The sequence below is a fragment of the Crocuta crocuta genome, unplaced genomic scaffold, assembly GCF_008692635.1.
Source record: "Crocuta crocuta isolate KB4526 unplaced genomic scaffold, BGI_CrCroc_1.0 scaffold108, whole genome shotgun sequence".
Classification (NCBI taxonomy): Eukaryota; Metazoa; Chordata; class Mammalia; order Carnivora; family Hyaenidae; genus Crocuta; species Crocuta crocuta.
The window spans coordinates 1,730,344-1,802,432 of NW_027532825.1; positions in this window are offsets into that span (position 1 = coordinate 1,730,344).

Consider the following 72,089-nt stretch of genomic DNA (forward strand, 5'->3'; position numbering starts at 1 on the left):
AGGCATCGGTATATTAGCAAACTGTGACATGGCAGTAATGTGCCGTAAAGTTTGAGACCTTCTGATATAAACAACATTGTTTGCAGAAGTGATTTCAGCTCCAAAGTAGCCAGAAATCAGCTTCTTATTTGAATCAATCAAAAAAGAAAAGCAGAGGCCAATTTTTCCTCATTTAAAAACAAAGGAGTGATATCACACAAGGAATTCAAGAGAGAAGTCTTTGCCAGGAGTGACCAGTAATTGAAAAATTCAATAAAGCATTAAATGTAATTAATTTCAAAGTTGGGGATCTTCAAACTCTAGATTGGATAGTGATTTGTATGCCACAGACTGATATAATTCAACGTTAGTGCCTTTGGGTTTCAGGACTTGCAAGAAACAGGTTTGCCCAGAGTATTTTCATAGAAATAAAAGACAGTGTTAATTATTAGAAACCTCTTCCTTCTTTGCCTTCTTATTGCTGCTTTAGAGTGCAATGAAAGGATCTATGAAGGTAGATTCTTCTTATGTGGGTTATTTACGGAGGAAAAGGGAAAATATAATTGTTCTACTGGAGGGTAAGACCAATGCAGTTTTTTTCTGGTGCTGGTAACAAAAAAATAAACAAAATAGTTCCCAAGATTAATATTCCTATCAAGTTTAAAATTCCTATCAATTGTTCCATTATTTTGTCCTCCTTTATCACTGAATTTTTCCCTCCATGAGTGTTTTTAAAAACATCTAGTTTGGAGCGCCTGGGTGGCTCAGTTGGTTAAGCGTCTGACTTCGGCTCAGGTCAGGTCTTGATCTCCCCACTGGTGGGTTCGAGGCCCACGTTGGGCTCTGTGCTGACAGCCTGGAGCCTGCTTTGGATTCTGTGTCTCCCTCTCTCTCTGCCCCTCCCCCATTTGCACTCTATGTCTTTCTCAAAGATGAATAAATGTTTAAAAAAAAATCTAGTTTGTTATGACATATAGCCTACATTTTTGTAAAAAGTGCACATAAATTTGAGTTAGAGAAAGACAACTACTTAGTTGAGAAACACTGAGTCCTCATTACCTTCTGCTACCACTTCTCCCTTCCATCTTCTCAGTGACTGTCACATTCCTGAAATCTGTGATAACCATTTTCCTGATTTTCTTATGGAAGTCTTTAGTACCTCTACCTATAATGCCCATTTTATTCTGCTTTAAGACTTTATTCCAATGAATCTGTAATGCGGGAACTGTACTGTGACAGATGTGTCCTACCCAGTGTTGTGTTTACGACATTTGCCATTTTAGTGGTAGTTCAGTAGTTTGCTCTCTTACATAGCATTTCATTCTACAAACACAGTGAAATTGATTATTCAATTTTAACAAAATTTTAACCTTAATAAACATATTCCCATTGTCTTTGCCATTGTGAAAAAATTTTACTTTACACTATACACACAAGAAAAAATAGAGATTGATCATAGACATAAACGTAAAAGGCAAAAGTGTAATTCTTCTAGAAGAAAATGGAGGATGATATCTTCATGGTCTAAAGGCAGGAAAATATGTATTAAATGGGACATAAGAGGGACTCCAAGATGGCTTAGTCAGTTAAGTATCTGACTCTTAGCTTTGGCTCAGGTCATGATCTCACAGCTCATGAGTTTGAGTTCCACATCAGGCTCTGTGCTGAGTGTGGAGCCTGCTTGGGATTCTCTCTCTTCCTCTCTCTCTGTCCCTCTCCTGCTCTCTCTCCATCTCTCAAAATAAATAATATAAAATAAAATCTCATGGTACGTGAGTTTGAGCCCCACATCAGGCTACATTCTGACAGATTAGAATTCTTTATTTCCTCTCCCTCTGCCCCTCCCCTGCTCATTCTCTCTCTCTGTCTCTCAAAATAAAAAAAAATTAAAATTAAAAATTAAAAACAGGACATAAGAGACTAATTATGAAACTAAAATTTTAAAAATGAGTATATTAAACTACACTAAAATTAATAATTTTCATTCATCGAAGAACACCATAAAGACTTACACTCTGGGCCATGATGGGAATTAGCAAGGAAGAGATTGACCTTCCTTTCTGTTTAAGGCATCAAAAACAAAACTACAATACTAGGCAAAATATTCTATATTTTGATTCAGATGGGTATATAGAGATAGATAATAGATAGGTAGATAGGTAGATAGATAGGTAGCTAGATACACACGAAACAAAGCTAAGTTTTATCCTTTTTTCTCTGTGTAAGTTCTTAACTTTATACTTTTGCTATAGTATTTAAAGGAAACACTGGCTTCTCTACTCAACACTTGCAGCATCAAACGTGTGTAATTTCCAGTGCCAGGCAGTTCACCGATTCTCTGAACACTAATCATGTGTCCTACAATTCAATTCCGACACTACTACTCAGAATAATGCACTCCCCCCAGATTAAAGGCCAGACCCACCAGACTGACCCCATAATCACTAAGAGTGGACCCCCAGGGTCACAACTTGGCTACAAAGCAGAGGATACTATGATCTCCCCCTCAGATTCAGTAACATGCTATAATGGCTTATGGAACTCACGGTAATAGAACACACTTACTGGGTTTAGTATAAATAATCTAATGATGATATAGGTGAACAGACAGATGAAGAGACACAAGGGTAAAATGTGAAAGGGTTCTGAGCAAGGGACTTTTGTCTCCCCGGAGTTGGATGCACCATCTGCCCAGCCTGCGGATGCCCTCAGCAGTCTGGAAGCTCTTCAGATCTCATTGCTTTGGGTTTCTATGGAGGCTTTCATCAAGTCACCATGATAGGTTATGAACCCAATCTCCAACCTCTTCTACCCTCCTTGCGGGATGAAGGGTCTGGCTGAAATGCTACAGACTTCTAACCATGGCTTGGTCTTTCTGGGGGGTAGCCCCCATGCTGAAGCTATGCAGGAGCCCACCAAAAACCACCTCGTTAGGAAAAAAAGCTGCCCCTATCACCCAGGAAATTTCAAGGGATTGAGGAGCCTTGTGTCAGGACCCAGGGTCAAAGACCAGCTATTAGAACAAAAGATGCTGGCAACTTCCTTTATTGCTCAGGAAACTATTAGGGTTTTAAGAGCTCTCTGTCAGGAACAAAGGGCAGGAAACAATTATAGATTCCTTATTATTTCTCAGTGTTTGTGTCGGGAGATACTCTTTATGAAATTTTTAAGTTATCTCCCTTTACTCGTTGGCTAAGCTTTTATCATTATGGGATGCTGCATTTTCCTAAATGTTTCCTAATGTGGTAAATTGTATCAACTGGCTTTCAAACATTAAACGGATTTTAGAATCCTGGGATAAGTCTAATTTGGTCTTGATGTATGATCTTTTTTAAGATGAAACTTGGTTGATAATACTTTATTCAGGATTTTCCCTTCCACGTTCATTCATGAAATTAGATCATTTCCTTGTTGATGGCTTTTTAAAAATTGTTTTAATTTTATTTAATTTTGAGAGAGAGAGAGTCGGGGAGGGGCAGAGAGAAAGGGAGACACAGAATCTGAAGCAGGCTCCAGGCTCCGAGCTGTCAGCATGGAACCCGACGCAGAGCTCGAACTCACGAGCCTGAGATCATGACCTGAGCCGTAGGCTTAACCGACTAAACCATTCAGGCGCCTCTGTGAGTTTTCATATCAAGGTGATACTAGCTATCACAAAATGAGTGAGAAAATGCTTCCTCAATTTTCCCAAATTTGAAATTATATATATATATATTTGAGGAGTTTTAAATTACCTGTGTTTTAAATTATCACATTATTGGTATCTCATACATGGATGTTGATGCCAGATAGACAAGGTGCCACTTACCATGAGGCAGTAGCCGTGAAGAAGTTAATTACACCTCTGGACCCAGCCCCTTTATTTGTTAAATGGGAATAACAGTATTTATTGTAAATATAACCCACATCTTCCCAAGTCTTATCAGTATGTGTATGCAAAAAGTCTCACATTAACAATAGCTTCCTAAATTTTATAAACTATTATCACTTGCTTTAAAAATATAGAACTTCAGTTCTTACTATGTCATTTTATAGAATGTACAGGGGTGTATCATATGAGCCATTGAACATCTCAAAGTTTTCTATTCTTGCCCACTCTTTGGTATTTTTGTCCTTAAGGCATAAAAGTTAGTGGCTAATCACTCCCACATAATGCCTGATTGTTGACTGTCAAATTTTTCTTCTTTTTTAATGTTTAGTTATTTTGAGAGAGAGAGGGAGGGAGCAAGGGAGGGGCAGAGAGAGAGGGAGAGAGAGAATCTGACAGTGTCGAGCCCGACACGGGGCTCAAACTCACGAACCCTGAGATCATGACCTGAGCCAAAGTCAAGAGGCAGATCCTCAACTGACTGAACCACCCAGAGGCCCCTCAACTCTGAAATTTTCATCAAAGGTTGATTTGTCAGTGCTCCTGAAAAGATGAGAAACCTCCCCTGGGACAAATAGGGTGCTGTGTTTCTTGAGATTCTTGTTGTGCTGAAGTCTTCCGAGTTTCTTCATAGAAATGGGAAAACAATTCTTTTCTCATCCCATATCAGTAAAGCCATAAAAACATCTCTGAGTCTCCGAGAGTCTTCATATCAACACACTGTTCAACTTTTCTCCGAAGATCCCTCTTTACAGGGTTAGCCTAGGTTCAGGACCCTGAAACAGTCTGCAATGCCTACCTACTCTGCTCCTCTGTTAAGATGTTAACTGACCCCAAACTAAACTGTACAAAATCAAATATCCTACAGTCGAAAATCTTCAAAATGAATTTTTAACTAGGAACCATACATGAGCTGACCCAAGTCCAAATTCCACCGTATACTCCAAAGTTCACTCTCCTGCTTAATAGAAAACTTGCACATAAAGGCCACTGGCCCAATGAGGGGACTCCATCAACCTTTGTTGTCATTAATGTCATAAATATTACTAAGGACTCTGGCGGGGCAGGGGGGGAATACAAAAGTTGAAAGTCTATGAAATACCTTTTCTCCCACTTAGGAATTATGGGTGAAATGGTTTAGGAGCAAAAAAGATAGATGAAATCTCAAGTAGCTTTGTTCGAATAGACCACAGGAGAAGTTATTTGCAGTTTGTATTCAACCACCTTCATATTTCAGAGCATCAGTTGACCTATGTTAATTTTAGTACTTCTCACTAGTTACTTACATAAGTTGAAATGCTACAAGCTCATTGTATAGAAACCATTTTGTCAAACATTTAATCAGATTATGGGTGCCTGGGTGGTTCCGTTGGTTAAATGTCCAACTCTTAGTTTCAGCTCAGGTCATGATCTCATGGGTCATGAGTTCAAGCCCCACATTAGGCTCCATGCTAACAGTGTGGAGCCTGCTTGGGATCCTCTTCCTCTCCCTCCCTCTCTACCCTCCTATGCACTCTCCCTCTCTCTCAAAATAAATAAATTACTTTTCAAAAGTAATTTATAGCTTGAAAGTCTATGGAATGATGCGAAGTCATCAGTGGTAAGTTGGTTTTGTTGGACTGTATCTCTACTGGTACCAGTATAGTGAGTATCATCCCCATAAGAACCCATTAGCTTCATACGGAGAGAGCCTTGGTCTCAAGATGAAGACTGGATCAGTCGCCTTAGCCAGCCTTCCCATACAAGTGTGCCGATACAAGGACATGGGTCTATCCATTCCAAACCACCATAGGAAAAGAGTTTGCAGCGGTTAGTTTACTGGTGGCAATGGAGCTTATCATATCGATATAGATATCGAGATCTATACATATCTATATCTATATCTTAAAAAAGTAGAATGGGTAGGTTCCCATCTTTCACTCACAGAGGGAAAACCCCTGTAAAAGGAATAGTTTATCTTTATAGATGGCAGGTTTTGCTGATTTTGAATAAGATCAAAGTAACATCTTGGAGTTGAATCATTTGCCTCTGGTGGCCAAGTTTTAGAAATATTTACAGGTTATTGGAATAACAGACAATACCGGCTGTTGGAACAGGGTAATTAAAGCTAAAATGACAAAAAGAGATTGGAAATAAAAAAATATCTCTGGTTAAACAACTGAGCACATGCAGTTTTGACAGATTTATTTTATACCCTATCATTCTTGTCCCAAAGACAAGGACACAGCTCTGTGTGCTTCTGTGCCACCTGCAATGCCTTAGGGAGTCCCTTGTTTCAATTCTTTTCTGTGACCAGTGTCTGAAATTTGAAGGGAGAGCGTGTGTATGCCATACACGTTACAAGAGCAATTGTCCAAATATACAACTACTCAAATAGAGTTAAATGCATATGGTCAATGCTGGTTTTGCACTCTGCCAGTCCATGTACTCATGTCCATACTGTTGTACTGAATAGCATCTCCTGAGCATGGCTCTTAGGGGAGTTTCCAGAAAATTCTCTGCCCCAGCTTCTCCAGCAGGTGGTTTCCCCCAAAGGCTAAAAATTCATTTTCTCTGAGTTTCACTGTAACTGATTTCCTTTTTTTTAAGTTTGTTTATATATTTTGAGAGAGAGAGAGGAGAGCAAGTGAGGGAAGAGGAAAGAGAGAAGGAGTGAGAGAATCCCAAGTAGGGTCTGTGCCATCAGCACAGGCCCAGACGTGGGGCTCAGTCTCATGAACCATGAGCTCATGACCTGAGCTGATTCAAGTCAGATGCTGGAGTTCCTGAGTGGCTCAGTCAGTTAAGTGTCCGACTTCAACTCAGGTCATGATCTCACACTCCATGAGTTTGAACCCTGCATCAGACTGCGCTGGCAGCTCAGAGCCTGGAGCCTGCCTCGGATTCTGTGTGTGTCTCTCTCTGCCCCTCCCTTGCTTGTGCTCTATCTCTCTCTCTCTGTCACTCAAAAATAAATAAACATTAAAAAAATTAAGAGTCAGATGCTTAGCTGACTGAGCCACCCAGGTGCCCCCTATAGCTGGTTTCTTAAAGCCCAGTCACCTACCTGCTAATCTTAATATTTGCATGAGCTTAATATTCTCATACAGATTAAAGGCAGGTAGTGGGGCAGGCACATGCCACACCTGGTCGTAGTGATCTCAGCTCCTTGTCCTTATTCTCCTTAATTATCATGACTCATAACCAGAAATTGCATGATGCATCTGTTTGTTTCCTTCTCTCCCACCATCGACATGGAAGCTCCCTAAGAATGAGGGCTTGGCTTGTTAATGCATCTTCTTAGCTCCTGGAACACTGCCTAGCATACATTAGGCATTCAATAAATTTGTGCTCAAAGAATAAATGAGTTGGAAAAGTGACCAATTTTCTGACTTTGACATTTTCTTTCACATCTCTGGTATGTGCGTGGGACCATGTCCTTATGCCGAACCCCAGAAGGTTCTCAGCTCGTACCTCTCTGGAGGTTTCTTCCAACAGCGTGGCCTTAATGAACAAGTCTCAGATGGAAGTGAAAGTATGTATTCGTTCTGTAGGATTTAGTATCTGTGACAATCTGTGGGAAAAAATGTCAGGCACTATCTCATAGTTTTATAAAACTTGTGCTGCAATTCACACTTAAAGTAATTCTCTGGACAAACGACTCAGTGGAGATAATGAATCCATAAGTATGAAAACCAAAGAATGAACAGTAAGTATGGACACTCATCATGTGACTTGTAAGTGGCTTTCTTTTTTTTTTTTAAGTTTCAAATTTATTGGCATCAAGTCTTTTCTTAATATTTCTTAATTTTGTTTAAAATAGTTATAACAGGGCACCTGGGTGGCTCAGTCAGGTAAGTGTCCAATCTAGGCTCAGGTCATAATCTCATCGCTTGTGAGTTCAAGCCCAGCATCAGGCTCCCTGCTGTCAGCTTGAAGTCTGCTTCAAATCCTCTCTTCTCCTCTCTCTCTGTCCCTCCCTTGCTCCTGCTCTCTCTTTGTCTCTGTTTCTCTCTCCCTCAAAAATAAGAAAACATGAAAAAAAAAAAAAGGAAGTTTAAACAAATATAAAAAACAGGGGGCACCTGGGTGGCTAATTCCATTAAGCATCTGACTCTTGATTTTGGCTCAGGTCATGATCTCACAGTCATAAGAATGAACCCCACATGGGGCTTGGCCCTGAGCACAGACATGCTTGCGGTTCCTTCTCTCCCTCTTTCTCTGTCCCCCTCTCACTCTCTCTCTCTCTCTTTCAAAATAAATGAATAAAAATTTTAAAAATAAGAAAATATAGTTTTGGAATAATTTTAAGTGTGCAAAAATGTTGTGAAGACAGTATGAATATTTTCTATGTAAACCTTCATCCAGTCTCCCATATAACCCCCATTCATCTACAGTTGCACTTTCTGGAATTATTATGGTATTTGCCAAAACTAAGAAACTAATATTGCTGTATGACTATTATTTACATTTGGATTTCACCAGATTTCCATATATGTTCTTTTCGTTGTTGTTGAGTACCATGGTGCATCTAGTTGGATTTGATCTCAAGTCTGTGGTAGTTTTAGTCTTCCCTTGTTTATCATGACTTTAATAATCTTGAAGAGAATTTGCTAGGTACCCCTCAGAGTGTCCTTCAGTCTGGGGTTGACTGTTGTTTTCTCATGATCAGAATGGTGTTTGGGATTTTGAGAAAGAATACCGCACAGTAAAATATGCTTCTCACCACGTCATATCAGACAGGACATGATACTCACAAAGCGTCACAGATGATATTAACTTTTGCCAGTTGAGCTAGGGTGTGAACACTTCTCCACAGTAAATTTCCTATTTTCCCCTTTCTATAGTATTCTTTTGAAGCGAGGGGCTAAGTCTAGCCCAGCCTCAAGGGGAGGTTATAATTTACAGGCTTATTTTTAACTTGCTATTATTTTTTGCTATGGACTGACAAAATAAATAATAATATGGGAAAATGAGACCTCCATAGTAACGAGAAATCTTGCCTTTTTCGGTGTTGTTGTAAAGAAATAAAATGCAAGTTGAATTAGCCAAAGCAACATAAGTGAGAATGTATGGAGAGTCAAACGAGGTTGCACCTGGACCTCACAGCTAAGTGAAAACAGAGGAGAATGGCCCCGCTCACGTCCTGCTGATTCTCGCTGCAGGGAATCTTTGTTCTCCAACATGGCCATTCTCCACAGGGATGGAAAAAGAACCATGTATAGTTTCCTTGTGCTTCATATTTAATAATTTCTCTAGCTGAGAGAAATGAAAAGAGATGGGTTGTTCTGACCTCACGATTCAACACCCAGGAAAGCGATCTGATTTTCTTAGCTGGAAGCAGTGTTCTGGTTAAATGAGCTTTGATGAGTTGTGAGAAGATGGGGCAACTTACAGAATCTATTGAGCAAAATCTGAAAGAATATAGTAGCTATGGTGGATGGAGTGGCCATTTATACATTTTCTCACGGATAGAGTTGCCAACAGTACCTTTATTGGTAGGGGGTTTGGGAGAGACTAATACTACCAGAAAAAGTGGTAAGTGAGCAAAGCTTACCAGGATAAGAGGTAAATAGATGTTTACCCCATGATGGTGTCTTCCTACAAATAGAATCCGGGAAGCAGTACTCTCTACCATGCAGGCTAGGGGCATGTGCTCCTCACAGCTTAATGGTTGGCCTCTCAAAATGTATGTCTCACAGTAATATCTACAACTACATCATCAGTCCAGAAATATTTCCCACATTAGTTGTGAGAAATAAAGTTTCTTTTTATTAATTGTATGACACATGATAAATCAGGGGAAGGTAACTTAGATAATCTGCTTTGTGATTCATTGAAAATACTTCGTAATACCTACTATAGGGGCCCCTGGGTGGCTCATTTGGTTAAGCGTCGAACTTTGGCTCAGGTCATGATCTCATGGTTCGTGAGTTCAAGTCCCAGGTCAAGCTTTGTGCTGACAGCTCGGAGCCTGGAGCCTGCTTCAGAATCTGTGTCTCCCTCTCTCTCTGCCCCTCCCCAACTTGCACTCTGTCTCTCTTAAAAAATAAATAAAACATTAAAAAAATACCTACCATATAATGTGCACCGGGTAAAACAATGGAATAGTGAAAATAGAAATTCAAAAATATAAGAAAATAAGTAAAGATATAAAACTGTACCACACAGCAATTTGCCATTATCACTCTGGCATAATTAGAACATAGATTTCAACAGTCTTAAGCAGATGTGATTACTAAATACTTGGCAATGCTTGAGAAACATTATGTAATTTTTCCCTAGGTAAAAATGAACTACTGTGAAAATGAACATTTAGCAAACCAAAATAAATATTTTCAAAGTTCTATGGCAGGAATTATGGAAAAGGCTCAAATGTCCATTGGCTGATGAATGGTTAAAGAAGATGTGGCATATTGGGGCACCTGGGTAGCTCTGTCAGTTGAGCATCCAACTTTGGCTCTGGCCATGGTCTCACGGTTTGTGAGTTCGAGCCTTGCATCAGGCTCTGTGCTGACAGATCAGAACCTGGAACATGTTTCAGATTGAGTGTCTCCCTCTTTCTCTGCCCCTCCCCCTCTCGTGTTCTGTCTCCCTCTCTCTCTCAAGAATGACCACACTGAGATAACACCTCACGCCACTCAGAGTGGCTAAAATGAGCAAATCAGAGAACTCTAGATGCTGGTGAGGATGTGGCAACCTACACTGTTGGTGGGAATGTAAACTGGTACAGCCCCTCTGGAAAACAGTGTGGAGGTTCCTCACAAAATTAACAATAGAACTCCCCTAGGACCCAGCAATAGCACTGCTAAGAATTTACCCAAGGGATACAGGAGTGCTGATGCATAGGGGCACATGTACCCCAATGTTCATAGCAGCACTCTCAACAATAGCCAAAACATGGAAAGAGCCTAAGTGTCCATCCACGGACAAATGGATCCAGAAGATGTGGTTTATCTATACCATGGAATACCACACGGCAATGAGAAAGAATGAAACCTGGCCATGTGTAGCAACATGGATGGACCTTGCGGGTGTTATGCTGAGTGAAATAAGTCAGGCAGAGAAGGACAAATGCCATGTTTGCACGTATAGGAGGATTAGGAGGAACTTAATGGAGGACGGTGAGGGAGAAGAAGGGGGGAAATGGTGGGGGAGGGGAGAAAGGCAAACCATGAGAGACTCTTGAATGCTGAGAACAAACTGAGGACTTTTGGGTGTGGGGGGGAGAGGGAGATGGGCATGGAGGAGGGCACTTGTGGGGATGAGCACTGGGTGTTATATGGAAACCAACTGGACAATAAACTATTTGTAAAAAAAATGAATACATATTAAATTTTTTAAAGATTTGTTTTATATATATATATATAAAATGATATATACAATGGGATATTACTCAGCCATGAAACATAACGAAATCCTACCATTTGCAATGATATGATGGAGCTGGAGAGAATAATGCTAAGTAAAAATAAGTCAGTCAGAGAGACAAGTACAATATGATTTCACTCATTTGTAGAATTTAAGACACAAAACAAAGAAGCAAAGGGAAAAAATAAGAGAGAGTGTGTGTATTGAACCAAGAAACAGTTCATTATACTCATGGCTTCACTATCAATTTCTACAGAATAAAACCGAAACAATCTTGAGGATAAGTTAAAAGTTAAATATTTTCTTTTTTTTCTTTTTTGGGGTAAATTTTATTTATTTATATTGAAAGATAGCACAAGTGGAGTAACAGTAGAGAGAGGCAGGAGAGAATCCCAAGCAGGCTCCACACTATCAGCCTGTCAACATGGAGCCCAATGAAGGGCTCGAACTCACAAACCACGAATTCATGACCTGAGCCAAAACAGAGGCACATGCTGAAACGACTGAACCACCCAAGTACCCTAAAAGCTAAATATTTTCTTAAAAAGAAATAAAAACAAATAATTTACTACTTCTAAACAAAGGAACAACTTAGTTTGTAAAAGTTTTAGATGAAGGACGTGATAAAGAAATAAAGTAGAAAAACAGACACTGAAATTTATAAAGAAAAGTAAAAACTAGATCTCTAAAGGTATTATCAAAAGCATAAGACATTTTAAATATGATGATAAAAAATGAAGAGCCATAAGTACACATATAGGGTAAAAACCATAAAAATACTTCTTAAAACCTAAAATATGAAGCAAATTGAGCATTATAAATATGAATTCTAAAACTGCTATTCATGTGGTAAGGTATTAAAAACCTAAACCTACAAATACATTTTAAGTTGTGGGAAATGTTTTCAGAATGATTAAGATGTGGGGTTAGGTTGATAGGTAAGGGATTTCAAAATTCCAGATTAAAGAAAAAGATCCTAAACATACAAAACCAGAGTCTTCTATCTCTTTATCCAAGTTAAATCTAGCTTTGCTTCTAAAATTTGCTTCTAAAACATTCCACAGAAAAACTGTCAGAAGAACAGCAAAGAAAGATATAAAAAGCCAATAGAGAGCTCTTAATTTAATAAATGATGCTTTAGGGGCACCTGGGTGGCTCAGTTGGTTGAGCCTCTGACTTTTGATTACAAGTCAGCTCATGATACAGGGGCCATGGGATTCAGCCCTAAGTCGGGCTTGGTGCTGAGTATGGAGCCTACTTAAGATTCTCTCTCTCCCTCTGCCCTGTCTCCCCTCCTCTCTCTCTCTCTCTCTCTCTCTCTCTCTTTCTCTCTCTCTCGATACATTGTACCCAAAGAGGGACAATCTTGGGGATGTAAGAACAGAATAACAGACCCCCAAGCCATCATGCGGGATGCAATGGGGGTTCAGGGTACATGGAGTGAACATGTAGAGACATGTCTTCCATTCAGGGCAGACAGGCTGGAGAGACAGGAAGGAGGGTGCGTTCCTAGCCAGGGCACTTAACACACAGAGCAGGAGATTGGGTTAGGACACAGCCCAGTTCCCCACCAACATCCCAGCACTGCGTTACATTCCACAGTACATTCCACAGAATTGTGTGGAAATTGACACAGAATTGAGATTGTCAGGAGTCTAATTTCTAAAGAACTGCAAGGAATTAGATCTTTTCGATTCAGCTGCACTGGGATTTTCAGTTTTCCATGCTTACTGTTTTTTGGAATACACCACATTTTAACCAGATTTTGTGAAGACTTTCCTTTACTTTCATTAAACCCTAAGACCCGTCCTATACACTGCATCTTACCTGCCCTTTCTCTGGATTCCATGTTTTTCATTTGAATATCATTGAACGAAATAAATAATGGCAAAAACACTTTCCAGATTGCTATGAAGCATTATCTGGGTACTCATCTGACCCGGAAGAGTCAAGTACCAAGTAGAAGTTAGGAGATCCTTTAGGATCTCTTGCGAGCATGAAAATCCATAATTGTCTAATTGTAATTTGAAAGAATACATGAAGATGGGATAACTCTTTCCAAGTTAAGTTATAGATCTGAGTGCATTTCCAATTAAAAACCTAATGAGATCCTTTACGAAACCTGACAGAAAGATTCTAAAGTTCATTAATAAAATAAATGAATAAGACTATTTCATATATTCTGAAATAAAAAGAAGAGCAATGAAGGTAGAAAGATCTCACCAGATATTAGAGCCTAATATATATCTAGTATAATTAAACATACATTGAAGAAACATAAAAGTCAAGAGAAAAAATTACTGAAATCATGTAAAATATAAACCAAGGATGATATGTTTAAAAGTATTGAATGGATCTTAAACTGAACAAATAGTTTAAGAAGGAAACAATATCCAGTGATGGTTCCTGAAATAACTGGATAGCAATACAATACAGAAATACGACACAATACAGAATGTCAGAGGCTTATGACTCAGAGCCTCTGAAATGATAGCGTTTCTGTTTTATGCTTTAAGTCAAACAACACCTGAATCCATACAGGAGACATAGGTCTTTCCATGTTTTAAAAAAAACGGAGTAACTACAATTACTGAATGTAACTTTCATGTTCTTTCTCTTGGTGCATTTGTCTTACACTATCTGTGTGCAATTTCTCTGTGTAATTTATGTCAAGGCTCACATAAATCGCATGTGAGTCATAAATAGAATGATCTCAAGGGCATCCTGAAAGTGCAGTGCTGGTTGAGGACTGGTAAGAAAAAATGGCTTTTATGAAAGAATGAAAACCTTCAAGGAAGGTTAAGGTGGAAAGACTCTTTTAATCCATTGCAGAGGAATTTGCTTGGGCAACTTGGCCACAGAAAAGCATTTGGGTGACAGTGCGCATGTGAAAAGGGAACACAGAAGGCCTGCCCGTTACATAGCCAGCTATGAAATTGACCAAAATATAGGTGGACATGTAAATTAAAATTGCAGGAAGGTAATCGGCAACATCTAGACTGAATGAAATTCTACAGGAGTGCTTCTGACTGTGGTAAGGTCCAGCTTAGTTCATTGTATGCTTGGTCTTAATCTTTGGTCATTAATACATATATTTTAGTCATATATATACACACATATGTATTCTGTGTGTGTATACATATGTATGTATGTGTATATGTGTGTGTGTGTGTATATATATATATATATTCCGTGTGTGTGTGCGTGCGCGCCTGTGTACACAGAATCACATACCTGGATTGTTACATGTTGAAGATGGTTTCTAAATTCTTATTTTCTTTTGTTGTTGTATATTTTTCAAATTTCACGTAATGCAAATTTAAAACTTCCACAGGGATAATGGAGCAATATTTTCAATTTATGCAAAATTTGAATTATGCAGGACCATCAAAACCAAAACGAACCCATATACTAGAACGTACCAAGCAAAGCTTTTCATCCAGTGTGATATTGACCTTATTTCCAAAAGCCATAATACTGACGTATTGGTTTAATATATGTTGATTGCATTGCATTAATATGGAATTATATAATATTTATATTATATGTAATGCATAAAATTATGTGCATGTTTCTATGTTATGGTCATTTTAGTTCTTTATTTTGATCTATTGGAAAAATCTCTTGAGGAAAAGTCCCTTGAGTAGGGTAACTGGAGAAAAGTGAATGACTTTTTAATTTGGTGTTCTTTTAATTTTTACAAAAAATGTTTATTTTTGAGAGAGAGAGAGAGAGAGAGCTTGAATGGAGGAGGGTCAGAGAGAGAGGGAGACACAGAATCTGAAGCAGGCTCCAGGCTCCGAGCTGTCAACACAGAGCCCGATGTGGGGCTTGAACCCACCGACTGTGAGATTATGACCTGAGCTGAAGTCAGATGCTTAACAGACTGAGCCCCTCTGATGCCCCCAAACAACAGTTTTGTTTTTTTTTTTTAACTCCGGAAATGTTGTTTCCAAATTGTCCTCTGAGAGAATTAGGGCCATTTATGACACTAACAATGTACTCATGCACCTAGAGCTTGACCAACGATAGATTTTATATGACTTTAAAAATGTAACTAACAAAGGTTTGATTCAAGGAGCATTTACTTTGAATCTTTTTTTTACATGTATTTATTTTTAGATGTTCATTTATTTTTGAGAGAGAGAGAGAGAGCGCGCGAGCGAGCATGTGGTAGCAGAACAGGGACAGAGAGAGAGGGGAAAAGATCCCAGGCGGGTATTGTACTGACAGCAGAGAGCCCAAGGCGGGACTCCAAGTCACCAACCAAAACATCATGACCTGACAAGTTGGGCACTTAACAGACTGAGCCACCCAGGCGCCCCTCTTTTGAATCTTTCTGAACAAAGAAACAAGATAGGTATCAACAAGGTGTCTGTCCCTGCACATACTACAACGCTAGTACTCCTGTTTGGCCTCCTGTACATTCTCTACCAGATCTTTGCATTTCTAAATTCTTTAGCTCAACCATGGTCTGTCACTTCTCTCACTGTACAATGCCACCTCTCCCCCCACGCCGCACATGCACCTGAGGGCACGGATTTGGTGGCATACATACAGGGACAGCCAGTCCTCATTATGTGCGGTGGGTACCATTCTATAAAGCTGTCACAAACCCTGAATGAGTGAACCCTGAGCCACTGCTCTTCGGAGATATACAAGGTCAGGCTTCTCTTAGCCTCCAGTTACGATATTTTGTCAACTGAAAAATACAAGAAAAACTTTCAAAAAATTCCTTGCAAAACAGTTTCCGTTTAAAGACACACTCCTGGCTATATACTGTAGATTTATTAACACGGAACTCAGAGTCAAGATCACCATACCCCGTGCATGAAACCTCAGGCATCCCGTTTCATCCTGCTGAGGGCTGCCACAGTTCTCTTGCTCTGAGAACATTCGACAGCATTTCGATACTCTACATGGAAGCCATTTTACAGAGCACAAATATGTGAAAATATGCGACTACATAGACCACAGAAAGGACCCTCGTTCCCAGCTTGAGAGATGAATCAAGAAGGCAAAGGGCTGGATTGTTTGACCTCAGCTGAGACCATGAGCTTTAGGTGACTCAAATTTTTTGTCACTTTGTGCACATCTGTGAATCAGTGGGATAGCCCTGCCAAGTACCAATTTTGAGCTTACAAGTAAGTTTTAGTCAATAAATGGATTTACCAATATGGGAACCATGAATAATGTGGACTGTATATGTTTACGCAATTAGTATATATATCTGCATAGTAGATGTATATGTTTTGTTTTATTTATTTTATTTTATTTATCTTTTATTTTAGTGAAAGAGTACAACTGGGGGAGAAGGGCAGAGGTGGGGGAAGGAGAGAGAGAGAGAGAGAGAGAGAGAGAATCTTAAGCAGTCTCCAAGCTCAGCACAGAGCCTGACATAGGGCTCCATTCCGAGACCCTGGGATCCTGACCTGAGCCAGAGTCAAGAGTCAGATGCTCAACCAATGGAGCCACCCAGGTGCTCCGTGTATTTTATATACATAAGCTCAACCCCCATTTCAGCTCATTTGCAGGATGGCTAATGAGTATATAACACTCTGTTGTTTAAAACAGAAATCATGGCTTTTTGTCGTAGGCGTTTCCATGCTGAATGACTAGCAGCACCATGCATGTCAGACAGCGGGCAGGGAACTTGGCAATCATCCTTGGCACTCCACATGCTGACTCTCACATATCCATCACAACCCTGGGATGGTTGATTCTACCTCCTCAATACTGGCAGTATTTGTCCAATGTTTTTATCACCACTGATGGCACTGAGTTTTACACCACGAAGGTCTCACCTGGTTACCAGCAACAGTCAGTATTGACACCTCCATTTTTTATTGACACTGATAACTAATTTTTAATACCCAAAGTAGACATATGTCCTACTTCAAGTCCTTGAAAAGATTCTCATTGATTTTTTAAAAGATTTTAGTTGTTAGAGCAGTTTCAGGCTTATAACAAAATCGAATGGTAGATTCAAAGATTTCTCCTATATCCCCTGCCCTCGTGCAGAGATAGCTTCCCCCATTATCAAAATCACTCACCAGAATGTTCTATTTTTTTCTTTTTTTAAAACTTTTTAATTTTTAAAATTTATTTCTGAGAGAGAGAGAGAGAGAGAGACAGCGTGAGCAGGGGAGGCTCAGAGAGAGAGGGAGACACAGAATCTGAAGCAGGCTCCAGACTCTGAGCTAGCTATCAGCACAGAGCCCTGTGCAGGGCTCGAATCCACAAACCGTGAGATCATGACCTGAGCTGAAGGCGGACGCTCAACTGACTGAGTCACCCAGGTGCCCCTGTTTTATTTTTTTCCTAGAGAAAGAGAGCAATCTGGGAAGGGACAGAGGGAGAGGGAAAGAGAGAATCTCATGTAGGCTCCATGTCCAGTGCAGAACCTGAGGCAGGGCTCCATCTTACAACTGTGAGATCATGAAGGAGCCAAAATCAAGAAGCAGACCCGCAACCAAGTAAGCCACCCAGGCATTCCTAGAATGCTACATTTTTAGTAAAGGAATGAACTTATATTGATGCATCATTAATACCCAAAGTCCATAGTTTACCTTAGGGTTCACTCATGGAGTTGAACATTCTATGGCTTAGGACAAGTCTGTAATGAAACATGTCCATCATTATAACATACAGAGCATTTTTATTGTTTTAAAAATCCATGTTCTGCCTATTCATCTTCCCGGAGCCCCATCCCTGGAAACCATTGAACTTTTTATTGTTTCCATAAGGTTGCCTTTACCAGAATGCCATATATTTGGAATCAAATGGGATATTGCCTTTCCATGTTGACTTCTTTCACTTACTAATGTGCATTTAAAGTCTCTCCATGCTTTGCACAGCTTTATACCATTTCTTTTGATTTTGATTGGTGATAATATGCATTGTCTACATCTTGGTTTCTTCCAAGTTTTAGCAATTATGAATAAAGATACTAGAAATATTTTTCTGCAGGTATGTATGTGGACATATATTTTCAACTCCTTTGGGTAAATACCAACAACAGTGATTTCTGGGTTGTATGATAAGAGTGTGCATATTTTTCTGAGATACTGCAAGATTGTTTTTCTAAGTAGCTGTACCATTTTGCATTCTCCCCAGGAATATACCAAAGTTCCACTACTCCATAGCCTTCCTAACATTTGATGTTGTCAGAGTCACCCAGATTTCAGCCATTCTAAGTGTAGTGGTATTATTACATTGCTTTAATTCATATCTCCCTGAGGATATATGATGTGGAACATCTTTTCCTATGCTTATTTGCCTGCTGTATATCTTCTTTGATAAACTGTTAAGATCTTTGGCTGATCTTTTAATTAAATTATCTGTTTCCTTATCGTTGAGCCTTAAAGAGTTCTTTGTAGATTTGGGCTAACCATCATTTATCAGATGTTTCTGTGGCAAATATTTTGTCCCAGTCTGTGACTTGTCTTCTAACTCTCTTGACATTGTCTTTTGCAGAGCTGAAATTTTTAACTTTTATAACATCCAGCTTATTAATTATTTTTATGTATTGTGTCTTGTGTTTTGCATTGGAAAAGTAAATATCCAAGGTCATCTAGGTTTTGTACTATGTATCTTTTACAGTTTTACATTTTACATTTCTGTCTTTATAATTTTGCATTTAAAATTTTTGTCCTTGAGCCATTTCTAGTTAATATTTGTGAGAAATTATTGTGTCTCATTTCATTTATGTGCATGTAAATGTTTACCTGTGACAGTATCTTTTATTGAAAAGACCATCTTTGCTCCATTGCATTGCCTTTGATCCCTTATCAAAGACTAGTTGACTAAATTTATAATGATCTATTTTGAGTTCTCTGTCCTTTTCCAAATGTCTGTTCTTTCCACAATATCACACTGTCTTGATTGGTGTAGCTTTATATTAAGTCTTGAAATCAGGTGTATCAATTCTCCAAATTTGTTCTTTTCCCTAATTTTATGTTGTCTTTTCTGGACTTTCCCCTTTCCATATAAACCTTAGTATCAGCTTTTCAAGTTTCTGCATGGCAAAGGGAACAATCAATAAAACTAATAGGCAACTGATGGAATGGGAAAAGATAGTTGCAAATGACAAATCAGGTAAAGGGCTATTATCCAATACCTATAAGGAACTCATCAAACTCCACACGCAAAAGACAAATAATCCAGTGAAGACATGGGCAGAAGACATGAACAGACACTTCTCCAAAGAGGACATCCAGATGGCCAACAGACACATGAAACAATGCTCAGCGTCCCTCATGATGAGGGAAATACAAATCAAAAGCACACTGAGATACCATCTCATGCCAGTCAGTGGCAACATGAATAAATCAGGAGACTCTAGATGCTCGCAAGGATGTGGAGAAACGGGCACCCTCCTACACTGTTGGTGGGAATGTAAGCTGGTACAGCCCCTCTGGAAAACAGTGTGGAGGTTCCTCAGGAAACTAACAATAGAACTCCCCTAGGACCCAGCAATAGCACTGCTAGGAATTTACCCAAGGGATACAGGAGTGCTGATGCATAGGAGCACATGTACCCCAATGTTCATAGCAGCACTCTCCACAATAGCCAAAACATGGAAAGAGCCTAAGTGTCCATCAACTGATGAATGGATCAAGAAGGTGTGGTGTATTTATAGAATGGAATACTACATGGCAATGAGAAAGAATGAAATCTGGCCACGTGTAACAACATGGATAGAACTAGAGGGTGTTATGCTGAGTGAAATAAGTCAGGCAGAGAAGGACAAATACCATATGTTTGCACATATAGGTGGATTAGGAGGAAGTTAATGGAGGACGATACAGGAGAAGAAGGGGGAAAATAGTTGGGGAGAGGGAGGGAGGCAAACCATGAGAGACTCTTGAATGCTAAGAACAAACTGAGGGCTGATGGAGGTGAGGAAGAGGAGGAGGGTGACGGGCATGGAGGAGGGCACTTGTTGGGATGAGCACTGGGAGTCATATGTAAACCAACCTGACAATAAACTATTTAAGAGAAAAAAAAAACAAATCTACATCCAGTTTTTTAAAAAAAGAATCAGCCTCAGGAGGTGCAAGATGGTGGAGAACTAGGGAGCTCCGTACCTGCACTCGCGCCCAGCCATCACACAGAAAAGATCTGAAGCCATAGGAAACTGTACCAAACCCAAGAGATTGGGAGAGAAAGGATGCAGATTCCACTGAGAAAGACTTCTAACGTGAGTGTGAACTGGGGAAATAAAAATCGGGCCTGAATTGGAGACTGGAGAGAAGGGCCACCCCCCTCTGTGGGGAGTAGAGGGGAAAAAGAGAGTCCGAAACAGAAAAACCTCCGCTCAGGGGATAAACCTCCGCTCGGGGTGTAGAAAATCTTTGCGCACAAAATACCTGCGCGTCAGGCCCCTCCACACTCCAAGTCGCCCAGGAGGGGCTGCGTTCCGAGTTGCTTCTTTGTGTGGGCTCCTGGCTGGCTGGGAGAGGCTGCGCGCCTGCAGCCATTACCCTCGAGGAGGTCTTGGACCCCTGGAGGAGGCGCGCAGGCACCGGCNGAAACGTGGCAGGCCAGAAAGGAATGGCAGGAGATCTTTAATGTGATGAACAAAAAAATATGCATCCAAGAATCCTCTACCCAGCAATCCTGCCATTCAAAATAGAAGGAGAGATAAAAACCTTTCCAAATAAGCAGAAATTTAGAGAATTTGTCACCACGAAGCCAGCCCTACAAGAAATCCTGAAGGGGNAAACATTTAAAAAAAAATTAAAAAAAAAAAAGATACTTGCAAATCGAATAAACAGCACATAAAAAGAATTATCCACCAAGATCAAGTGGGATTCATTCCTCGATTACAGGGCTGGTTCAACATTCGCAAATCAATCAATGTGATACATCACATCAACAAAACAAAAGATAAAAACCATATGTTTCTGTCAATAGATGCAGAAAAAGCATTTGACAAAATACAGCATCCCTTCTTAATAAAGACTCTAGAGAAAGTCGGGATAGAAGGAACTTACTTAAGCATCATAAATGCCATCTATGACAAGCCTTCAGCTAACATCATCGTCAACAGGGAAAAACTGAGAGCTTTCCCCCTGAGATCAGGAACACGACAGGGATGTCCACTCTCACCACTGTTGTTTAGCATAGAGCTGGAAGTCCTAGCATCAGCCATCAGACAACANGGCATGGAGGAGGACACTTGTGGGGATGAGCCCTGGGTGTTATGTGGAAACTAATTTGACAATAAACTATTTGTAAAAAATAAAAATAAAACTAAAAAATATAAATTAAGTAATTGCTCACCCACCTTAAAAAAAAAAAAAGAATCAGCTTCTCAATGTCAGTAAAATAACTTGCTGGTATTTTGATTGGGATTACATTAAATCTAGAGATCAAATTAGGAAGAAATGACTTTTAACAATATTGAGCCTTCCTATTCATGAACATGGTATAGTTCTTTATTAATTTAATTCTTCTTGATTTCTTTCATTAGAAATTTATGGTTTTCCTTATATAGATCTTGGACATATTTTCTTAGATTTATGCATAAATATTTCATTTTTGAGGTTGCTAATGTAAGTGCCATGTTTTTTTTTTAAAAGCTTATTTATTTATTTTGAAAGAGAGAGCATGAGCAGGGGAGATGAGAGAGAGAATGCTGATCAGGCTCTATGCCCAGTTGAGAGCCCATGCAGGGCTCCATCTCATTAACCATGAGATCATGACCTGAGCTGAAATCAAGAGTTGGACACTTAACTGAATCAGCCACCCAGGGACCCCATTCTGTTTTTAATTTTAAATTCTGCTTGTTAATTGTGGATATATAGAAAAGTAATTAACTTTTGCTTGTTAACCTTGTGTTCTGCAATGCTACTATAACTGGACATTAATTTCAGTAGCTTTTTGGTTGATTTTCTGGATATTTTCTTTATAGACCTTCATGTCAATTGCAAGTAAAGACAGTTTTATTTTTCCTTCCTAATGGGTTCATCTTTTACTTCTTCACTTGCCTTGTTACAGTAATGAGTATGATGTTCCATTATGATGTTGAAGAAGAATTCTGAAAGGGAACGTCCTTTGTACCTATTCTTTTAGTTTCTCATCATTAAATATGTTAGCTGCTACTTTTTTTGTAGACAGTCCTGATCAACCTGAAAAAGTTACTCGTTGTGGGGCGCCTGGGTGGCTTAGTCGGGTAAGCGTCCGACTTTCGCTTAGGTCATGATCTCGCGGTTCGTGGGTTCGAGCCCCGCGTCGGGCTCTGTGCTGACTCCCAGCTCAGAGCCTGGAGCCTGTTTCAGTCTGTGACTCCCTCTCTCTCTGACCCTCCTCTGCTTACGCTGTCTCTCTCTCTCTCTCCTAGAAATAAATTTAAAAAAACGAAAAACAAAAAACAAAAAACAAAAAAAAAGTTACTCGTTGTTTTTCATTTACTGAGAGTTTTTGTCATGAATGGGTATTGGATTTTATCAAGTGTTTTTTCCATATTAACAGCTTTTTCCATATCTTTTTTCTTTTAATTACATTAATTGATTTTTGAATATTGAACAAGCTTTGTATACCTTGGATAAATTTCACTTTGTGTCATGGTCTATAAATTCTTTTCAAGTTTTTAAAAAGGTTTGTTTGCTAATATTTTCTTGATTTTTGCATCTATGCTGCAGTATTTCTATATATTTCTATATTGGTCTGTAGTTTTCTTGTAATGTATGTTTCTGATTTTGCTGGCTTCGAAGAATAAGTTAAATATTTTCTCTGCTTCTATTCTCTAATGGAGAATGTAGAGAAATAGTATAATTTCTTTGTTCCATGTTTGGTAGGATTAATGAGTGAATCCATCTGGGCCTTGTGCTTTCCCTTTGGAAGTTATTAATTATTGATTCAATTTCATTAATAGATGTAGGCCTACTCAAATAATCTATTTCTTTTTGTATGAGTTTTGGCACACTGTATCTTAAAAGAAATGGGTCAACTTCATCTAGGTCATCAAATATGCACACATAGGTTGCTCATATTTTTTATTATCCTGTTAATCTCCATGGGATCGGTAGTGGTGTTCCCTCTTTTATTTTAGATATTATTAAGGTGTCTCTTCTCTCTTTTTTCTTTGTTAGCTTTCTTTGTTAGCTTCTCAATTTTATTGATCTTTTCAAAAAATCAGTTTTTGGTTTCATTGATTGATTTTCTGGTTTTGATTTCACTGATTTCTATTCTAAATTTTATTATTTCTTTTATTCTGCTTACTTTGGATTTAATTCACTCTTTGTTTTTAGTTTTGTATGATTGAAATTTAAATGATTGGGGTGCCTAATGGCTCAATCGGTTAAGCATCTGACTTCAGCTCAGTCATGATATTGCCATTCCTGAGTTCAAGCCCCACATAGGTCTTTGTGCTGACAGGTTCTGGATCTGTGGTTTGGTGTCTAATGTCACTGTAAGATATTCTCTCAGCCTGTATTGATTCAAACATGTGTTCTGTTCTTGTCTTTTTCTCTCTCTCTTTTTCCTTTTGGTATTCCAAGTAAAAGTACTTAACACTTCTGTAAAAATGCATTATACTTTTTATAATTGTCCCACAATCTCTAGATATTTTGTGGGTTTTTCATTTTTCTTTTTTCAGTGTTCTCTTTACTTTTTTTTATTTTTAAGAATTCTATTCATATATTCTCTAACCCAGAGATTCTTTACTTAACCATGACCAATCTACCAATGAACTCGTAAAAGCAATGCTTCATTTCTTTTATAGTTTTTTTAAACTATAAAACTTTTTAAAAGTTGATTCCTTCTCATGGTTTCAGTCTCCCTATTTACATCGCCCATCTGTTCTCACATGATGACTACTTTATCCAGTGGCACTCTTAGCACATTAATCATGGTTTTTAAATTCTTGCTCAGATAATTTCAACATCCTTGTCACGTCTGAATCTGATGTTGGCTTTGTCTCTTCAAGCTGTGTTTTTTGCTTTTGGTATGCCTTCGGATTTTTTTTTTTTCATGATAGCCAGACATGATATTCTGAGGAAAAGTAACTGCTATAAATTGACCTTTAGTAAGATGGTTGTGAGAAGCAAGGGAGAAGAAAGGCTCTGTATCTATGACGAGGTCTGTCTTTCAGCGAGCTGTGCCTCTGCTCTGTGAACTTCACACGTGCTTCTCAGTCCCCCTCAGATGGGAGAGGGTGGCTAGAGAGGAATGCAGTCGGTACTTTCCTTCCCCAAATCAAGCTTTCTTAAAATCACAGCAGGTTAGGTTTTAGTTAACCAGTTTCTTTTAAAGGCAGCCCTTTTTCAAGAAGACCAGAGTGGTCTATTTCAAGATAATGTCTTTTCCTTTCTTGCTGAAAGCACGAGAGGATTTTTCTCTGATATTTACTGTGAAAACCTGGTCAAGCTCTTGGAAATAAATTTCACAGTATTATAGGGCTCCTCGATGACTAGTCTCCTTGGAGAGTTTAACTCTCAGAGTTATCTGCACTGAGCCCTCAGCAATTCATCAATCATAATTCAGCTTTTACTAACTCAGCACTGGTTCCCACTGCCATTTCTGCTCCTCAGTGTCTGCTCTGAGAAGCCATGATGACCTGCATTCACCTGTCTCTCCAATCTTGTCCTTTGTCCTACTCTCTTTTGGATCCAAGAAGAGTTGCTTCTGTTAGTTTACTGTTTAGCGTATTACTTGTTGTTAGGATAAGTGGCCACTTTTAAACTCTTTGATACAGAATTGGAAACCCTTTGCATTCCTTTTTACCATGAAAAATCATATCCGTAGCATGGATTTTGAAATCATGTGCATTCTAGAAAATACTCCTCACTTTAGATATTGTTGGGTGAGGATGAGATATCTGGAGCTGCTATAATCATTATGCAAAAATGAAAGAAAAAAATTAAAAAGTAAAGTCCAGACTCTGAAGTTAGAAAACCACAAAGATGATAATTCTGTGTGTGTGTGTGTGTGTGTGTGTGTGTGTTAGAAAATTTACTGATTCATTCTCATGTTATAAGAGAGGCACCTAAAAGTCCTGTCCAGAGGTGATACTGTTTTCTGTTTCTCGGGTTCTTAGCAAAGATATTCTCAGTGGGTACACAAACACCTTCTTTTTTTCAAGGATATGAACATTGTTACCAGTCTTGCTTTATTCACTTAATATTATTCACTTAATATTAATTTTTGCAGAGTTATATCATACTAAAATATTTAGTTCTATCAAATCCTTTCAACTGGTCACATAATAGATTACAGAAGGACTGTGACACTATTTATTAGTCCGGTCTCTTACTGAAAGGCATTCATGTTGTTTAGAAGCTTCTGTCATTATGAACAGCAGTGCAGTAAACATTCCTGTACGTTATGTTTTGTGTGTTGGTGCAAATATGCCTGTTGCAGTGCTGGGTCAAGGGGCACACAGAAGCTTGGCTTTGACAGGCACACAAAAGTGTCTACCAGAGAATTCTTATGAGTGAGGCAGTATGGGTGTGTGTCAGCATAACTGAGCTAGAGTGCCTGTTTTCCCACATTTCCACCGATCCTGCACATTATCTGTCTCACTCTTGTCCACAACCAGCCACCTATAGGACAGGCATGACAGTCTACTTGAATGAATCAAGACAAAAATGAAATGAGTCACTAACATCTCAGGATGTGGACCTCAACTTTTTTTTTTCCCAAATGGATCAACTCTGCAGTGTTCTTATGAGTCCATGTCTCCATCTTCTCCAGCGTCTTGCACTAATCCCTCTGTAATGATTTATCCAACCTTCTTGAGGGGCCAAATTGGCCAACTTCACTTCATTGATAGAGGGTTGCAGCTTGACAGTCCCCAGCTGCTCCTTCGTCTTCTCTTGCACTGAGAATGAGTTGGTCTGAGTCCTTCCTCTTCCAAGATGTAGTTCCGCAATCAATCTTTCCTGTGCCTTTCAGTGTCTTCTCTTTTTTTAGACGCTTGACCTTTGGCTCTTCATCTTTACTGTCCTTGATCTCGGTCTTTTTTCATAAATTCTTCATACTCTGCCTCTCCCCTTCCAGTTTGGGATAACTGAGTTAACTGGTCCTGAAACTACTTCTTTCCTATCTCCTTTTTTTACGATGTAATAACCCCTTTCACTATTCGATCTGATTTTAATGGAGTTTTATGATATTTTTAGTTGAAATCACCCTGAACTTAATACTGAGTTGAAAATATGATTTTGAAAAGCTACCATGGCTTGAACTTGGTCATCTGAATAAGGAGGCCACGGTACCATGACCACCTTAACCAAAACCAAGCCCTGGAGAACAGTTGAGCCTGATTGAGCCAGTAGGGGTCAGAGGACACGTGGAGCTTTCTTCACATGGCACAGGGACTGGTTCTAGAGCGTCAAATAAGATATGGGGTTGTGCCTAGCATTGCATAAAGAAAGAAAAAAGGGGGGGAATATTTGAAGAGCAGCTTCCAAAACAACAACAACAACAACACAACAAATCTAGCTCCTGAGAAGTTTAAAGCTATCTTCTGAAGGAAAGAGTCCTAAGATAATAGTGCCTGACAGCTTTGTTGTTGCTGAAAACATTAGGAATGCAGGGGAGTTGAGATCAGAAATAAAATAAAGGCGTGATTGGACCAGGATGTTATGGCCTTTGGAACTCCGACCCACCCAGTATTGATTGGTGATGTACCCCTGATCTGAGAGGAAGAAAGACTGTATAATGCAACAAATATCTCAAAGGCAACTGAGCAAACTAAGAGTCCCAACAATGGCGGGTAACGTTCAGGCATTCTTGTCATATTAAACTGGTAGATCTCATAACAGTAGAAGTAAAGATCTTAATTCTTTGTGTTAGAATTCTTTAATATTATTAAATTATTTTATAGAGAATAGATCCTTATACAAATCCAAAGTAACCCTTGTTCTGGGATTTTAACTATTAAAAATTAGTGATGATAACACATGGTTTTATATCGTTATTTGAGCACAAATTTAGATTTTCGTTTTTTATTTCTTGTGGAAAGGTATTAAGAATTATTTACAAAATCTTCTCTAATTTCTTCATTTTAATATACAGAGTTTTTTTTTAACTTTCTAATAATCTCAGTACATCACTAATGTGCAATTTGCAGGCCTGTAGACACACCGAATGATCGTGTTTGCTTGCTCTTTTTGCAACTAGCCTTCTGATACATACAACTCAATATTTGGCCATAATTTCCAAACTTATGTCACATAACAGCTATAAGATATTAAAATAACTTCTTACTCACACTTCCAAAACTGATCCTGCAAAACTCTCCATAATATATATAGTATTTTGTCTCTGAGGAACTAATTCATCATGACCTAATGTGATATAATCATTCCCAATTGATATTCTAACCCTGGTGTGAGAGATTTGGGGAACAATTTCACAACATTTCCAACACCAGATGTTACATTTTTAAACATTTGGCTAATTAATTTGGAAGAATGGCACCTCCACGTTACATTAATTTATACCACTCATGATGCTAGGGATTTTCTATAACCCCTAAATATCTTCCATCATCTGTCCATCTATCTAAACTATCTTTCTATTGTCTATCATCTATCACCTATCTATTATCTATCTTCTACCTACTTATCATCTATTTTGAGAATGTTAATTATCTCTTCTGTGCAAACTCAAGTCAGCTGTTACTTTAGAAGGAAATGCTATTCTTGTGATTCCATTGTCTGATGTAATTTTATCCTTTATTCTATATTGAACCCTCTTTGTTATGTTGTGTTCCAGACAGAGCTGACACAGCAGAATGACTGGCCTGTTGGTATTGATTAACTTTTGTTCTGGCTGACTGGCATCTGGACCATACAACGTGCTACTTATCTTAAATTCCTCTGCTGGGTTTAATCATGTCAAGCCAGTCTTTAATGCTTTCTGTTCAAGGGGTTGATCTATTTGCATTTATGTCATACTAGTATTTTTTAGTCTTGTCTCCTTTATAGAATTTATGAACACTTTTTATTAACAGTTTTTACTATTTCCTTGTTTCTCTATATTTTAGTTTTTAAAGCGTATTTATGTTTATGTCTTAGAGATTCCGCTATTTTCATTCCAGAGAGCTCTCTGGATCACACTTTAAAACATACTTCTGTATTAAATATTCATGTAGTTTGCATATGTGATTCTAATTAAATCTTCCCAAAGACAATGATGAGAAGGCAATATATAAAGCATTTTGTGGTAGAGAAAATAGGAATCTGTCTGTGTAGGTGGCCAGTCAAATATCTATGTTCTGAGTTCAGAGACCCTGAATTGTGAGATTCCAGGTCAACCATGTTCGAATCTCATTAGGGGACTGAAAACCTGTAGATTTAAATGGATGGGCTAGGAAAAATGGGGTACCTCGCCATATTTTTAATGTGTGGTTCTTGTTTTGTTTTGTTTTTGTATTGAATTATTTTATTTTTACAGTTGATTTCTAAGATTTCTTAGCATACTAAGAAATTTAAACTTAAAAAAAAATTTTTAGTGTTTATTTTTGAGGGAGACAGAGACAGAGCATAAGTGGGGGAAGAGCAGAGAGAGAAGGAGACACAGAACCCGAATCAGGCTTCCGGCTCTGAGCTAGCTTTCAGCTCAGAGCTCGACGCGGGGCTCGAACTCAGGAAACTGAGCCGAAGTTGGTGCTCAACCAATTGAGCCACCCAAGCGCTCCAAGAAATTTAAACTCTTAGTTGTCTTTTCAGAGGTCAATGATTTTCTCATTTTTGCACTTAATTTTGGAATCTGTGTATATTTTTGTGAATTGCATTTAGTCAACCTACCAGTTTTTTTTTTTTAAGTTAGGGTTTTAGTTTTATTAACTCAAAATCTGGAAAGATAAATATTTCATGATTTCTTAATGCATTAAGGGGATTTTATGAAATACCATGTGAATAAAAATTTCCCCTTAAAATTTTACAAAACTTTGTGTCTATCTTCTAGTAAGAAGAATTTGAGATTCATCCTGATTTGTGCTACAACAACAACAACAACAGTAATAATATCCATTATTTAATTTTTGCAAGTTAGGCATTAGGCTAGAGCTATAATAATAATTTAACTGAAGAAATAATCGATTAAGTATATATTGTCACCATTACACAGTTGTAGCAATTTGAGGTCCAGAAAGAAGAAAACTTTAGCTAAAATTAATACGGGGGTCTATAATTTAGAATATTTTTAAAAACTACAGCAAATTCTTATATTATACAGCAAAACTCTTATTTTTTCCCTTCAATTTAAAAATCCGGCTTAAAACGTTTACTGATAAACTCACAGGCCCAATGCCATTCAAGATCTTCTCTTTGTTCTCCAAACCACTGGTTGCAATGATTTCTGAGGCAGGAACTCCTTTGCTAAACTACTGAAAGCTGTGGGATCTCCTTAGAAAAATCTACGTGCATGACATTCTATGGAAGTATAACACACATGAAGTGTGCTAATCAAAAGGTTACAGTTTGATAAAGTTTCCCAAACTGAACCCTCAATATCAACTTAGAACATTAATAGCACCCCTATGGGACCTTTCTTTCCCTTTTCAGTCACCAACCCTCCCCAAGGGTAGGTGCTTCCCTGACTTCTGACAGCTTAATTAAATATTCTTATTTTTTATTAAATGTCATAATATACTTACATTCATGAATGTCTAAGGAGATATATATACAGTATGTATATATATTTTTTAGTTTATTAATTTATTTTTGAGAGAGAGAGAACAGTAGCTGGGGAGGAGCAGAGAGAGAAGGAGGGAAAGAGAATCCCAAGCAGGCTTCACAGGGTGAACACAGCCTGACATGGGGCTCGGACTGACAAACCCAAGAGATTGTGACCTGAGCTGAGATCAAGAGTTAGACACTTAACCGACTGAGATCAAGAGTTAGACACTTAACCGACCCAGGCACCCCAAAGGGGAGATATATCTTGAAACTGGTGTCAGACTTATTTGGCACACATTTTTTTTTAAGTATTAAGAAATTTCCATGCAACAAACTAAGTTCTGTCACTACCAGGCACCAAGCATGTGTCAATGATTAATCCATGTAGTAGATTTATTGAAGTCCAGGCACTGGATGTACAATGAAAGAGAAAAAGGAATTTTTCAAAAAGCCCACAAAAAATGGTTTAAGGAATTAAAAAGATGGGCCAACTTGGCTCAGGAGACACGTTTTCCATTTGGAGGAGTTTTTGAATAATGTATGAACTCTAGGATAAAAAGCAATGTGAGCAACAGGAAAATTCATCTGGGACAATAGAGAGCCGGTGTTCCTACGTCATTCCTGCAGACCCCTGGTCACAGTTCTGTATCCACTCTACAGCCTGAAGACCCAAGGTTGGATCCCGGTGGATAGGCGGAGCCAAGGGACCACTTCCGGAGGACTGTAATCACAAGCCGGATGCGTTTTCACCAAGCCGAGAATGGACTAGATGATATGAGACCCTCTCTGAACATTTCTCCTCTCCCTGTGAACCTGTGTCCAGAGTATTAAGGGACACCTGCCGGAGTAACTGTAGAGACGGTGAACAATGACATCCTTTTACGCGAATCAGCTGAGAAGTGGGAGTTGTTTGTTATTGTAGCAAAACCCATATCTTGTCTCTCCTGACTGGCAAAACCTGCTAGTTTCTCAATATATGGAATCAGCGCCAGTTGCCTCAAAATGCCCCTTTCCTTTGGAAACTCATTTTACTTGTAATCACTGACCTTCCCCCTAAGTGTTGAGCACATGTATTGTAACAGGGTATTTTGTCACTATTTTCCTAAGTGTGTGTATTATGTGATGCTTAGCACACATTTATGAATGAATGAATGAATGAATGAATGAATGAGTGATATAATGTTGCACATTTTCTCTGCTGAATGAAATCACATACTATAAAATGAAATAACTCTTACAACATGATTAGAACTAAGGGCCCCAGTTTGGATATAAAATACATAAATTATGAAGCACCTGGATAGCTCAGTCTGTTAAGTGTCCAACTTCAGCTCAGGTCATGATCTCACAGTTTGTGGGTTCCAGCCCTGTATCAGACTCTGTGCTGAATGCTTGCTCAGAGCCTGGAGCCTCCTTCAGATGCCGTATCTCCTTCTCTCTCTGTCCCTCCGCACTCACATTCTGTCTCACTCTATCTCTCAAAAATAAATAAAAGTAAAAAAAATTTTTTTAATAAAACAAAATACATAAATTATATTTTATATAATTTTACAACTCTTAATTACAGATGCCTTTTCTTTGACCAGAGTTTCTGAGCATAAAAAGCAAGGCAAACACTTACTTTGGATAGGCCTGAAGAGGCCTGAGGGAGTGTTGGATTCTACCAGTCCAGAAAGCCCCATTCCTGTTGAAATACTAGCAGGAACTTCAAAACAAGTTCTAAATGCTCAGATATGGAAGCATAACACGAAGTAGTAGTTTTCATTATTTATCCCCACAGCCCCATCAGACCTTCCCTCCAACCAAGCATCAATCTCCCCAACTATAAAGGTAATCAGCCCCATTCTGGATCCACACTGGAAGGCTGTCTGCCCAGGTCACCGAGGTGTTTGGAATACTAATCACAGCCGTGACTAATCACAGCGGCAACAACAGAGTGGCTGAGCAGAGAGTCTGGTGTCCCTAGCATTCTGGGAGAGAGGGGGTTGGTGCCCCTAGCCATGGGTGGGGAAAGCCAAGGCATAATGACACCAATTTGAAAGCTTTTGTTACTGAGACAGCGCTGGGACATTTTCAGAGTCTTGTTATCTCTGTATTAAAAATCTATGCTTATCCTATTATTTGGGCCAACCTATGGCAACATGCCAATAAATCGGGCTGGTGGCCTGGGCTCTGCAAAGAAAAAGAAAAGCAGGATTGATCGCCTAATGGAACGGTGGGCCTGACTCAACAATCCTGCTTGCCAGTTTGTCAATTACCTTTCATGGTGAGCAAGCCATTTCCTTCGGATAAGTAACCCTGTTCCTCTTTAGAAAGGGGTGAGGGAGTGCGGGGAAGGCCCAAATGCTGTTCAGCTAGACTCCTGTCAGGAAAACATATGTAAGATTAGCAACATGATTTTGACTGCTCTGTGTATATAGTCTTTTCCTACAAAGTAAAATACATTGCTCTAGACCCAGTTTAGAAAAAGTTAACGTTTGTTTTAAAAGATTCTTTAAAAGAAAGGTTTGCTTTGATATCTCTAGCTCTGTATGCCTTATGAGATTTTTCTTTTTTTTTTTAATTATGGAAAATGTTGCTTCAAAAAAAACTTTACAAGGATAAAAGGATTCTGATTTTGACCAAGGTAAATTTAGCTATTTTTCACTAGACTCAAAAACATGGTACATATATGTTTTAGTAAAGTAATAATTGGACCAGATAATCTCCATGTGGCAGGGTTTTTTTTAATGTTTATTCATTTTTGAGAGAAAGATATAGAGCATGAGTAGGGGAAGGGCAGAGAGAGAGACACAGAATCTGAAGCAGGCTGCAGGCTCCAAGCTGCCAACACAGGGCTTGATGCAGGCTTAAACACATGAATGGGAGATCATGACCTGAGCCCAAGTCAGATGCTTAGCCGACTGAGCCACCCAGGAACCCCTTCATGTAGCAGTTTTTATGTATGTTCAACCATAAGATACTTAGATACAGCTATATTTTACTAGAGTAGTAGATAAAATAATAAGAGTGAGAAAAAAAAGAGTGAGAAAGAGAAGACTTGTGAATTACTCTCCAATTTCCAGGTATTTGTGGTGATTTAAAATTTATCTAGAGTCTGAATGAGTAATGACATAGTAGAGGAAGCAAAAGGAATCATACTGAATGATCTGTGATGTTCTAGAAAATATAAAAATCAAGCTTCCTTTAGGGTAATATTTCCATGTGGAAAAAAAAAGTTTTTCTTCTTATTTATTTATTATTTCTTCTTATTTATTTATTAAATACGTGGGCACCACTTCCATTCCCACCACTATGCTGGACCTAGAAGGGAAATAAAAAAAGAATAGCATATGACCGTCGCTTACCATAAGCTTGGGACACACCTAGGAAAATGATACTCGCCCAAGTGCCACAGTATTTGGTGACAACAGTGCGTAGCACAAAAGCCAGGATGTAAAAACAAGAGAACCGATGAGTCTGTCTGACTCTGAGCAACAGCCTGCTGCTCAGAGAAGGTGTCCTTGAGCTTTCTGTCTGTCTGTGGCAGCCATGATTTATGGGGTATGGGGGAAAACAAGCAGAGAGAATTTTTTGCAACTCAGAAATAAGCTTGTAAAGGCGAAGAACCCATTTTACTCCAAAAAGAACCCAAAATCGGGGCGCCTGGGTCAGTTAAGTGTCCACCTCTTGGTTTCGGCTCAGATCATGATCTCACAGTTTGTGAGTTCAAGCCCCACATCGGGCTCAGCACTGGTAGTGCAGAGCCTGCTTGGGATTCTCTCTCTCTCCCTCTCTCTCTCGATCTCTCTCTGCCCCTCCCCAGCTCACTCCTCCTCAAAATAAGTAAACAAACTAAAAAAGAATGAGAAAAAAGGAATCTAAAAATCTAAATTAAAAAATAACAAAAAGAAAAAGAAAAAAGAAAGAAAGGAAAGACAGGGGAGATAAAGAAATTACTATGACTTCTTTAATTATGAATGTGCTCATAGTCATGTTGTACTTTTTCCGGGTTAATTGATGGAATTCATAAAGAGAATGATCGTCATTCATTTAGCCTCATATGATCAAATCATAACAATGAAAGGCAATCTGCCATGTTTAAAGTCTATTCTTCCTCCGTGCTTAAACAGAGCCTCATCTCACTGGGACACGATCCTTATACGAACCTATATAAACAGGTATCTAACTGGAGTTTTGTAAACATCCGAAAACGATCTTTAATTTATGTCCCATCCTCTTACTCTCCCTCACACTTCTAGTGTTTCATCAAATTATGTAGCTTAATTGCAGCCACTTGAGAGATGGTCTCAGCTGGCTCTCTGAAATGCGGCATGAGAACCAGTGTTATGAGCTTTATTATTTTCTGTGATATTTTACAGGCACGGGACAGAAAACCTCACCAATAGCATATTTACAGGGATACATGGTAAAATATGGTCTTTCACAAAACATTAATAATGGTTATCATTTCCTAATGGAATTTAGGGAGCCAAAACAGCTCACTGTAATAATTTCCTTATTTATTTAACAAGTTTTATTTCAAAGCATTTTCTAAATAGTAATAGAATATTATTAAAATCCAAGACTTTGTATAAATGACAAAGTCACTTTTAGCATTAAACATGTGCTTTCAAATAATCTATGGATTTTCCAATATCCAAGAGAATATCAAATGTCATGTTTTACCATTGAAATAAAGTTATCTTACATCTTGGATAATGATTGCATTTTGAGATGACATTTAAATTTGCAATCTCATCCCTGAAGAAAAATACTTATCACATAATATAAATGTTAACATAACAGAAAGTATACCCAAGAAAGTTTTCAGAATCCTTCGACTCTAATAAGTACTTGGTATAACCATTAAGGTGTCTTTTCAAACAAAAACAAATATAACTTTCCGAGTCTTTTATAGTAAGGACACTGTGCTGTCCTGTTTCTAAAATATATAGATTTTTTTTTTCTTTTTTTTAGATTATAACGAGAAGGTAAATCTTAGTTTATTTGCTCGGGTTTGTTTCTTTTCTTGGGGAGAATTTATGATGTTTGAAAGGATCAATAGCCCTTGCAGCAAAAATCCTATATTTATCCAGAAAGCAGCAACAGAGAGTCACAATAAATAAGTTCCACCGTGAGACTCAACCTGGCTCTACTGCAGAGGCCTCAGGCAGGGCTCATATTTGGCAACATTATGAAACAGCCATGTCCTGTGTCTGGTGCCCATGAACTTCCAGTTGAGACGGGCTTTTGCCTTCCTCGAGTCCTTGCTTGCCTTTACGTGCCCCCGTGCTGACCAGGCTCTCAGAAGGAAGGCTCCTGGGAACTGCATTTCACATATTTCTGGTATCTTATTTTGTAGTCCACGCTGTAAGCTGCTGTCCAGTGTCCTGCCTCTGTGACAATACCTTGGGAATGCTCTGACAAAATGTCTGTCTACTGAGGACTCACAAATGGCTGAAGTTATCTCTTCTTGGGGTGGGAGGGGAAAGATTTCACTTGGTAGAAAATTCCTAAAGCTCTATAAAACCCTGAGAAATGAATATCAAATAGTGATTTTCAGAAAGATTAAGAAGGGAAATAAAGAGTCGAAAGAATTGCTATAAACCAAGTGGACACCCTCTGAACACGGAGAGGGATAAAGTAGATGCAGCCATGATGTCCCTTTGCAGGAGAAGCCACACCCTCTCCTGTTCTACTCTTACATCATGTCTTTATTCACTATAGCATGCCTGGGGACAACCTATACTTTCTTATAGCTTCATACATGCATAGGGATCAAGTTAAGTTTTGGAAACTAAATTAGATAAAACTGAATTAAGCCAATCCTTTGCTGTGGGCAGTTTTAGAGAATTCAAAACAGTATATCATTTTGCAAAGGAAATATATTGTGAGATAGTTTCCAAAAGTCTGCTTACTGTCGTCCGTGTGTGTGTGTGTGTGTGTGTGTGTGTGTGTGTGTGCGTGCTATCAACTATCTCTCAGAAATAATTTTCTGTGAAAGAGGAAGCAGTGGGCCAAGATCTAGGTAGATGTAGATTTTGTTTTTTAATTTTTTAAAGTTTTATTTATTTATACTGAGAGAAGAAAAGAGAGACAGAACATGAGCAAGGGGGCAGAGAGAGGGAAAGAGAGAGAGAGAGAAAGAGAGAGAGAGAGAGAGAGAGAATAATAAGCAGTCTCTGTCCTGTCAGCATGGAGCCCAATGTGAGGCTCGAACTCACAAACCATGAGATCATGATCTGAGCTGAAATCAAGAGTCAAATGGTTAACTGGCTGAGTCACCCATGTGCCCCAGTAGATGTAGATTTTTAAAACCTATCTTCCATTTTCACATTTACCTTTTCTCATCTGTGGTGTCTTTGCATATGCTAACTTACCAATAAAGATGTTAGAAAATATGTGATTCTAAGTTATATTCCTGCTACAAGGACCCCAGGAGGTCCCTATTTCAACTGATGAAGATTGGGTGGACTAAGTAGCACAGAAAACCAAGGGCTTACAATGGAATCACACAGGACCCTTGATAATAAACATCTCTGAATTGAGTGATATTTATGTTCATAGACCTCTATCTGTGGTCTTTCTTGATTAATGGTGCTTCTGTCTATTGTAGAACAGGGGTTGTTATGAATATGGAGTCAGGGTAACATAGGGAAGAGAAAATAATACACACAGGGATTGGTCCCATGAATATTCACTCTTCTGGATTGGGCTAGTAGGTAGGGGCAAAATCGACAATCAGTTTGCTGACTTGGGAGGTATAAACAAAAGTACCTCCCATACTCCTTTACATCAGACTGGCATCTGTCCTCACTTCATCACTTTGGCTCTCCAATGAGGTCACGATTAGCAAGTCAAGCATTACTGCATCAGGATTACAAGGTGGAATTTTGGAAAATGTGAACTAGTGGGAGAGATTTCACTTGGCCAGTAGAACAGTCTTGCATTGCTCATATCCCCAGACATGGGCACCATCAGCGTGACTCTACCACATTTCTTTATGCCTCAGCTTGCATTGCTCTGTGTAGCTTTTCTCTGAATTAAATACTGGCATTGCTATCTGTTGATGTGAAAGCATTCTACTGCATGAGGCTGTCAAGGCTAATGAACTTCTTGAAATGTTAAAGATGAGGATTTCTCTGAACTTTAAAGATGTCCGTGAGGGTTGACTCTGTTATATTTGGCTGTAGACTGAAAAAAACTTCAGATACAGTCATCAGGAATAACATCTACTTAACATTTAAATATATACTAAGTTTGATTAGAGACAATTGGATGTGCTCTAAAAAAAGACCATGCGTATTCATAGATTCTGTGCAGTTGAAAGCCATCAAGGTAAAGAACATTACAGATATAATGTGAATGATCTAGTGGTTCTCTTTTAAGAAAAAATAAATAAAATTAAAGTAAAATACTACAACGTTAGCATTTATGCATGTGGAATATGTTCATCCAAATAAAAATTACTGACATTTACCTCTTATTGTCAACATAACAAATTCTTTTAGTCATTGAAGAAAATTAGACAGAATTTCAAAATTTGAGCTTACCTATAACTTTAGAAACATCTGTCTAGCTGAAGAGGAAGTATGCATTTTATTTCATGACAACTGTGTTCCTGGTACTTCAAAAAGAAAACAATGTGCATTAATAATACATGATTTCTCTTCACAAGGAGTTCACAGTCAGTGAAGTGAATAATACATATTCAATGAATTACAGCACTGTGAGACCTAGAAGTAGCATGCATTGTGGAAAAAAAAGAAAATGGGCTCCACCACTTGCCACCTGGGCAGCCTCTCTGATCTTATGTATTTTATTCAGCACAACAGAAACATTTTACTTGTTTTAATTTGTTGTGAAGTTAAAATAAGAAAAAAAAGTGTGTGTGTGTGTGTATGATATAGAATGTGTATTTAGATACACACACACATGATCTTTGACATCTAGCTTCCAGAACTTGGGGAAACGCATTTCTGTTACGTGTGTCACTTGGTCTATGTTATTTTGTTACACAGCCCAAACCGACAAATGCATCATGGTCTAACCCATGTTTCAATGACCACCACCTGTTGATGGCAGGAACTTCAAATCACATTCCAGAGAAACATGGGAGAATGGCTGTGGCCAAATTAGGAGACAAGATGCCCAAAGACAGGTAATTCCAAGGCAAAGCAGGAAGCTTTGTAGTGTGAGTGTGTGGCATTGAGCTTCTGATTGCCAAGGTGTCCATTTCCAACACATCCATCTCCAATAAACAAATTGCCAGTTATATCACACAGTTATTTGCTGAGCAAGTGGATAAGGACCCAGGATGCCCCCCCACATGAAGTTCCCCATCTAGAAAGCCCTAGGGGACCTAGACCACTGGCCACCTGAAGTACCTCGCTTTTCTCTTTCTGCATTAATGTGACAAATTCTCCAATAAATGGTGGAACTGAGAAACTTTGGCCTCCCTACCCTTGAACCCTAGTAAAGGCAGAACCCCAGACTCTCTCTCTATTTCCTTCTCTCACCCTTGACCCCAGTCCTCTCTGAGTGGACCCAGGTGGGCCCTATATTTCCTAGAACTTGTGAACAATAAACTTTGCTTTTTTCAAAGTCCCCTGAGGCCTTACTACAGTAGTATGGGCCCAGGCAAATGGCCCAGGCATTCCTAGCCAATCACATCACCATCAGTAGGCAGAGACCAACATGAAACATGCCCAGCACCACCTCACACTCCCCAAACCTTTCCATGTCCTTTGAGTTAAATGGCCAAAGACATTTTCATTGTTTACTAGATCTCTTGGGACCCATTGGGGTGCCCTGGCCCATCCCCCAGTGTCTGTGGCACCATCTTCCATTATATCTGCCCTGCTCACTGTCTTCCTGAGTTCATTTCTGCCAGGCCTGATTTTCCTTGAAGCCACTGGCGTCCACTCTTTTTTTGGTCTGCCTCACTATTCCTCCTGATGGCTTCAGGTTGGCCCACTTGCTGCCGCCATCTGTATTCAAATGCCACCTCTTGATGCACTACTACAAGGGTGACAATTCATTGCCCCTCCCTATGCATGGTTCCTCTCCCCCTTTCCAGGCTTAGTTTTTCTCTTACATCTGCCAACCTGTGCAATATCATCTCTCTCACTTTTACACGGTTATTGTCTGTCTTGCCTACTTTGGAATATAAACACCATGAAAGCAGATACTTGGATATATTACCTGCTGCATCCCCAAACCCATAATGACCTCACATAAAAAGGATGCTTGATAAATATTTGTTAAAAGATTGACTTCAAGGGTAGAATCCTGTAACATTGGTCCTCTTGTGTCTAGTTTATTTCACTTAGTGACACATCTTCATGGTTCATACATGTTGCAACAAGCGTCATAGTTCCCTCCCTTGTTAAGACTGAACAATATACAATTGTATATATCTGCCTCATGTTGTTTATCTCTTAGTGGAAGATTGCTTTGTTTTCACATTTAGGTTATCGTGAAAAATGATGCTGTGAACATTGGTTTACAAGTCCCTTTTTGAGTCCATGCTTCCAATTCTTCCGAGCAGATAACTTGGGGTGGCTCTTATAGGAATTCTAGGTTTAACTTTTGCAAAATTGCCCAACTGTTTACTTTAGACAGTTTTCGATTCTGTGATCCCACCAGCAATGGATAAGGCTTCCTATTTCTCAACATAATCACCATTTGTTACTTTCTTTTTCTTTTTTCCTTTCCTTTCTGGTTCTTTCCTTCCTTCCTTCCTTCCTTCCTTCCTTCCTTCCTTCCTTCCTTCCTTCTTTATAATAGCCATCCTAATGAAGCATATTAACACTTACAACACATTTTTTTAATTAGAGGACCAAATAGCAATTACTAAGATGGTGCAACTCCAGTAGACACATCTTTATGTTGGCTTTTTCCCAGTTTTGACTCTTTTCCTAGATAAACTCTTCCTTTTTTCCAAAAATACGCACATAGCTCACTGTACTGCTTTGAGCTTCCCACACAGAATCCCCCTGGGAAATGGAAACGGAGGGAAGAGAACAGCAGGTGACCATGTGAATGGGTCACAATGGAAATCTATATCAGAGACTCTTAGAATGTTATGAAAAAAGCTATTTCACATATGGCCTATAGGAGGCTGTTCCCAGTAATTAAAGTAAAGCTAAGCACCTAAAATGTAATCGACCAAAAAGAAAAAAAATCAACTGCTTTCCCCCAGTTTTGACTCTCTGGATGTCAGGTGGGCAGTGTCTACACTGAGCAGAAAGCTAGAGACAATTTATAAAATGAGAGCAATGTTATTTGGCCAAACTGTCTTTCTGATAGAATGGTTTTCTTTCACCTATTCCAAGATCAAGCTCTCCTGCAACCTGCAATGCAACCTGGGAAGAAAAGGGTCAGAGGATGCAGTTTGCCCCGGATGTGAATGTGCTATAGAGGGTGGCCAAGCCCCTGAGGCTCCAGTTCTAGTGGGCACCATACTGTGGGCTCATAATCCTTCTTCTGGGTGAAAGAAAATGCAACGTAGTGACAATAAATAGGTGCTGAAGGCAAACCAGTGAAAACTCCACAGTCCTGTATATTTTTTATTATTAAATAAAACAGTACATAAATAAAGCAAATTATTCAAAGAAAAAAGTTACAAAGACTAAAATAAAACAATAAAAGTGAGCAGAAGGAATAAATGAAACCAAAAAAAGGCAAACATTTTTTACAAAATAATGAACATGAAAATTTTAAATGAAACCCAGATGTTGGTCTTTAAGATGAAGTAAGCAAACATCAAGTAAATCTAATCAGAAGTATCCGCAGATAGACAAAACATCTAATGAGAAAGAGAATATAACCAAATATGTAGACAGCATTAAAATTTAAGAGATTTTTATGCAAAAACATGTGCCAATAAACTTAAAAATAGACAATTTTCTAGGCAATTAATTCAGTGAAATTAGCAACAAAAAGAATAAATCTGATTATATCAATAAGCATGGAAATGTATAAATGATGTCGACAACTCTCAAAATGTCACAGCTAAAACATTTCCCAAGTCACATCTGTCAAGCAGAAATGCCTGGAAAAAAATGCTGACCAATTCTGTCCATGCATAGAGAAGCTAAAAGACTAAATGAAGTCTTGGCTTATAATTCCCAGTACGCATTAAAGATTAATGGAGCACAGCCGGCAGACTGGGCAGAGCAGCCCCAGGGTGGACAGCTGTGTGGCTCAAGGAAGACAGTAGAACGGGATTAAGAGGTACAAACTTCCAGTTAGAAACTAAATAAGTCACAGAGATGTGAAGTACAGCGTAGGGAATCTAGTCTGTAATATTGACAGATGGTAACTGTACTTACCATGGTGAGCATTTCGTAATGTCTGTAAATGTCAACTCACAGTGTCATACACCTGAGATGAATAAATTAGACTAATATCGTATGTCAAGCATACTTCAGTTAAAAAATAAATATTTTTTTTTTCTTTAAAACAATGGCAACACCAAAAAAATGTCAGGAGAGGAGCAGATGTCTGGAGTGTTCTCCTCTGTTTTGGCAGCCAGCTTTAGCATTGCCGGGTCTTTGTTGATGGCAAATGAACACAAGGCGCTACTGGGAAGACCCTTTTCTGTTATTTCCAGGAGGAGAGAAAGTTGGCTCCCTGTCACTCACAACTGTGAATGGAGAAGTCCTTTAGAAGCCTCCAGCAAACCTGTCCTCACTTATAATTGGCCAGAATTGGATCAAATGTCCTCTTCTGACAAAATAGCTAATAGAAATAGTGGAAATCTCAGCTCAGCTAGAGTCACACCTAGATGAGATGACTGGATTGGGAAGTGAATCACAAACAAAATAAGGTTTCTTTAATAGAGAGAATGGGATGCTGGGTGGGCAAGTAACCAACAATGTCCATTGGGCTTGTTTTTCTTACCATTGCCTATACCCTGGTATCAGCTGTTCTCTCTCTGGTCAACCCTTACATGGAAGAGTTCCCCAAAGCACCACTAACACAAGTTACCACATGACAAAGACTTTTTTTTAGATCATGTCATGTTGTGCAGTGGGGTTGGAGTTGAGGCAAAATTCAAGCACTGTGTAAAGGTATACTAGATATAAACTTGCTGGAACTTCCTCAAAAATTCCCTGACAATGGGAATGTCTTCTCGGTTAAGATCCTTAATGGAACCCACTTCACTGTTGTTTTGATATCACTTGCTGTTATTCTTGAATCTGTTCTAAAAACCCCACTAAGTCTATTCCTCTTTATTCTTCCATCTCCTTTTTTAAAAAATTTTATTTACTTCTAGGAGACAGAGAGAGACAGCGTGAGCAGGGGAGGATCAGAGAGAGGGAGTCACAGACTCTGAAACAGGCTCCAGGCTCTGAGCTGGCAGTCAGCACAGAGCCCGACGCGGGGCTCGAACCCACGAACCGCGAGATCATGACCTAAGCGAAAGTCGGATGCTTAACCGACTAAGCCACCCAGGCGCCCCTTTCCATCTCCTTTTGAAACATGCATTGTAGCCAGATACATGTGTAAGGTGCGTTGTTATACAATTATCCTGAGGATAGACATCACTATATCCCTGAGTAACTAGGCAGAGGTGACTAAGATTCTTTTTGTTTGTTTCTCTGATTGTTAACATATAAAGTATATGCCTAAGGAAATTAAATTGTAAAGGAGGATATCAGCATGTTAAATTTGGGTGGGGGGTTAACAATCACATTTATTTATTTTTGTTTTCTTCTTTGACTGTGTTTTTAATGTTTATTTATTTTTGAAAGATAGAAAGTGCAAGCAAGGGAGGGGCAGTGAGAGAGGGAAGAGAGGGAGACAAAGGACCCCAAGCAGACTCTGCACTGACAGCAGCAAACCCAATGTGGGACTTGAACCCGGAAACCTTGAGATCATGATCTGAGTCAAAGTCGGATGCTCAACTTCCTGAGCCACCCAGGAGCCCCTCTTCTTTGAGTGTTTTTACTCATATTCAGTATGACACTGTTGACAACTTTGGATTTGGACAATGTCATTTTTTTGATCTCTGACTAAACTTAATTTGCATTTTGTATTGTTCAAAGTTGTTATAAGCCTGTTCTTAGGGAAGAAGCAGAAGCCGTTCAACCTCTCCTCATGACACAGGATTTTGTCAAATCTCCAGAAAATTCAATAAAGAATGTGGAGATCTACAGGCATATCAGCTCCCCCTGGAAATTGTAGATTGGGGTCCAAATAGTTTTCCAAACATGAGTCAACACAAGAACCTGTCAATGCCTGATTACATGCCTGTGGTCTTATCTGATCTCAGACACTTCATTCTGGCTTGCCTGACTCTTTTATTATTTTTATTGTTTTGGTTTCGTTTTGGTTTTGTTTTTGTTTTTGAGAGAGAGAGAGAGAGAGAGAGAGAGAGAGAGAGAGAATGAGCAGGAGAGGGGCAGAAAGAGAGGGAGATACAGTATCTAAAGCAGGCTCCAGGCTCCGAGCTACTGAGCCGGCGAGGCGCCCCTGGTCTACCTGACTCTTGAAGATGCACCTGTGTTACCTGAAGTGCCAGAATGAAATTATCTGCAGAGGTTTGTGGGATGTGCTTCTCTGCAGAGACTCATGAATAGCTAGTCATCTCTAAACAGAATCTCCCATTCTCGCTGTGATTTAGCCTGGGGAAGGAGGCAGGAGCCCTTCAGCTATGGCATTCAACGGACCCTTTCTATCTGCTTCATTATCTCTTCTGTCTCTTCTTGGCCTCCAAGTTTTAAGTGACTCACTTATTTCCCCATTAGTGCTGGAAGCATATTCTCAAATACTTGATCTGTGCTTTTCAATTCACAAGGATGGAGATGATCACAGGGATGGAAAAAGTAAGAGCCAGGAAGAGGTCTGAAGATTATGGGCATCCTACCCGCCATGCCCCTCACTTCCCTAGAGCCAGAGAGGAAATGGGAACCTGTCTCCACGGAGCAAGAATCTTTCCAGAGAAGCCGTTATCTTTGCAGGGCAGTCTGGTGCCAAGCCGTATATGAAGAATCACTTCCTTCAGAGCTAAGCTTGTGAGGTCCCAGGATGTTGAAAATTGATGATTTGCTTATGTTGGTTTGAAATGAGGGTCTGAAAATGACCTGATTTTTCTCTGTAAGCATTTTATCAACCTCTGCAGGCCTACTATTCTTCCTTATTTCTGTAGGTTTTAGTACATACTTTATGTTCTAAATAATTGTATTCTCTTAAGAAAATATGTTAAGCATCCCCTTACAATGCGACTCTAAGTTAATTTGCTCTGTCCCTGATCCTCACCTGTGCCTCACCTCCCAGATTAATGGTCCTTAAACAGTTAAACACTTTTTAATGTCACTGACAGTTCCGATGACCCTAGGAAAGTGTTCTATTAAATAGGTAATTAAGCTTAAATGTTGCCACCCTGATTTTAATGCCTTCTACACAACCCTGTCTTGTGTCAAAATACCGATCAGTTCAAGGCAAATTGATTTGAGTGACGGTAGGAAGATTTTCTGTGAGCGGAAAAGAGAAAGTGCTTACCTGTGAGTGGATTAGAGACAATAGAGGAAGGAGAAGGCATCTCAGCTGCGACCGAAGGTGGGTTCGCAGGTGGACGTGAATGAACTACCCGGGCACTACCACTGTAAAGGTGTGGAGAGGGGGAAGGATTCCAAGAACGGCAGGGACCTGGGCTACTGAGCTACTGGGTGGGTTGGGGGAAAGGAAGATCTGGTGGAGAGTATCAGTGCTGACGCACCCCCAGTGGCACACTGACACCCGTGCTCTAGAAAAATGAACACCGGTGTGTCCCTTCCTTGGGAGTCTATTGTCAGGACCAGTGTGGAGAAACATTTTACTGCCGTGGTTACAAGTCAGGGTTCTAGAGTCAGATCAGAGCCAGTGGATCTTTACCCAGTTCTGCCTCCTACTAGTCTAATTATCTTGCATGAAATACCTAGCTTCTTAAGCTTCAGTTACCACATCTGTATAATAGGACAATAATGTCTGCTTCCTAAGACTATCAAGCATTTATAAGGTATCCAGCTAATAAGACCGATGAGGGGTGATGATGATGATGAGGAGGAGGAGGAGGAGGATGGTGACGATAATATTTTCACCTCTCCAGCAGATTGCAGTGACCCTCTGAGTAGAGCCTATTATTCAACCTAATGCATTGCATGAGCCAGGCATAAAACACATGCTTAAAATGTGTTTCTCTTCTCATCTACACTATGGCAATGAATGTCAAAGCAAAATCCATCACAGAGGAGAAAATGGCATCAGTCCAAGTCGGCTCTGATTTCCTGTGGGACCCAGATGAAAAAAGAATTAAGACTCCTGAGAAAAGAAAAGAAGGATTTGGGAAGAGAAATGGAGCCTAGAAGATCTTACAATTCAATGAGAATAGGCTCTTCAATTTTATTTGGCTCCTGCCGAAATACTTTCCCTTAAGAAGATACTTAAGGAGCTAAATTTAAGTACAAGTTAAATCAGAGACTGGAGAGCCAGCTACTGAAGTATTTTTATACCACTTGACTTCCCTAAAGATATTCAGAGATTTTATGGCTTTGGATTATCCAACTAGGAATGCAGTGCTGAACTCCCATTTGAGGTCAACAAAGGTGAGGAAGTTATCCCCCACCCCGCCCCCCATACAGGGAACGATGAGAATTCCAATCTGAGGATCAATATGACTTACTTTTGTTTTCTCCTGATGAAATCACTAAAATGCGTGCAGATGCCTTAGGGAAAGCTTTGATGTTAGATGATAAAATAAATGGCACGTTCAAGAAAGAAATGCTATCGGTTGGTTCTGTGAGGTTAAGAAATACTTATGTTCTGTAAATGAAATGGGGAAAGGGTATAAGATGGTCTGTAAATCAAAATCAGCAAAGCAGGATGGAGAGACCAAACTGGATTTTACTCTCTTTGTGTATGAATATTTGAGTGTGTGTGTTTCTGTGTGAATGCGTGTAGCTCAAGCTCAAGTGTTGGTGGGCTTGGGCAGGATGGGAATTGGATGTCTATGCTTGGGGCCAAGAGTGCAGGCAAACGGAGGCCCCAAGGACATTGGAACCTCAGAGCATGAGAGCAGATAAGCTCCAAACCCCAGCGTATCTTTATCACTAGCTCCATTTGGGCATCAACACCAGTACCTCCAGCTGGGCGCCAGTATTCATAAAAATGAAAAGCATTGCTTAAAGAGGGAGCAGTTGGAAAAGCTTTTGCATTTTAACGTTGGAATTCACGCTTATCTTGTTCCAGGTGACCTGCTGAGAAGGTAAGCTCTTTTCCAGTGAAACAATCTGGGGTTTTTCTAGTCCCTAAAAACCCTCAGGCTGCTGCAGAAAGCCTAAATTTCTTCTCCGTCCACAGTCCTTTAGTGTAAAGCTGAGCAAAATTTCTGACACGCCGAAGGATTTCAGCCAAGGATTACAAACTTAAATGGCGCAACTTTAGCAAAAAGTGCTAGACGTTTTCTTGAAAATTTTTTTAGTTTTTCACAAGTAAGCTTCAAAACTACATAGGATTTATTGTCAAAAAGCTGCATGAAGATGAAAAAGTCAATCCTCCGATCTTAGGTCTCTGTAGCACTGGCACCTTAAATCCACTGTTTTCGCAGTTTTTCATAAGGGGCATGAAACGATGGAGGGAATTACAGATGTAATGGATGGATGTATTCAAGGAAGCATTTCTGATTGGGACACTCCTGGAAAGTTCCATGAAGAGGCTTCATGCAGCAAAATTATAAATGTTTGCATGCGTTACTATCAACCACTACATAAAAATTACCTCCAAATTAACTTACTCAGTTTCTGTGGGTCAGGAATTTAGGAGCAGTTAAGCTTCATGGGGCTGGTGCAGTGTGTATCAGGAGATTGCAGTGAAGATACTGGCTAAGCGAGTAGTCATCTGAAGATTGGCTGGGATGAGAATCTACTTCTAAGGTAGCTCATTCCCATGCTTGACAAGTTCAAGTTCACGCTTAGTAGGAAATCTTTGCTCCTTGCCACATAGACACCTCTTTATAGCTACCTGAAGGGTCCTGAAAAGCAAGTGGGAAGCTTCAATATTTTTTATGACCTAATCTTCCAAAATGGCCCCCAACAATTCCTTATCTGCTGGGATTTACCCCTAGTGCAACCCCTTCTCCTGTGTGAAGGTTGGGCCTGGTAACTTGCTCTAATGAACAGAAGTTGGCAAGAGTGATGAAGTCTCATTTTTGAGAATCAGTTATAAAACACTCCAATTTTTGTCCTGCTTACACATATTCTCTTTATATCTATCTATCCATCCATGCATACATACATCTCTCTATCCATCCATCTATCATCTACTTATTGTCTACTTCCCTATTATCTGTCACCATGTTCTCTTTCTGTCTATCTATCTTCCTTCTCCTATTTCCTTTCTCCTTTTTCATCTTTTTCCATAAACTACAATCCTCAAGTGGCAGTCAGAACTGACATTGGGTGACATTAGGAAATCTGAGTGAAAGTACAATGAAGGAAGAAACAAGGAATCATGCACGTTGAAGGAAAAGCCAACTCGGAGTCATGGTGATCTTTCCTGGATGTAGTTTCTGTTAACCAGTTCTTCTTTGATAGAAAAGAAAAAGCCTCAATAACTGTTCAAGTTTTATGTAAACTCCACTAGATTTGTCATTTGTAGCTTATTTTAGGTTTTGGTTTGGGTTTGTTTTTAGTATGATCCATTAGATGTGAAACTTGGCAAAATTCCCAGGGACTTGCACATTGCAAAACCCAATCATAGATCCTCATCATCCTTAACTGTCAGTAGCATTATCATAGCTGATCATGCCATCTTTCTGGAAACATTTTTCCTTCTTTGCTTCCTAGATACCACACTCTGCTAGTTTTCTTCTTGGCTCACAAGGTATTCCTTCTCAATCTTCATGTCTGCATCTGCACATTTCCCAACTTCTAATGGCTGGAATATCCTAGAGCCCAATGTCTTGGCTTTACCTACATCTTTCTGTACATGGGTAATTCCAGTTGCATAGCCAAAGCAGGGATCTTGTCCCAGAACTCTGGTCTTATTTACACATCTGTTTCTTTGAAAGTTCCATTTTGATGATGACAAGGGCCTTGAATTCAACATGCCCCAAACTAAACCCCTGATCTTCCTCCAACTCCCAGCTTACCACCAAATGCCCTCCTGTCCTCCCATCTCACTTGATGGTAATGGTGTAATTCCAATCACTGAGATTTGCCCACGGGAACTGCCTTTAGCTCTCTGTGTCTTTCATGTACTCTGCTCATTCCATTAACAAAACACCTTCAGTTCTACCTTCAAAATATATTGAGACGCTGACCGCTTCTCACCACCATTACTACCACTGCCCTGGTATAAGTCACCATCATCCTTCACCTGGATTGTTGGGATCAGCCACTAAAATGGTCTCTCTGATTTTACTCCCGTGCCCTCACAGCCTATTTTAGAAATAGTGGTCAATGTAATCCTTCTAAGACATTTTATATCATATCAGTTTGCCTGCCACAAGTACTCAGGGGCTTCCTCTCATACTCAGGTAATTGTCAAAGCCCTTCAATGACTGGATGGTCACACGGTCCAGCCTCCCAATACCTCTCTGAACTCAACTGCTGCCAAACATACCTTCTTGCTTTTCCCTCGGAACACTATGCTATCACCTCAGAGCTTTGAACTTGCTCTCCTATTCTCTCTGGCAGAAACGCTTCCCTTGTATCCTTCAAGCCTTTACATAAATGATTCTCTAGGTAGAAATGTTTTTTCCTCACCCTTCCCTCAATTTCCTTTAACCAAATTTATTCTCTAATGTAACCCTTTATACACTATGATTTACCTACATGTTATTTATTTGTCTGCTTGTTTATTTTTTTTTCTGTCCCCCACTGCAATGTAGAGTACATAAAAGCACTAGTTTGTCTGTTTTTTTGATTGGTATATCCTATTGGAGTAGAATGGTCTTGTGGATTTGATATATGTTAGGTATCTGTTGAATGTGAGCTTCAACTTTGCAATGATCCAGATCTATCATCTAACTGTCTGTCCATCTATGTATCATTATCTATCTATATATTTATAAAATCACCACCAAGGGCATCTGGGTGATTCAGTTGGTTGAGCATCTGACTTCAACTCAGGGTATGATCTCATGGTTCATGAGTTTGAGCCCCGCATTGGGCTCTGTGTGGACAGCTCACGGCCTGGAGCCTGGTTCAGATTCTGTGTCTCCTTCTTTCTCTGTCCTCCCCTACCTGCACTCTGTCTCTGTCTCTCTGTGTCAAAAATAAATAAGCATTAATTTTTTAAATAAATAAATGAAATAAAATCACCACCAAATAAAATGTTAACAAATCTCCACTGCTGATGAATATTATGTGGGATAAATAACCATGAAGCACCTCAAAGGCAAGCAGTGAAGAAACACAGAGAATACCTCGTCCCTTTACATTGCTCTTTCTGAACGCAGAATTCTCACTCCTGGCATGCCTGCTCCATAGATTTTAGGAAAAAGGTGAAAGACTTTTGTTTGCCCATCTCTGCTAGTACTACCTGTGCTTCTGGTTGAAAAGCATTGACATCAGGTGTGGTTAATTTAGATAACCTCTCAGGCTTAATTCTGACCATCTCACAAATGTCTGAGATAAGGAATCTCAGATGTGCCAGAGAGAATTTGAAAAGGACCATCTAGGGGCGCCTGGGTGGCTTAGTCGGTTGAGCGTCCGACTTTCGCTTAGGTCATGATCTCGCGGTTGGTGGGTTCGGGCCCGCGTCGGGCTCTGTGCTGACTGCCAGCTCGGAGCCTGGAGCCTGTTTCAGTCTGTGACTCCCTCTCTCTGACCCTCCCCTGCTCACGCTGTCTCTCTCTCTCTCCTAGAAATAAATAAAAATAAAAAAAAAAAAGAAAAGGACCATCTAGAAGCAGAGGACCCCTGGAGGACCTGGAACATTTGCCACAAGGATGCTACTCCAGGAAATGGGGTCTTGTCCCCCTTCCCATATACAAGCCTGGCCTGGGTTTGGAAACATGGGGGAACAGAGTTTACAGGAAAGTGTCAAGGAGGCTGGATGGTGACCATTTCGTTTAGTGTTGTAATTAACTATCAAGCAACTAGTATGGAAGCACTTTAACAACTGCTACTAGTGACCACTAGCCTAAGTTATGAGGGTCAGAAGAAAAAGCCCCAAGAGTTGTACACTGAGCTTTTGGTTGCTGGTGTATCCCAGTAGGAAAGGTCAGAGAGAGGGCATAGTATAAGATAGGAAATGGGGCATGGACCCAACATCACCAAAGCCCAAATCCTTAGCCATCACATGCTTACTAAAATGAAAATATAGGGGCGCCTGGGTGGCTTAGTCGGTTAAGCGTCCGACTTTCGCTTAGGTCATGATCTCGCGGTTCGTGGGTTCGAGCTCCGCATCGGGCTCTGTGCTGACTGCCAGCTCAGAGTGTGGAGCCTGTTTCAGCCTGTGACTCCCTCTCTCTCTGTCCCTCCCCTGCTCATGCTGTCTCTCTCTCTCTCTCTCTCCTAGAAATAAATAAAACTTCAAAAAAAATTAAAAAAATAAATAAATAAAATGAAAATATAGAATGACTCCAATGTATGGGGAGCTTGGACTGCTCTTCCAAAGACAGACTGGCAGAGATCTGAGGAGAGACACTCCAGCCTCCTTCTCTTCAACACTGGCTGTTGTGGAAGCACAGCCTCTCGTCAGTCCTGCAGAGACCAAAGGAGAGGTTCATGCAGCCTTTTCCAGGTAAGGTATGAGTTCATGGGCTAAAAGGAGTTCCGACGGTCCCCCCTCTGTTTTCCTTCTGACTGACAACCTTGGGTGTAATATGCCTTTTCCTACAAATGAGATATTGCTCGTGCAATCTGAATGTGGACATTAATAAAAAGTTACTGAAGAGCAGAACATGGTAGAAGTCATTGATATGATATTGTTCCTTGTCCTTACTCTGGTTCAGGCACCAGAAATATCATTTGGGTTCTTTGGGACTTATCTATCATTCAGAGAATTTAGGTATATATTTTTTAAAAATTTTTTAGTTTATTTATTTATTTTGAGGCAGAGAGAGAGAGCAGGGGATCGGCAGAGAGAGAGAATGAGAAAGACAATCTCGAGCAGGCTCCACACTGATAGCACAGAGCTCCACGTGGGGCTTGAACCAATGAACCATGAGATCATGGACCTGAGCTGAATTCAAGAGTCAGACTGAGCCACCAGGTGCCCCGAATTTAGGTCTATTTGTAAAAGAGGCTGGGTGGCTCAGTCAGCTAAGTGTCCAACTTCTGCTCAAGTCATGGTCTCACAGTCTGTGAGTTCGAGCCCCGCATCAGTCTCTTTCCTGACAGCTCAGAGCCTGGAGCCTTCTTCGAATTCTCTCTCTCTCTCTCTTTGCTCCTCCCCCACTCATGCTCTGTCTCTCTCCATCTCTTTGTCACACACACACATATATATATCCGAGTTCATCATGGGGGGGTTTTCATTCAGGAGTCAGTATTAACTTATCTGTTATCCTTCAAGGTCATCTCAGGAATCAAATGAGATATTACGAGTGAAATTAATTATACTCTCTAAAATATTGAGCCAGAAAATGTGTTGGACTTTTCCCCTTACAGTGATAAGGGACCGCACATGGTTAGAACGGAAGGAAGGACAATGAGAAACTTTTGCTTGAAGGAAAAGCTAAAACGAAGAGGTGATTGTGCTAGTCTGGGTAAGATTCCGCAAGCATGAGCCCAGCACCATTGACCCGGATGTCCGAAAAGACAGCTGCCCGTGACCTAACAACCTTTGTCCCCCTCCCTTCTCTTCAGGGTGACTTCTCCCTTCAAGGAGGTGTTCTCTGACTTGGGGGAGGAGGTGAGGACAGACGCAGAACTGTGACACTTAACTTTCATCAGATATCCCTCCTAAATGGATCTCAAGGGCTGCAATGCCCTCTAACGATATTAACATGACTGCAAACCCTGATTTGTTTGCTCTCCACATTTAGGAAGCGTCTCCTAGGCATTTTCTGGCTGTCCCACAGGGTTTTCTAATATTACATTTGCTTGTCTCCGCTGCCATGTGCTGGTGGAGAAGACACAGAGGGCTTTCACACTAAATACAGTCTTTTTAAAATCCCTGACACTTGACAAATGGGTTAAAATGTAAGTCCTTTCTACATTTTAGGAGAGAATATTTAGCTGATTACATACTGTAGCCTAAACAAATACTGTACAACCTGGAGTTAGCGGTTCAGAAGAAAAACATTCTCATTTCTTCTATGCTTTAATAACATGATACAGAGCTGGCAAGCTAAATGGCAGTAAATCTGACAGAAACTATATAATGAGAATCAACAAACCCACACTACATAATGAATTGTGCAGGGACCTTCCTCCAGGAGGGACACATGGCAACGTAATGGAAGCCATCGTTACTAAACAGCCTCATTTGTGATTTCACTTCCCCACAGAAAAGGAGAGGCTATTAAGGAGGCTGCAATGGACGCCATTTATAATGGAAGCATTCACCCCTGCTGCGTGTTCCCAGCCTCCTACGTGATCCCAGCATCTTACCTTCCTCATCCTTCACAATTGTTACTTGATGCCATGAATCCTGGCACATTACTGAGAAATCTCTCTTCCTGTGTAGCTCTGTCTTATGAATGAAGGTTGCAACTCTCTCACTTGCTGGTGTCAGTTGCTGTTGATTAAATGCAGCATGATTGTAACAACATGTGACAGGTAACATAGAGGGGATTTATAGAATGTATCCTGGGAATCCATCCTGTGTCATTAAATACGGGGTCTGGTGTGAGGCTGTTAGTCAATGGCCACCATAGATTACCAGCAGCAGCAACATTTGCAAGGTGGCCACTTAATTTATGATGTTGTTGATGCAGCGGGAATTTTTTAAAGATAGATTGTGTTATTGAGTCATACGTGTCACTGTTTTTAGTGTCCCAACTTGCTTTGATCATTTTCCAATGCCATTATTCGAGAAAATAGCCATACGCAAGTGGATCCACAAAAATCGATAACCATCTTGGGTTATGAAACTCCAAACCCCTAGGTCAGCAACCAGCCAAACGTCAATGGTAAATCCCCACAGAGTCTTCTTCTAGATGTTGTTACACATTTTTAAAGTGTGGCCACTGCTTTTTTCTCAGTGTTGTAGCCAAAACGTGGCATTTCTCATAAGACAAGTAAGCATGACAAGAACATCAAACAATGGACATCAAGATACACAATGAGTCCTTCACCTGGAGAAAGGTGGGGCCATGCCTGGGACTTCTCTTCTGTCACACACATGATGCGGAGCCAAATGCGTAAGCACTGGCATTAGTGAGCCAAACCTTTCTCTCCATTCCACTGAGGAAGTTTTCTCTGGCCACATCTAGCAGTTACATTGACCAGCAAATTCAGAAACTCATCCTTTTGGAAGGGTCTTTATAATTTGTTCTCATGATCTTAAGTTTCTTCATTTGTCAAGAAGGCAGTCAGTCCTTTCTTAAAATTGAATGGGTGAACCTAATGCATTAATCATATTACCCCCCCCNCAGATTGATTAATCAATTTTCCTCTCTTGCTACTCTGTGATTTATGATTTGTTTTCGTAATGCATTTTGAGTTCTAGGTCGCATCAGCTAAATTATATTTTTGGATCCTAACAAAGCATTAAATTACATATTAAGAATAAAGCATCTCGGGGCGCCTGGGTGGCTTAGTCGGTTGAGCGTCCGACTTTCGCTTAGGTCATGATCTCGCGGTTCATGGGTTCGAGCCCCGTGTCGGGCTCTGTGCTGACTGCCAGCTCAGAGCCTGGAGCCTGTTTCAGTCTGTGACTCCCTCTCTCTCTGACCCTCCCCTGCTCACGCTCTCGCTCTCTCTCTGTCTCTCCTAGAAATAAATTAAAAAAAATCAAAAAATTAAAAAAAAAGAGTGGATAAAAAAAAAAGAATAAAGCATCTCTCCCTGTGCATCATATCATGACTCATGCTCACCTTTCTTTTCTTTTTTTTTTTTTAATGTTTTGCAAAGGGGCAAGAGGGTGAGCACCCAATGGAAAGACCCAGAGCATAGCTCCTTCAGAATTCCTCCCATTCGGGGGGTACCATATTCTAGGTTTTTGAAACAGAGGGACTGCAAGTGGGCATGGAGGGGAGAGATTTAGGAGCTCAGACACGATCTTCTCCCCCATCGTGGTCTCACACCAGTCTCCTGAGAATGCTGACATGGTTGCCTAGCTCTGTGTTCTTTCAAGGAAGCTATAAAGACAAATTACCAGATTTGGGTATCCTCTGGAAAGCCCTCAATGTTCATACAGATCTTCCCTGAGGGAGGGCTCTGAGCGTAATTAACCATCCCAGTGCCACCAAAGATCAGAACTTGCCCTGTTTCTGACATCTCTCCCTTGGGCTCCTTCCAAAGACTTTCTCCCTGTGTCCCCGACCATCTCCTGGCATAACCATGTGGACTCTGCCACTCACCTTTCAGGGACCTTAGAAACATTCAGATCTACAGGTAAATGGGTTCAAAGAAATGACCAGGAATCCATTAAAGAGGCATGTCCTGGTCCTATAAAATTACCTGACTTCAGAAAATGTGCATGCTTCATTTACCACCAAATGAAAGAAGGATGAAATTGGGAGCAATCTATGCAAAAAATATCAAGCCCTTGGGTAAAATTATTTTCCTCTTGTGCCAGTTTGCACTGAGTTCAGCTGGTTACTTCTGTTTTCCCACTTCCCTGGGATATCAGTCAATATGTGTCTTCTAAAAGTTGTATGTGAAGATAATAAATGAATCGATATTTTTCCATTGTTATTTAGATTTACTGTGGACACAGAGTTAACATAGACCCGATTCTGTCTTAAGCTCACCACTCATCAGGGTGTTATCACCGTAGCCTCTGTGTAAAACAGGGGTCATGTTTCTTATATAAGTTTTGTATTAAAAAACATAGTAGAATGCACTTGATCCAATTTAGGATTCGCAGCCAATGATGTAATTTTCAAACACAATTTATTTTATTTCCTGGCTGTAACATTTACTTTTGTGTTATAAACTGAGAGTTGCTATATCATGGAAGAAGCTTGGCTTTAGAAGCAGAAAGCAATGGGATCTAATCAGCACTCAATGGCAATCATCACTGAACTAGAAGTTTCAAGTTTTACCATCGGTAAAATGGGAATAATGCCAACACATACAATGGTGAGATAATTAAATAGATAACTTTCCTAGAATTATTAATGTAACAGAATCTCCAATGTCTTGTTGTTATTATTATTAAGAGGAATCATTTCCACACCCAAGCTGTGAATCCATGGAGAAATAAGCCAGGTAAGTCACAGAGGAGACCAAGATAATGCCACTGGTATTCTGGTAGCTGTGTTGATGTTTCAGCTTCATGGCATAAATAGATTCAGGCACAAAGGAACAGAAGACTCCTGCTTTCTTCCAAGGAACACAGAGCTGAGCAAGAGAAAGGTGGAGAAGAAGTGGGATGCCACCTGTCATAGATGTGTCCCTATAGGGCATCCTTTCTTCCCCTTCTCCACCCTGCTCACTCTTAAAGGCCAATCTGAGTGGATTGAGGGTCAGCTTTCTTCTTTGTTGGGTTTAGCCAATGAGGAAACCAATGAAGAGCCAAAGAGGAAATGGAGAGAGGCCAGCATACTTATTACCTTGACTTCCTCCTGGTCAACTCAGTTGGTTTAGTCTCCTCACTGAAGGTTGTCTTCTTAATGATTATACATGATTAATTAATTTTGCATTAATTAATTATATATGACTGTATTAGTCAGAGTTCTCTAGAAAAGAAGAGCCAATAGGATTTTGTGTGTGTACATGCATGCATGTGTGTGTATGTGTATGTGTGTGTGTGTGTGTGTGTGTGTAGATAAATGATAGATGATAGATAAATAGATCTATCTATATATATGTATGTACATATATATATACACACACAGACAGACACAAAATGAGAGAGAGAGAGAGAGAGAGAGAGAGGGAAACAAAGACAGGGACAGAGAAAGACTTTAAGGAATTAGCTCACAAGATTGTGGGGACTGGCAAATCGAAAATCTGCAGCGAAGGCCAGCAGGCTAGACACCCAGGTAAGCATGGAGGCTTCATTCTCAAGTCCAAGGGCCATCCAGAGGCAGACTTCTTTCGTCCTTGGTGGATGGCTTTGTTTTCTCTTAAAGCCTTCAGCTGATTGGAAGAGGCTTACTCATAGGTTAGAGAGCGATCTGCTTTACTCAGTCTTCTGATTTGAATGTTAATTCAACTAAACAATACTTACTCAAAGACATCTAGACCATTGCCTGGACAAAAGCTGGGCTTCCACCTAGCCCAGTTGACACATCAAATTAACCATGACAATTGTTCTCCGGCAATTCCAGTGACCATTCTCTCCCACCCTGTCTTCAGGACTAAGCAGAACTATTTGCCCTCTACAAGGTCCAGATGTGTTATCCCCTATGCTCCAGACTCTACAGGGAGGCACTTTCCATGCCAAACCTTCTCAAATTAATCTATTTTTCATGTACCATCTGTTTTTCTTTGAACTTATTACCAATATAATAACTGGTATTAGAGGAGACCCCAGGATACAGACACTTGAAATGCAACTCTGAGGTTGGATTGGTCATATATATAATCATGGATAACAAAAGGAATGTATGACACAGCTTTATGTAATATGAAGTCTAATCTCTGTGTGGGAGGATGGAAAGGGGTGATTTATGCTATATGATGGTCACATTTAATTCTAATTATCACTGTGGTAGCATGGGATGAAGTGCTGGTGAGGTCAAGGTGATAGTAGCTCAAACAGCCATGCAGCTTAATTGCAGAGGGGGAAAAAAAAGAGAGCTTACATGAAGAGAAAGAGAAGTGAAAAATTCTGGGTATGCACTTACAGAAGCTTGAGGAAAACCCAGAGCCTTCCACAACAACTTTGAGACCCCCTCATCACCAAAGTGGCTTATGAAGAAGTCACACGTGACTATAGCTAAGGAGCAAACCCAAGTGCTGACTCTAAAATGTTTTACTCATGGCTTTCACTGACTCCGAGTGTAGAGCCTGAGACCAGGGCTCTTAGGCTGGTAGTTTATTTGGGGAATAACCTCAGGAATCAAAATAAGGATAGGGAAAGAATGAAGGATGGAAGCAGGAAAAGCTAGCATAGAGGCACAGGGTAAGGTGGTCACTGCTGAGAACTAAGGCTTAGTCCCATTGTGTTACAGAGCCTTGCTGGAGGCACCTCAGGAATTATGCACTCAGGAGATGAAAAGACAGAGCATGTTGACACATGCTTGTTGACTCCACTGGTAAGCAGGGTTTCAGGGCATGTGATCTCACCCAAAATTCCAACGAGTGCATTCATGAGTATCAGGCTTACCTAACCCCACAGCATCCTACTTTGTGCACCATGGAAGTTTCTGGCAGAGAGAACACTTCTGGATGTCGCTTCGAGATTCATCTCCATGATTGCCCTGAAAAATGGGAGTCCAACATGGTGAAGGCCAAGTGAATCCTCATTCCACACAGAATCAGCAGCAGCAAGGCAGGCAAAATCACCAAGAAAATCCAGAATATTAATCAGAGTTTTGAACAACTGGGATGTAGGCAGAGCCGTCAGATTTCAGGGAGAGGAGCGCAGGATGCCCAATAAAATTTTACACTACAAACTTTTTAATGTAAGTATGTTCCATGCCATATTTAACAACAAGCATTTGGATTTGTTTGAAATTGCAGTCTAATCGGGCATCCTATAATTTATCTGGCAAGCCTACATCTGTGGCAGTGGTGAAATAATAATATCTCATGAAATGAGCAAAAAAGGTTTCAACCATTGAAAGTCCTGCTTTATATAAACTTACATTGGCATCCAGAGACCTCCAGTGAAATAGTGGTTCACTGGTCAGAAGAACGCGTTGGCCTCAGTCTTTGTTAGATAGGTCTCAGTTGGACCCTGGGTCCATGCTGAGGTTATTTTCTCAGTACCAATTATAGAATTCCCATTTAGAACCTTGGCTCTTGGAAAGAAGGTCAAACGGAAGCCCCAGAGAACCAGCCATATGCACATCAAGATATAAACCCAAAGCATCACAACATCCCGGAAGAATCTCCAGAAATCACTGTTAGCTTTAAGATAAATTCCTATCATGTCCTTATTTGCCTGGTTAACCACATGTACACATGTAAGAAGTGTGACAAAGGGTGGTTGTTGGTGATCGCACATTGCATCAGCGGGGTGTAGTCTCGGCCAGTTGGCATATAGCCATTGATCTGGAAATTCCTAACAGGAAGTGAATTCAGAAGCACTTCGCAATTACATAGACAGCAAAACAGTGTCCTTAGTTTATTTCAAGATTATGTTCACTCTCCTGTTCTTTGCCAAAATATAGCCCAGAGGAATTTGATGAGCTTGACATCGTATATAATGGTTCATTGCACTGATAACATTAATGCTACCTTGACCCAGTGAATAGGAAGCTATAAGCACTCAGTCATTTGAATAAGCATGCCAGAGGAGGGAGATAAACCCCGTGAAGTTTTAGATCCTGACATGTTGGTAAAATGTGCAGAACTACAGTGATCAAGGAAGTGTTAGGATATTCTTCTAATCAAACAAGAGGCAGGTGACTTCACCATGTTCCCTCCACACACACACACACACACACACACAAAGCAGTAAAACCTTGGTTTGCCAGCATAATTCGTTCAGGAAACATGATTGTAATTCAAAACACTGGTATACCAAAGCAAATTTCCCGGTAAGAAATAATGGAAACTCAGATGAGTCATTCCACAACCCAAAAATATTGGTATAAAACTGATTACAATACTGTAATATCATAAAAAATACTAAAGAAAATACAAGGTATAAAGAAAAATAAAGTTCACCTGCACTTACCTTTGAAAACCCTCCTGGCTGGTGTGAGGGAGACAAGAGAGAGGAGGGTTATTGTGTAGGACGACTTTCGCTATCACTAACAGAATCACTGCTATCCGTTGGCTCCATGGAATCTTTTTCTGCATGGGGGACATTGTATAAACTCCTGTGGATGTTGATGACAGTACAGTATTAATAAACTCTCTTGTCATATACTGTATTTACTGTAACGGCAATAAGGCAACAGAGCAAAAGTTTTTTTATCTGCAGGCAGACTGACCTAGAATGAAGCAAAGCCTTCCTAAGCTCATTCTCGTCTGGAAAAGCAAAGAACTGTCCATAGGTGCTTTGAAGTGACAGAAACTACACTAGTACCAGTTGTGGGCACCTTCCAATGTTCTGAAAAACCACTGATTTCTGCCAAATACCACCGCCTGAGACCAATAATCCAAGCATGGGAGGCAATCACCCACAATCCTGCAGCAAGACAGACAGAGAGAGAGAGAGAGAAGAACCACTGGCTCAGTTGTGATCCTGTAATGTCCGGGATCATGTACAACTCATATAGCAAGACATTGCTCATTTATTAAGTTAAAATGTATTAGAATGTTTGCTCGTCTTGCGGAACACACACAGAACAAGTTACTCGCAATCCAAGGTTTTACGGAATAAAGATGCGCAACCCTTTGGGACCACATTTGACACAACCGCTCTGACCCATTTTACCTGGGAAGCCCTAAGCCTGGCAGTTCTGAATGGGAAAAGGCAGAGTCAAAACAGTGCTCGGCAGAGAGGCGAGCAGCTGGGGAAGGCCCTGGCACGTTGGCGGGAGGACCCAGGGGCACCGTTGGTGTTAGTGCTGTCGGGAGCAGAGAAAGTGGGACCTCTGAACACTGGTAAGAGGAGAAAGAAAATGCAGACCACAGGACTTGGGAGGAAGGCTCTGACTTCCTACACTAACAGCAGTTCTGTAATTGAAAAACGGTTCTCAACCTTGTTAATGGGCCTTCGTAGACTGACCACGGAAAACCAAAACATTTTGGAACTCAAGCTACTCCTAATGAAATGGATATGGGTTGAAACAATCAACTGTGTAATAGGAATTTCATAGCAGCATATCATATAAAACACTTTTTAAAGGCGGATAAGGAGGAATAGCCTGTAGCAAGTCCTAATGGACAAATAAGCTGCATAAGCAGATGCGTTGATCCCAGCTACCTGCAACTAGTGCTTCGCATTTGCTGGGGTCCCTTACAGAGACCTCAGGGGCATGTCCCGCAGCTGTCAGCAGAAGAAAAGGCCCCCAGCCAGTTCCCTCTTGCTGCAGGCACTGCCGGGCCAACACGAGCCACTAATTCCAATCTGCTCAGTGGGCAGAATGTAGGATGGCCAACTCAGTGGTCCACTTTTTGTGCAAGTATATGTTAAGTTATATTAATTACCAGAGGAAGAGTGCATTGCTGTTAAATTATGTTTTAAAGTTTATTTTAATGTCTATTTGTTTTTGAGAGAGAGAGAGACAGAGGGGGAGAAGGGAGGGACAGAGAAAGAGGGAGACACAGAATCCCAAGTAGTCTCCAGGCTCTAAGCTGTCAGCACAGAGCCCAGTGGGAGGCTCCACCGCATGAACTGTGAGATCATGACCTGGGCCGAAGTCAGATGTTTAACTTGGGGAGCCACCCAGGCGCCTCTGTTTTAAATCCAATGGAATCGAGGGGGGACCAAGATGGTGGAGAAGTGGGGGATCCATACTTCCTGCCCACATCTCTCAAACAAAGAAGGGCTGAAGCCAAAGGACTCTGAACCCCATGAGACTAGAAGGAAAGGAGACAGAGTCTACTAGGAAGACAGCCTCAAAGGCTACTTCAAGTAAGAAACCAAAGCACACATGGTGGAGAGTCCAAAACATCACTATGAGTAGGGAAATAAAATAACCAAAGCACAACAAGAGAGACCAAGGCACACCCTTAAAAGAACACTTCCTGAACGGCCAGGCCCTGGACAGTGTATGAGACTCCTTTAATATAGCAGTATTCGCAGGTGCAGAGAACATAACAAGCTTTCAAAACTTACAAGAGACAGAAAGCTAGCCAAAAAGATGAAACAGAAGAACTCTCCTTAATCCAATGGAGTCAACCAGACACCCTTCTAGTACTCTTGTATCTACTAGTATGTATGAGAGGAAGCTGCGGCTGGCCAAGGGTAGATTCAGCAAGGACTGAGCAAGGGGTCAACTTTGTCCTCAGAGCTTTCCTGCCTGGGAGGAAGATTCACCTACGTGTAGTCTCCCCTTCTACCCCTGAGGCATCAGACTAGCTTTCTCTTAATATTGATAAATATGCGAAGGCAGCAGGTTTTGCTTTAATGGTATCTTTTCCTAATGTATTCTCAGCCAGTGTTATTTCCATCTCTTCTTCAAGGCATGTTTTTCTGGCATCCAAGTTCTGAATTATGGACAAAGAAGGCTTCTTTTGGTGTAAGAAAGCTCTGTCACGGGACTCTGGCTGTAGACCTGTCTAGGGAATTATTATGGTATAGCCTAGGGCTAGGGTCCCTGCTTAAGAAGGAATGTTTCTCCTTCTCATGTAGTTAAGCAATCCAGAGATAACTGGGGACCACATGGTGTATGTGGAGAGGGTGGGGATCTCACATTAGCCCTGTTCTATGCCCCTCTTGGGTGTAACCACAGAAGGGAGTTTGAGCTGGCTGATCTACAGCCACAATAATAAATGCACAGAAAACTCCACTTGGTGCCTATTTAAAAACAGGAATATTCTTGGGGTGCCTGGGTGGCTCAGTCAGTTAAACTTCTGACCAGCTCTGGTCATGATCTCATTGTTCATGAGTTCAAGCCCCACATCTGCATTGGAGATGAGAATTCTGCTTGGGATTCTCTCTCTCTCTCTCTCTCTCTCTCTCTCACTCTCTCAAAATAAATTTTAAAACTTTTAAAAACAGGAATATTCTTCTGCCCCCTTGATATGGATCACTCTGTTAGAAGAAAATACCCCAAGTCTAGAGCTGAGCCTGCCTTTGTGACATGCCTGCTTAGGTAAGGCTGAATCCTAATCAGAAGCTTTAGTTGCCTGAATTCTGAGTTCTCTGCTTCAGGGAGACCCAGCATGGTCAAGGCCCCCAGCCTGTTCAGTTGCCAAAAACCACAGCACACAGAAATCCACACTCACTGCACAGCTCCTGACCAGAATGCCTGCAAAGTCAGCTCTTGTAGAAGTGACCCACAGCTTACATGAAAACTTCTTGACCTATCCTTCTGCAGGAGTCCCCTAAAGCTCTGGCTCCTTTCCTGAAGTCTATTACTCCTTACATGCATGTGCTTACAAATGGTATCTGCAACCCAGCCACTAAAGAACAATCACTTTTCTTTAGGAAAAGCTGTAGTTATCAGTCAACCAGGAGTCTTAGGCTCTATGGTCTCCTATCTAAGCTACAACAGTGAAATCTAGACCTTTTTTAGCTTCCTCAAACCACCCGTGTCAAAATGTGCCATCACGCATTAAGTCAAAGACATGCTGGCCTAGGAACAGCAAAAGTTCCATGTACTGTTTATACTCCCTCAGATTCTATTTTAAGTTTATTTATTTATTTATTTTTATTTTGGGAGAGAAAGAGCAAGCCCAAGCAGAGGACGGGCAGAGAGAGTGGGAGAGAGAAAATCCCAAGCAGGCTCCGAGCTGTCGGAGTAGAGCCTGATGCGGGGCTTGAACTCACGAACCCTGAGATCACGACCCAAGCTGAAATCAAGAGTCCAGCGCTTAACTGACCGACCCACCCAGGTGCCCCATATTTCTTGATATTTCTGTTGCATGTGTCACATATTGGGGTATTTGAGGGGCCAAATCAGTAACATGCCTCTTTGACATTCTGAACAATTTGGATGATAAAAATGCAGACTGACAGGTGGAAGAAATGAAACTATATTCCTATTCTTTGCCTCCACTCTCTTTTCCCTAGTTCTTATTTAAAATTCCACATTCTAGGGGCCCCTGGGTGGCCCAGTTGGTTAAGCTTCCGACTTCAGCTCAGGTCATGAGCTCATGGTTTCTGGGTTTGTGCCCCGCATGGGGCTCTGTTCTGACAGCTCAGAGCCTGGACTCTGCTTCGGATTCTGTGTCTCCCTCTCTCTCTGCCCCTCCCTTGCTCGTGCTCTATCTCTCTCAAAACTAAATTAACATTAAAACAAAAATTTTAATAAAGAAGTAAAATTACACATTCCACTGTGAGAGAAGCCACTTCCTCTTGGTACTTGATGATCTCATGCCAGCACCTTGAGCCCTTCTGGCACTTCTTTATTCATTTAATAGTGTTTATTGAGGATCTGTTTAGGGCACGCTTTCATTTTAAGCTCTAGAGATACAGACTAAGCAATCATTGACAGAAAACACTGCCTTCATGAAGTGCGTATTTTGGCCCGGGGGTGGGGACCAAAAAGAATACTTAATTACATAGAATACTAAAAGAAAACATTTTGAATGCAGAGATGTACCTGAAGAATTGGAATGAAGAGCTGAGGCATTATGGCAATAATAAATTGAATTTCAGAAGCGCCTCACTCAGACTGTGACATTACATAGACCCAGTGATCCAGGTGGAGAATCTGTGTGGCTTCCGTGTGAGAAGGATGCTCAGGAAGGGAACATCAGGCTAGTGACAGCCTTGTGGTGGGAAATGTGCCTGGTGTGCAAGACGAAGAGTGAGGAGGGCCTTGTGTCTGGAGAGGAGTGAGCTGGGGAGAGGCCTCGGGAGGGGCGGGACCACGTCAGTGGCTCTTCTCTGCCTGACAAGTAGAGCCCATGACAGGGTTTGTGAGTTCGAGCCCCACGTCGGGCTCTGTGCTCTGCACCAAGAGAGGCATGCTCTGGCACATTTTCCTAAGACAGTTCTGCTCCTTGGATGGAGATAAACTTCCGGGTAAGGGTGAAAACTTGGGTACCAATTACATGGCTCTTGAGGGCAGTAGCCTAGACCAGGCTGGTGGCTGTGAACGTGAAAAGTCTCTGGGTGGGATTTGTACGCAGAAGTACAAAGAAGATAATGTTCCCTCTGTTCACTGAAATCATTTACCCAGAGATGTGGGGCGGGCAGAGCCCAGAATGGCCGTATTCAAGATCTCTGCTGCACAATGCTAGGCTAGTACTGTATACCCAAAGCACATCTGTGGAACGAGAGCCCACCACCATCTCCAATTTTCTCTGTGCTCGATATATTTAATGGAAACTGATATAAGTAAGCACTTTGCTAACCTGAGTTACTGCAGCTTTCAATGATAATTTGGCATGTAGATATAAAAATAAGCACTGCTGACCTACAAATTATGCCAGGAGCCTCTATTTAGTCCAAGTTAGCACAGGCTTGTTATTTCATAACAAATTTAATCACATGCCTTTTCCTCCAGCTTGATATATAAACACATCTCATAAATAATTACACCACCAATTTTTCTCTTCTTAAAATGTTAATGCTTTTTGAGAGAGACAGAGACAGAATGTGAACGGGAGGGGCAGAAAGAGAAGGAGAGACAGAATCAGAAGCAGGCTCCAGGGTCTGAGCTGTCAGCACAGAGCCTGACATGGGGCTCAAACCCACAAACCATGAGATTATGACCTGGACAGAAGTCAGATGCTTAACTGACTGAGCCACCCAGGTGCCCAACATCACCAATTTTTCAAATCCCAACATAGTAAGGTATATTCTCTTCTAAATTTTGTTCATCATAACAGCAATTATTTCTCTCTAACGTGCCTAGTTAAGCTCCTGATTTCTTTGGGTCACTTTGCATTTTCCATCTTTGCTAATGTTGTCACCATCCTTCATTCCCTACCAACAGAAAATTGCGTTTACTTGAAGCCTATTCTTTTCATCATATAATTAATTAAGAAGTTAATTAATATCGGGCATATTGTTGGCCTCTGTGACACTTCATTAAATACTTCCTTCCTGAAGACACTGTCATTTATTTCACTCATTATTAATGGTCTCCGAACTTTAGCTCTTTTTTATGTATGTCAAAACTCATATTTAACCCACACAGAATTAATTTTGCAGGTGAAACTTCATCCGAGGGTTATTACATTAATTATTGGTTAAAAGCCTTTTATTGTCTTCTGATATCTGGGTTGAATGTGTTTTTGACTACTCTTAGAATCCAGACAATTCAAAACTTCCAAGGTACCTTCTTTCTTCCCTCCTATACACACACACACACACACACACACACACACACACACACACACTCCCTCCTTGCCTTTACAAATACTTGACTCTGTTCTCTTAAATATATCCCTTTATATATTTTATATAAATATATATTTAATTTTATATCATTCCTCTTTACAGGCTTCCTATCTCTGGGAATTTGGGGGAGTGTTCTCCTTACTCCCCACCATTGGTAGATATCTTCTCTCCAATATTGCCTAAATCAATTTTCTACTAAGAATCATGCCTCAATGTACCTTCTTAGTGCCTGACCCCCTCTGGCTGGGTGAGGGCCTTCCCCATGCATTTTAATGCTCCTCACATAATGTTTGTAACTGTCTTTGGGGTGGGTCTCCCCTGTACCCCAAGACTGGGTCAGGGATGAGTATTCCCCAAGTAGACCAGCATGGACGGTAGGCATCCCTTCCTGCTGCTTCCTGTGACCACCTCTGGGTAGGGTCTGCACAGGCCAGCCCCTGGATGGGCAGAAATGTGCTGGATGTCTGCTGTCTGGAGTTGATCCAGCTTTTAAATTTTTTGACAATAGGGTCTGCCACTTTCCTGGAGGCGCAGAGGGACCATTCTCATCCTTGGAGGCCTGTCACCTAACAAGAGTCTGTCTGTAGTGATATGTTGGAACTCTTCTTTGGGATATGGTTCTGGGTAGCAGGATGCACGGCATTCTGAAGGTGTGATGCTCTGGGCAGTCTGTAGACCTTTCTCCCCCAGGTCCACCCTAATTCTTTCACTTTTTATCCAAGTCTTGTCTAGGACCAGAACATCCAATGCATGTCCAGCTTGGAGACTTGCCTCAAGTGAACACACCTATGGTTTGTCTCTCACCTCTTTACCTAAACTGATCTTCCACATCACCAACAACCTGAATGTTGCCAGGTCTAAAACACACCCACTCCTCTCCTTTCATCTACTGAACCACCGCTACTTCAACAGACCTGACATATATAATTTTTCCACAACAGTCAACTCTATTGGTCTCTCTGAAGGCACATTCTCCTGGTTTCCCTCCAGACCCTCTGGATCCTATTGAATCTCCTCTTCTGGCTACTCTATCTCACAACTAAATGTTGCCACACTGCCATGCTCCATGTAGTGCCTTCATCCTCTTTCCCTTTATGTTCTCTCCCTCGATTATGTTGGCCATTTTCCTGGCTTATTCCAGTTCCCCGATTCCTATCTCTTAGGGATGTCCAACTTGTCCTCTTGAATATCTTTAGGTATCCACACACAATATGCCCCAAAGATAATTCTCCCCACCCCACCCTCAATTACAAACTCAACCTGTCTCAGTCTTCTCTAAATGAGTTCTTAGAAAATCCAAGTCCCACCTCTCAGCTGCTTAAGCCCCAAACGGAGAAGTTATCCTTCATGCCTCTTTCCTTCAGTCAATTCCTAAAAAAGCTCAGTCATTTTCACATCTTTTTATTTTTTTACATTTATTTCTCTTTTGAGAGACAGAGAGAGACAGAGCACAAGCAGGGAAGGGGCAGAGAGAGGGAAACACAGAATCCAAAGCAGGCTCCAGGCTCTGAGCTGTCAGCACAGAGCCTGACACGGGGCTTAAACCCACAATTGTGAGATCATGACCTGAGATGAAGTCGGCCGCTCAACCAACTGAGACACCAGGTGCCCCCATTTCCACATCTTAAGAATATCTTACTTATTGGGGCACCTGGGTGGCTCAGTCAATTAAGCGTCTGACTCTTCGATCTCAGCTCAGGTCATGAGCTCATGGTTTGTGAATTTGAGACCCAGTCAGGCCCTGTGGTGATAGTGTGGAATTCGCTTGAGGTTCTCTCTCTCTCTCTCTCTCTCTCTCTCTCTCTCTCTGTCTCTCTGCCCCTCCTATGTGCACTCACACTCTCTCTCTCAAAATAAAGAAAACGTAAAAAAATTGTACCTTAAGAATATCTTATTTGTTGTTATTTAATTCCATCTGCCACTATATTCTCCAAATATGCCACCTCTCTTGGTGAATTGCTACAGTGGCCTTCTTACTGGATTCTCAACTTCCTCTCTCATGTAGACAATGCAGCAACAACAATTGTTTTAGTCACTAAGTTGAATATGATGTTTCTACTTAAATCCTTCAGGGGATACCATGTTATTAATAAAATCCAAAGTCTTTATTGAGGCTTAGAAGGTCCTGTATTATTTGACTCTTGATGAAATCCATTAGTTCATCTCAGACCATTTCTCCTCACTGGCTGGTCTCTTGTGATGTGTCCCTTCTTTGGATGCATCTCCCTTTCTCACTTCAAAGCCTTCATCAACACAGTTGTCTGTGCATGGAACATTCAGCATATGGCCTTTCTCAAGGTCAGTTTCTTCTCATCCTTCAGATATCAGCTTAAGTACCTCATTACAGGAAGTTCTTTTGCTGATACAAATTCTCCCCATGATCTTTTATAGACCCTCTTTTTGAGGGGAGGGTTATGTTCCACAAGTGATAATTCAAGTATCTGTGCTTTTTCTGGCTTGTGTTCTTTTGATTACCTGTTACCCTCATAGAGTACAAACCCTGAAAGCCCAGAATCTGTGTTTGTTAAATCTACCACTGTATTCCCTGTAAAGGCATAGTGTTTGGTTTATGGCAGATGTGTCTTGAATAACTGTTTGAAAAATGCAGAAAAACTCTCTATAATTTTAGAAATATGAAGGCTGAAATTCAGGGAAACTGAAGAAATATGTACCAGCAAAATTCCCAGTACTTATTTAGTTTAATTTTTGTATTTGGGGGGAGAGGTATGGTTAATCCTTTTCGACACTGTGGTCCTTTATTGAGTACTTACTTGAGGAGAGCCGACTCAGTACTCATCACTCTTCACAGATTCTCTTAATTTTTAGGACCTGAGTTTGGCTCTTCCTATTTTATAGAAATCATCTTAAAGATCTTATGAATTTTTCAAGTGCATATATAATGAGGAAATTGCAGAATCAAACCTGAAAAATTGGTGTTGATGCTATTAAGCTCAAGCCTTTCAACATGACCTGTATTGTCTCCCAGTCATGGGCAACTGCTGAGACTCTGCATTAGTTTCTGAGCCGCTATGACAAGTTATCATACAAATAGTGTGGCTTAACACAGCAGTTCTAGAATCTAGAAGTCCAAAATCAAGATGTTGGCAAAGGCATGTTCCCTCTTGAGGGTTCTGGGGAAGAATCCTTCCTGGCCACTTCAGCTTCTGATGGCCCCATGGTGGTTCTGGTGGCTCCTTGGTATGTGGCTGTGTGGCTTCAACCTCTGCTTCTGTCTTCCAGGCCCTCTTGCCCTGATGTTCTCCAAATCTCTCTAACATACTATTTATTGTATTTAGGCCCACCCTGATCCAAAATCCCCTCATCTTAACTTGATGACTTGATGACCTGCAAACCCCCTATTTCCAAACAAGGTCATATTCAGAGTTACCAGAGATTAGGACTTCAACATGTCCTTGTGGAGGGACATGAATCAACAGACACCAGACTCTTCAAAAAATGAAGGGATCAAGGAATGTGATCAATGCTTTAATGTGGAAAATGCTATTCAAAGGGAATTTCCTCAACTTGTTTGAAATCCCTCCTGCTTCACCAGACACCAAACAGAATTCATGATTCATAGGCAAATCCATCAGTGCTATTTATTGATAGTGTCCTGAACCTCTAGTCCACATGCAGACCTGGTACAAATTATGGCATTTTTTTTTAGCTAATAAGTGAAAAAAAAAAAAGATTTAGGCAAATCTTGTTCCCATTTCTCCAGTTACCATTCTTGGTACAGGACTCAGATATCAACATGCAAGAATTTTCATGTATACCCTCTAATGGGAAGAGAAGCAAGCTGAGGGGAAAGCATGTGTGGGTCAGAAAATAAACAAAACAACAACAACAAAACTTAACATAAGACTCTTCAACATCAAACCACAGAAAAATCTAAGAAATTCTCAGAGTCTAGGCAAGAACTTCATTCCTATTAGGGGAATGAAATGACCCAAAGCCCAAGGCAACCTTTCTGCAGGAGATGGAGTCATTCTGAGTCAGGGAATTTATCTAAATATTCAGAATATATCAAGCACTATTCTTCTGACAAATGGTGAAGATAGCTGCATGGAAGTTCTCACCCTTCCACTCCATTCTTGACAAATATCAGGCCCTGAAATCGGTACTTAGCTGTCAGATTGTAGCTGGGAGAAGAACAGGCCTCAGCCAAATGAGGAGAGAGCATATTAAAGTATGTAAAATGTCCAGAAGGAGCTGCCAATGTTAAGCATGAACAAAATGAAAAGAAACAGCTTTTTAACTATGCACATATATTACAGCCAAAAAGGAAAGCAGCTTAGCAGGGACACAAAAATTAAACAATCCACTCTTAAAAAGAAGATTCTCAATAAGTCCTTTTTAATTTAAAAGTACTTTAAAAGTCATGAATTAAATAAAAACAAAGATGAGCAGGTAAAGCATCATCCAAAGAAAGTGAAAGGAGAGATCATAGTGGTAAGAAAATAATTTGAGGGCCAAGGCACACCATGAGTTAGTAATACCTTAGAAGCATTGAGATACACTAGACAAAGCTAAAAATCAAATTACTCTGGTAGCTTGAATTAATTCCATTGAATAAGAGAAATCAAATAAGAAGATGAAAAGTAAGGAGAAGATATTTTAATTGGAAGGTAACATCAACCCAACAGGAATTTACGTTTTGAAGTTTCGAGAATTTAAGTTGTGAAGAAATGCATGAAATGTGAGATAACACGTTTTTAAGGTATAATGAAGAATCTTGTTCCTAAAACAAAGGATAATTAATTAAATCTAAAAGTTGCAATACATCTATTTCCTGATCAAACAATTCAATATTATGAGTTGGTGACTCATAATATTCCTGAACTGAACTTGAGGAAGATGACTGACCTTTAGGAATAAGCTCAGAATTCTTCAGACCTGCAAACAAAGATGATGTCCCCTACAGGAAGAAAGGACTCGGGCTTAGCTAAACTTTTTTTTTATGTCTTTATTTTATTTTTTTATTTTTTAGAGAGAGAGACAGAGTGTGAGCAGGGGAGGGGCAGAGAGAGAGGGAGACACAGAATCTGAAGCCCAGGCTCCGAGTTGTCAGCCCACAGCCCAACACAGGGCTCGAACCCACGAACTGTGAGATCATGACCTGAGCCGAAGTTGGATGCTTAACCGACTGAGCCACCCAGTCACCCTTTAGCTAGACTTTTCAAGGCAGCCTTTGTATCCTTCAAAAAATCTCCCTCCTTTCCTACAGCTTGTTGTCTGAAAGATATGGAAAATTTCTTACGGCCCTAATAGCTACAGTTATCCTGTATGCCTTAGGAATGGTGCCCATTTTCTTGTTGAAGGTCATTGTGCTTTTATTGGTATCCCACCCTGTCTTTTCAGTTCATAAATGCTTATAGAGCAAAACCTCCCACACCCTTTGCAGTCTGGCATGGAAAGTCCTCCATATTTCATTCCTATCTTTCTTTTCACCCTGTGTTCTTCTTCCCCATCTTCTCCCTTACCCACATGACCACATCTTCCAGTCAAACCAGTGTTCCTAACGATGCCTCAAAAAGCAATTCCCTGGTTCACACACTTTTCTTTCCTTGAGCGTCCAACCAATATCTTCTTTTATACTTCAGTTCAGGGGTCTTAACTCTAGGAAAACCCATTTCGTTCTTTTGAGTTGAGGTATCCCGTTTATTCATTATATTCTGATGAACCTACACACAATTATACAAAATTAGCTTTTACAACACAAGACACATTTTTATTTAAAAATCTAACATCTCCTATTGATATTTGAAGACCTTAGGGGCAGGATTCCATGTTCTTCTTTGATTCCCTTATATCTGTCACAGCAGAAACAACCTTAGGCTCTCATTAGGTGTTTGTTGGGTTGAGTGAATTGACTGAAGTACAGATAGGTTAAGTCGTAGGGTCACATACCTGAGGTGTGAAATGCCTACATTCCAAATTAGACCTCTCAGACTGTAAAATAGAGGTTCTTTCCACTGTCCTGTATGATCTCAGTGAATGGAAATTGCCTCTTAATTGTGCGGTTTTGTGTATAAGTGCAATTCCATTACAATTTTCGGAAAAAAATGGAAACCAAAAGGCATGAAGAAGAATGAATCTCACTAATGCAAAGTGGCTCAACATCCCTACTGGGTATTATTCACTGGCACCGGACACAATCAACCCTCAATTCAAGGCTGGTTTTGTTTGCTTTTATTCCTGAAGGGTATGGATTGGGAAGCTGGTTAGGGGGGTATATGTTCACACACATTCCGATGTCTTCCCATGTAGGTAGTACACAGATGTTTTATTGTTCATAACTGGCAAAAGTGTATTTTCAGTGAAAGCTCATATCAATATCTGTTGGGTTATTAAGCAATGAGATTTAAATCTCCATCTGATGGAAATGCAAAATACATTCTGAATGGTACATGTCACAGCGTTCAGAATATTCATTCAACAGAGGCTTGCTGAAGAGATAAGAAAATGAATTCAAAATAATAAGGGATAAAATTCAAGGAGTGTTGAGTACCTAAACACATTGCAAGAAGAAAGAATTATGGATCATTTCACAATTGTAACTGATTTATCAGAATTAGAGATAATGCCTTTTTTTCCCCTTTTATGTATTTTTGGTGAATATCTTACATTTTTCATTTATTTCCTTATATTTTCCTCCCTTCACAATCTTTTTTATTACTGAATATTCCTGTGAGCTAAAAAATGGTCAATTGATTTTTTTCCTGTTGCAAAAGCCTGATGATCTTGTGGAGAATTTGTTTTTAAACAATTTTTGCTTATTATCCAATTTGCCGCCGTATCTGATATGTAAAAGAGATGTGAGGGCTGAATGCAGATTTGTCCACTCCAGCCTTGAGAAAGAGTTCACTGAGGATTTCATCAAGCCTGAGTTCAAAGCTACGTTTCACCAGATGCTTTCCCTGTGATATCACAAATGTTTGTGAACACTTTCAAGCTCTGATTTCTGAAACGTTGTTAAAATGCTATCTCGCACACAGAGTTGTTGTGAAGGTTGAGATTCAGACAGGGTGGGAGAGTACCCAAAACAAGATACATCTTGGACCTCCCAAACATGTTTGAGCACCAGTGGTTTAATGTAAACAGCCAGCCTCTGGTTTGGCTTCTCACTCTGCCCTTTAATTCCTGGGGGT